Source organism: Dendrobates tinctorius, unplaced genomic scaffold (genome assembly GCF_039654945.1).
Source record: "Dendrobates tinctorius isolate UK_male_01 unplaced genomic scaffold, ASM3965494v1 ptg000046l, whole genome shotgun sequence".
Taxonomy (NCBI): Eukaryota; Metazoa; Chordata; class Amphibia; order Anura; family Dendrobatidae; genus Dendrobates; species Dendrobates tinctorius.
In genome coordinates, this window is record NW_027361714.1 from 81620514 (window position 1) to 81692602 (window position 72089).

The 72089-nt window shown below is 45.1% G+C and overlaps 1 protein-coding gene across 1 annotated transcript; it reads left to right on the forward strand.

Annotated features, from left to right (window-relative positions):
* The first annotated feature begins 20242 nt into the window (after positions 1 to 20242).
* Positions 20243 to 55420, forward strand: OSTM1 (osteoclastogenesis associated transmembrane protein 1). Its single transcript, XM_073576060.1, has 6 exons — positions 20243 to 21352; positions 32816 to 32924; positions 37053 to 37150; positions 37293 to 37424; positions 40529 to 40694; positions 52804 to 55420. The coding sequence occupies exons 1-6, from the start codon at positions 21026 to 21028 to the stop codon at positions 52857 to 52859; spliced, it is 888 nt and encodes a 295-aa protein (XP_073432161.1). The 5' UTR covers positions 20243 to 21025; the 3' UTR covers positions 52860 to 55420.
* The last annotated feature ends 16669 nt before the right edge of the window (positions 55421 to 72089 follow it).

Here is a 72089-nt window from a genome sequence, read left to right on the forward strand (position 1 = left end):
GGCTAAATAGTGCTGTATATAAGTCCAGTGACACCCTGGACCAAAAAAGAAAACAGCCATAAACTGGCCAAACTTTGAGCATGCACAGATATGAGCTGGCCCGGAGATACCACAACAATTTTTTTTTTACATTTTTTGGGGGTAAATACTGCTGTATATAAGTCCAGTGACACCCCAGACAAAAAAAGAAAACAGCTGTAAACTGGCCAAACTTTGAGCACACACAGATATGAGCCGGCACACAGCTACCACACCGAAAAATGTGTGGCCTACATTTTCATAATTTTTTAGCTAAATACTGCTGTATCTAAGTCCAGTGACACACAGGACCAAAAAATAAAAACAGCTGTAAACTGGCCAAACTTTGAGCACACACAAATATGAGCTGGCACGCAGATACCACACCAAAAAATGTGTGGCCTGTTTTTCAGAAAAAAAAAATGAATTTAGGGCTAAAAAGACCAAAATGTTTAGCAGATGGATGGATGAGGCATGTCACAGATATACCACACTGTAATAATATGTGACCTGTCTGTATTTTTGGGGGGGTTCAGCAAAATAGTGTTAAGAAATTGTGTAAGACACTCAAAAAAAATACTCAACCGTATTTCTCTGCACACTCAAAAGGGATGTTTGGGACCCCTTTAAAATTGCTGGATTTTTACGCTGTGCTAGGAAAAGGATCTGGCTGTATTGTGCACTGTCATAAAGCAAATAGAGGGAAAAAAGGGCTCTGGATTGCTTTCCAATAAAAAAAGCTCTATTAGCCCTGGCCCAAAGATTTTTTAAAGCCAATTACACCTGAAGCTAGGTATATATGGCCAATATATCCCACAGGTAGCAGCAGCAGCACCAGAACACAGGACCCTCTTGATATATGCAATGATATGTATATACACACATACAGTGCCTGCAGGCCTTGCACTGATGTGTATACAGTGACGTACACTACCCTGCCTGCCTAACACTGGAACCTATATACTCCGGAATTAGTCCTAAGGGCTCATGCTCACTTGCTATGAAATCGGACGAATTCAATCCAATAAAAGATCGGATTGAATTGGTACCAATGTGTCATGTCGGACGCTATTCACACCACAGCGTCCGGCAGGCAGCGGTAGTTCCATCTCCGTCCACTATAGCCTCAGTGGCGCCAGCTTGATTTTACTCAGGTTATCGGGGGTTAATCTAGCTGGAAATCAGGTGGGATGTTTGGTCACGCCCACGGTCTTTAAATAGTCATGCTGGCTTGTGGGCGTCGCCGATTATAGCTTGTGTTTTATGCCAAGCGGTTCCGGTCTGGAGAGGTGGTGTTGGAGACAGAAATTCATATCTGGTGTCGTATGATCTGTTGTTACCTTTTCGCCTTCCTATATTTGTGTTTTGTTTTGCCCTGTTCACATTACAGTATTCTCCTGTGTGTTTGCGGCGCGGTGTGGTTTAAGTTCTCCCTGTCTGTCATTACTGTGTGGGCTTTGGTGGTTTGACGACTCACTGGGTGGAGGGTGGAGGGTTTAGCTTAGGGCTGAGCAGGAGATAAGGAAAGGTTGGAGGCTCAGGCATTTGCACCATTAGCAAAAACCCTGGGTTGAGGGTCAGACAGGGTTTTCCCTAGTTGGAGGGACTCCGCAGGGGCCCCGAGTATTTCAGCCTCCTTTGACCTAAGCCCCGCATAACATTATAATCGGCCCACAACATTTTGGTAGTCCATGGATTCCATGACTTCCATAAACCGCCAGTTGGCGGCGCTGTCCTTACAGGTCACCGAGTTGAAGGGGGCAGTTCAGCAGCAGGGCCTGGTTGTAGCTAATGCGCAGGCGGCTTCTGCAGGTGCAGAGCCGAAGATTTCGCTGCCTGAACGATTTTCTGGGGAACGCAGCAAATTCATCATCTTTCGGGAGGCCTGCAAGTTATACTTTCGCATGCGCCCGGTCTCCTTAGGTAATGAGGCTCAGCGGGTGGGTCTGGTGTTATCATTACTGAGTGGGGACCCTCAAGCATGGGTGTTTTCCTTACCAGCCGACTCTGCTACGTTTCATTCGGTTGAGAATGTTTTTTCCGCACTCGGGCTCAAAATCCGTGCCCTCCGTCAGGGGGAACGTATGGCGGAAAACTATTGTTCAGAATTTCGCCGTTGGGCAGTAGACACACAGTAGAACGAACCAGCGCTGCGGAGCCAGTTTATTCATGGGGTTTCAGAAAGAGTTAAACAGGCCCTCGTGATATATGAGACCCCTGCATCGTTAGAGTCTGCCATGAGTTTGGTTATTCGTATTGATCGCAGTTTGCGTCAAGGGGCGCAGGAGACGCTGCCCCTGGGGGAAAGCTGGGTGCAAGTGTGGTTGCTGCAGGTTAGCCCACGGAACCTATGCAAATCGCTGGGGTATCACATGTGCAGCGGCGCGTTCCTGGGTTCAGGAAGCATGGAGCATGTTTTTACTGTGGTAAAAGAGCTCATTATGTAAATGCTTGTCCTGTGCTACCTAAGAAAGTCGCACCGGCGGAAAACTGGTGAGCTCAGAGGGTATGGAGGAGGCCCAACTGAGCGTATGCATATCCTCCATGATGGTATCTCAATGTATGCTCCCTGCCAGGGTTATTATTGCGGGCAGAGAGCTACCCATATCAGTGTTTGTGGATAGCGGTTCCACCACCAATCTCATGGATGAGGAGTTTGCACGCCCGGCAGGTTTTAAGATCGAAAAACTCCCTCATCCTATTCGCGTGGTTACCATTAATGCCGCTCCCCTCCCACAGGGGGAGATTACTGAGTTTGTAGCTGAGGTTAAACTCCACATTGGGGTCCTACATTCTGAGTGGGTTACATGTAGGGTACTCAATAATCTCCCAGCACAAATGGTCCTGGGTTTCCCATGGTTGTCCAAGCACAACCCGGTGATTGACTGGAGAACCCAGGACATACGAGGGGCGATCCAAAAGTAATGATAATCAATAATAAACACAATAAATATAGTCAAAAAAAATTATTTTTATACATAGTCTCCTAACAAGTCTATACATTTAGTCGATCTCTTTTCTAAACTTAGAATTCCGTTCGAAAAAAATTCTTGATCTTGACACTCAAAAAACTCCCCAACAGCGGTTATCACGTCGCTATTGTCGTCAAATTTCTTGCCCCGGAGGTGTTCCTTGAGCCGAGGAAAGAGAAAGAAGTCACTGGGGGCTAGATCTGGCGAATAGGGGGGGTGTTCCACCAGTTCAAAGCCCGCTTCGTGAATGGTAGCCATGGCAACTGCAGCTTTGTGAGCCGGTGCGTTTTCTTGGTGAAACAGCACTCCAGCCTGCAGTTTGCCACGCCTTTTCTCCTTGATAGCCTCCCGAAATCTTCTTATTTGTTCTGCGTAGTAGGAGCCCGTAATAGTGGCTCCCTTCTCCAAATAGTCCACCATAATAATTCCTTCAGCGTCTCAAAAAACGGACGCCATAACCTTCCCTGCTGAGCTTGACACTTTGAATTTCTTCGGCGTCGGTTCGTCGGCTCGTTTCCATGTCATCGATTGTTGTTTAGTTTCGGGATCAAAGTGGTGGATCCAGGTCTCATCCATGGTCAAAAAACGTGACAAAAAATTCTCCTTGTCTGCTTAGAAAAATATTCAGGATTGAGAGTCCTCAGTAGTTGATACCTTTTAATGGCTAACTGAAAAGATGGTAACACATTGCAAGCTTTCGAGACTACTCAGGTCTCTTCATCAGGCTAGACTAATACAAAATCTGAAGTCACATATTTATGCACAATACAGCCTAGAAAAAATGCAATAGATAAGACAAGTGACGTGAAGCAAAACTATCAATATGGGAGAGGGAAAAACATAAATATAAACATTGGACCAGTTCATAGATAAGGAGTCCGGATGTTTTATGGTCCTCTGATTGGGGTCTAGTTTTAAAAGGAAATTCCTTAATTGATGTAAAAAGACATAAATCCATGCGACACATTCATTCCAGCACTGAGAGTGTCAAAGTTCGTCATAAATTTGTACTCCCAAACTCGTCTCTCTCTCTGAGAATTGAAGTTACCTTTCAATACCAGTAATTTCATATCCACGCTGCTGTGATCAGGGATACAGAAATGTTTTGCCACAGGTAGATCCATTCTTTTTTCTCTTATTGTGTGACGATGAGCATTCATCCTTGTTCTAAGCTTTTGCCCAGTCTCCCCCACATACAGACCCCCAGTTGGACATTTAGTACAAATAATTAAGTACACCACATTAGATGTAATGCAGGTGAAAGTACCTGGTATCTTGTAGTCCTGATGTGAGTTGGGGATCTTTATCTTGTCCGTGGTCATTATAAATGGACTTCCGCCTTGTCTGCTTGGAACTTTTCGAGATTTGCTATTGAAATGTCAACTCGTTTCTTCTTTTGCTCGTCGGTTAACATTTTTGGCACCCAATGCGCGGAGACATTTCTCATATGCAATTCTTTTGCAAGGATTCTTTGAATACTGCCATATGAGATCCCTGTGACTTCAGCTACATGCCTGATAGTCACTCTTCGATCTGCCAACACAACTTCTTCAACTTTTTTCACGTTTTCTTTATTGAGGGACGTGGATGGGCGTCCTTCGCGATGTTCATCTTCCGTCGATGTTCTTCCCAGTTTAAATTCCTTGGCCCAGCATGCAACTGTGGAATATGGAGGAGAAGAGTCCCCCAATGTTTCCACCAAGTCACTGTGTATGTCTTTGGTAGACATTTTTTTCAAGTAGAGGTATTTGATGACAGCTCTGAGCTCATTTTTTTCCAACTCCTTGGCAGTTCATATTCAAATGAATGTAGCTCCCGGGAATCGTGGCCTATTTAAGTGATTTTTTTTTCCTGGACTAGTGAGTACCTAGGAGAGAAGAAAGCATTTTATTTTAATTTCTGTGTGCAATAGAAATAACTGATTATCATTACTTTTTGATCGCCCCTCGTAGTCCAGTGGAGTGGTTTCTGCCAGGAAAATTGCTTGGCCACATGTGTGTCCGCCGTGAAGTCCAGCCTTCCGGAGGCATTGCTGGATTTTGCGGACGTATTCTCTGAGAGGGGTTGCTCAGAACTACCTCCACATCGAACCTATGACTGTGTGATTAGGTTAAAACCCGGGGCCAAATTGCCAAAGGCGAGGATGTTTAGTATTTCTGGTCCGGAGAGACAAGCTCTTAAAGACTACATCGCGGAGAGTCTAAGTAAAGGGCACATCCGGCCTTCATCCTCACCTGTAGCAGCGGGGTTTTTCTTCATTAAGAAAAAAGATGGGGGGTTACGCCCGTGTCTGGATTTCCGGGACTTAAACCAGATTACGGTCCGTGATCCCTACCCGATGCCTCTGATCCCTGATTTGTTCAACCAGGTGGCTGGTGCGAAGTGGTTTTCCAAACTTGACCTCAGGGGGGCATATAACCTCATAAGGGTCCGTCAGGGGGATGAGTGGAAGACGGCGTTTAATACCCCTGAGGGTCATTTTGAAAGCCTAGTTATGCCATTTGGGTTGACAACCGCGCCTGCTGGTTTCCAACATTTCATAAATGATGTATTCGCTCATGTGCTGGGGAAATTTGTGATTGTGTACCTGGATGATATCCTCATTTATTCGAGCAACCGGGACACTCATTTAGAGCATGTCAGGCAGGTGTTACAGTTGCTCCGTGAGAATAAGCTCTATGCTAAGCTTGAAAAATGCGTATTTTTTGTTCAGGAGCTGCCTTTTTTGGGATATATTGTGTCCGTTGCAGGGCTTAAAATGGACGCCGCGAAGGTTCAAGCGGTGCTGCGATGGGAACGCCTGATAATCTAAAAGCGCTCCAGCGGTTCCTTGGGTTTGCCAACTATTATAGGAAGTTTATTAAGAATTTTTCTACTATAGCCAAACCGCTCACGGACATGACGAAAAAAGGTACCAATCTCGCTATCTGGTCTGAGGATGCGGTGCGTGCATTTGAGCTTCTGAAAAACCGTTTTGCTTCTGCCCCCATTCTGGTGCAACCGGACGTATCTAAACCTTTTACGGTGGAGGTCGATGCGTCTGAGGTGGGAGTGGGGGCAGTACTGTCACAGGGCTCGTCCTTGAGCAATATGCATCCATGCGCCTACTTCTCCAAGAAGCTGTCGCCTGCCGAACGGAATTACGACATCGGCAACAGGGAGTTGTTGGCCATCAAATTGACTTTTGAGGAATGGCGACACTTCTTGGAGGGGGCGGCTCACCAAGTCACAGTCATCACCGACCATAAGAACCTGCTCTATCTGGAGTCGGCCAAGCGTCTGTCTCCCAGGCAGGCTCGCTGGGCATTGTTTTTTACACGTTTTAACTTTCTGGTGACTTACCGTCCTGGGGCTAAAAACACCAAGGCGGATGCCTTGTCCAGGTGTTTTCTGGGGGGAGAACCTCGGGAAGATCCGGTACCCATCCTCCAGGAAGGTGTAGTGGTTTCGGCTCTCACGACTGAGGTAGAGGCGGAGATTGCCGAGGCCCAGGAGGAGGTACCGCCAGGACTTCCCGCTAATAAGTAATTCGTACCCCTTCATCTTCGTCTTAAGGTGTTGGGGGAACACCACGACTCTGTCCTGGCCGGTCATCCAGGGGTTAGGGGCACCTTGGAGCTGGTATCGCGCCGCTTCTGGTGGCCAAAAATCCAGCAGGACGTGGTCTCGTACGTGGCAGCATGCATCACGTGCGCCAGGGCCAAGTCACCCAGAACCCGTCCTGCTAGCACTCTACAGCCTCTGGGGGTACCTAGTAGGCCATGGACAGAAATATCCATGGACTTTATCACGGACTTGCCTGCCTCGGCGGGGAACACGGTCATCCTGGTGGTGGTTGATCGATTTTCGAAGATGGCGCATTTTGTGTCGTTGCCTTCCTTGCCCAACGCAAAGACGTTGGCTCAGGTTTTTGTGCAGGAGGTGGTCAGACTACACGGAGTTCCGTCGGACATAGTGTCTGATAGGGGGACCCAGTTTGTGGCGAAGTTTTGGAAAGCTTTTTGCTCACGATTGGGGATCAAGTTGCCTCATTCGTCGGCGTTTCATCCGCAGTCAAATGGTCAAACTAAGCACATGAACCAAAATCTGGAGCAGTATTTGCGATGTTTTGTGTCTGACAACCAAGAGGAGTGGTCGACATTCCTTCCCTTGGCCGAGTTCGCGTTAAATAATCACCACCAAGAATCATCGGGAGAGTCTCCGTTCTTTTGTGTTTATGGGCACCATCCTCAATTTTGTACCTTGCGTCAGGGTGGCTCTGGGGGCGTCCCGGAGGAGGACCGGTTAGGAGTTCAACTATCATCGGTCTGGAGGAGTGTGAAACCACGATTGCTGAGCATGAGTGCAAGGTACAAACGTGTGGCTGACGCTAGACGCGTGCCAGGTCCGGACCTGTGTGTGGGTGATTGGGTGTGGTTAGCTACTAAAAACATAAAGCTCAAAATTCCATCATTGAAATTGGGTCCAAGGTTTATTGGCCCTTTTAAGATTGCTGCCATCATTAACCCGGTTGCTTATCGGTTGGAACTTCCTGCGGTATACAAGATACACAACGTGTTTCACAGGGCTTTATTGAAAAAGGTGGTAGGCTCTGTGGACACGACGCCGATGCCACCTCCAGTCATGGTGGATGGCGATTTAGAGTTTGAAGTCCCCAAGGTGGTGGACTGTCGAGTACTCTTCAGTATTTGGTACACTGGCGGGGGTATGGTCCGGAGGAGAGGTCTTGGGTACCAGCCACGGACATACATGCGGATCGGCTGGTCAGTTTGTTTCACCGCCGTCATCCGGACAAGCCGGGTCCTATGAGTCTTGAGGGCCCTGGGGTCCCTCGTAGAAGACGGGGTACTGTCATGTCGGACGCTATTCACACCACAGCGTCCGGCAGGCAGCGGTAGTTCCATCTCCGTCCACTATAGCCTCAGTGGCGCCAGCTTGATTTTACTCAGGTTATCGGGGTTAATCTAGCTGGAAATCAGGTGGGATGTTTGGTCACGCCCACGGTCTTTAAATAGTCATGCTGGCTTGTGGGCGTCGCCGATTATAGCTTGTGTTTTATGCCAAGCGGTTCCGGTCTAGAGAGGTGGTGTTGGAGACAGAAATTCATATCTGGCGTCGTATGATCTGTTGTTACCTTTTCGCCTTCCTATATTTGTGTTTTGTTTTGCCCTGTTCACATTACAGTATTGTCCTGTGTGTTTGCGGCGCGGTGTGGTTTAAGTTCTCCCTGTCTGTCATTACTGTGTGGGCTTTGGTGGTTTGACGACTCACTGGGTGGAGGGTGAAGGGTTTAGCTTAGGGCTGAGCAGGAGATAAGGAAAGGCTGGAGGCTCAGGCATTTGCACCATTAGCAAAAACCCTGGGTTGAGGGTCAGACAGGGTTTTCCCTAGTTGGAGGGACTCCGCAAGGGCCCCGGGTATTTCAGCCTCCTTTGACCTAAGCCCCGCATAACACAATGTTAATCTATGATGGTGTTGTCATCAGCGTTTTTTTTTTCCAGCTCAGATCGGATCAAGATCGGGTTGGAAAAAAAAAAAATTGCATCCTGCAATAGAAGTCAATGGGTGCGATAAAAAATCGGACAGCACTCAGACCATGCAAGTGCTGTCCGATTTATATGCACCGGTGTCCTTTGAAAAGCCGGCAATTCATATGTGGCTACTATAAAATTACACTGACAGGTTAGAATGGAAAAGATAGAATAGATATATACACATAGAATACATAGATATATACATGTCAGTGACACACACATATATATGTATTTAGATAGATAGATAGATAGATAGATAGATAGATAGATAGATAGAAGAAAAGCCGGTATTTCATATGCGGCTATACAGTAAAATTACACTGACATGTTAGAATACAAAAGATAGAATACATGTATACACATAGAATAGGTTTACCTTTACCAAGGTGTTACAAATCCTAGAAGAGATGCACGGGGACACCATGGACGTTGGGGAGTTATGCATGCGTTTGTTTAGTTATGTTCAAAGGGAGCGGGAGACTGTGACCCAACACATGAACGCGCTGCAGGAAATCCAAGATGCGATTGTGAAGCGGGATGACGTAGGTGTAGGACCCCCTGACATAATTCTAAGAGACCAGTTTGTGGCGGGCCTCAGAGATGTGCACTTAAGCAAATTTTGCGGGAGTGCCTGCGTTCTAAGCCGTGTATGACTTTTGTAGAAACTGGGCCGGAAGCGCGCAAAAGGGATTAGGGGCAGAGAACCGCAGCCTTGGCAGGGATGGTCCGGAGCCGCGAAGTACCTACCCCGAACGAGGAAGAGCCGTAGTGGTCCTGCGAATTACGCCATGGAATGCGAAAAATTAGGGCAGAAATAGAGAGCATAAAGGATGCCCGTGCTGCTGTCACAGAGTCCAATCCCATACCTTGGGGTAACTTGCTGCAAGAGTTAAGAGAAGTCAGAGGAGAGAAACGGAGTGTAAGAGCAAGCCCAGCAGCAGCCCCAGAATCTAATTCCATATCCTGGGATGAAGGGCGATTACAGAGGGGGTATACCTCTCATGGAGGACAGCGATCCCGACCAAGGTGCCCACCAGACAGGCGCAGAAGTGAATGTTGGACGTGTGGAAGAATGGGACACCTGTCAAGAAGTTGCCCTACAAGAGACAGAAGATTCGCTCACCCTTCCTGAAGGTCACACCCACTGGAGAGAGCGCTGCCTCTGGAAGAAATGGTATGGTGAGAGGAGGGGAACCTCTCCCAGAGCAAGGCAGAGCCCTGGCATCGGACACCGAGAAGAGAGAGAGATGTCAACTGTCTACAGTGAGATGTCTGCTCTGCTCAGTTGCGTGAATCTTCCCGATGTGGTGCTGAAGCCGGCCGATAAAGGTGGTAATGTCGTCCTGTGGCCAACTAAGCTATATGCGAAGGAAGCTTATCGCCAGTTGGACAATAGCATATGCAAAAAAAAACTGACGTATAATCCCCTTAGCGCATATTCTAACCAACTGGAAAACATTATCAAGAGGGCCACACGGGACGACATTATCACCAAGGAGCTGGCTTCAGCGCTACTAGTTAGTGAGCCCACAGTGGCCACATTTTATTTATTACCAAAGATCCACAAGGATCTGAGATCGCCACCTGGTCGTCCCATTGTGTCAGGGAGGGGTAACTTTTTGGAGCATGTCAATCGTTGGATTGATTTCCACCTCCAGCCCCTTGTCACGGCTCTCCCTTCTTATTTGAAGGATGCAGGGGAACTTTTGCGCAAGGTTGATGGCCTATGCCTTGAGGGTGAATCCCTGTTAGTTTCAGAGGATGTGGAGTCCCTATATACGAACATCAAACACAAAGACGGCATTGCCGCAGTTCGGTTTTTCCTCCAAACTTCCAATTTGTCCAGTGGTTTGAGGGGACTCCTGCTGGAACTGCTTGAATTCACCCTCACGCACAATTTCTTTGTGTTCAAGGGGTCCTTCTTCCTGCAGCTCCAGGGGACAGCCATGGGCGCGGCCTTTGCGCCGGCCTATGCTAACCTGTTCCTGGGGCTGTGGGAGAGGGACCTCTTCCATTCGGACCGGATGGTGTCGATAGACCGCGTCCCCTTTTGGACGCGGTATATCGACAACATCCTGTTCGTCTGGCAGGGCACGGCCATCGACCTTGCACAATTTGTTGAGTGCCTCAACAGCAGTGAGTTGAATATCACCTTGACCTGTGAACGGGATAGCACTAAAATTAATTTTTTGGATGTTTCCATTTTCAAGGATAGGAGTGGCAATGTAAACATGGATATTTTCCGTAAGCCAACTTCCACCAATACACTATTACACGCTTCATCTTGCCATCCACACCATATGGTAGCATCTATACCGGTGGGGCAATTCCTCCGCTTGAGACGGTTGTGTTCCTCGGATGTGGACTTTGAGAAGCGGGTGGAGGAATTAAAGTTACGATTTTTGGAGCATGGATATAGCAGGCGGGTTAATAAGAAGGCCTATCACAGGGCCAAGTATTCCAACCGTAACCATCTGTTATATAAAAAACAGGCTAGGGAACCTGAGAGTGAGAATCAATGTAGATTCGTTACCACATACCATCCGTTCTCGGATCGTGTTAGATCCGCACTAACAAGGGCATGGCCTATTCTACAAATAGACCCTATAATTCGGAAATTTTTACCCCAACATCCATTGATCACTTTTAGACGTGCTAAGAACCTACGTGATCTCTTGACTAAGAGTCATCACGTGGGGTTGCAGCCACAAACATTCTTGGATACTGTTTCATTTGGGGGTGGTTGTTTTCCTTGTGGCCACTGTGTGGCATGCCCTAACGTGGATAGATGTGATGATTTCTTTAATTCCGGCGGTACAAGAAATTATAGAATTAAGAAACGGATCACATGTACCACAAGATATGTTATCTATTTTGCCACCTGCCCATGTGGGCTAATTTATGTGGGGATGACAACTAGACAGCTTAAAGTCCGGATTAGAGAGCACGTTTTGGGTATACAGGCTGCCAGCGGTCACGACGAGACAACCACCCTCAAAACCATTCCCAAACACTTTAAGCTGTTTCATCAATGTAACAGCAATCTTTTACGTGTACGGGGTATCGACGTTTTGGATATTAACATCAGGGGTGGGAACTTGTCTAAACGTCTTGGTCAGTTAGAGAGTAGATGGATCTGGATTCTTAATACTGTCCAGCCATCAGGACTGAATGAGAACCTCAGCTTTTCGCCATTCCTTTAGTCGCCGATTCACTGAGTTGGTTTTTCTCCCGCATATATTGGTTTTATGTGGTTTTAATATGTTTTCTTTGTTATGTTCTAGGATTTTGCCTTCTGAGTATTACTTTTCGTGCCTGGATATCCTCATGGACGCTCACCGCCGGTTCATTTATACGGCATCTCTCCATACGTCTGCAGCCGTCGACCCCCCCCCCCCCCTCAAAATTTCTTTTTCCCCTTCCCCTCCCCCTCTCCCCCGTTTTCTGGGGTATATATATATACATGTGTATCATTATGTACTATGGTTTTCTGTTCATATGTACGCATTTGTAATTTGTTGTTGGACATTAATATGCCCCTCTTATACATATAAATTGATACATCTATTGATGGTCTAATAAACATTATTATATTGTATATTTGCATTTATGAATGTGTTACATGATATTCCTATTTGGTCACATGTATGTACGTTTATACTGTGCTTTCGGGGGTTTTTTATTCTGTATTTCCTATTTATATATATTTGGCCTGGGGGGTTGTTGTTGGCATCTTTATGGACGGTGTATATACTATGCCAGGTGCTGACTATAGAGTTTGCTATAGCACCAATCATTAGTCCACTTCTAGGGCGCTATGTGAAATGGGATTTATCTCCTATTGTATGATATACATTAAAAATATTCCTGTTTCTATTAGCATCTGGCATCATGTATGGATATACATTTGGTTGGTTTACGTCCTATATGCTTTCTACGGTGCTTGCCCATTCTTTTGCCAGTACTGGCAATGGTGCGTCCTGTTTCTCCATTGCAGTGCGCTTGCACCCTGCTTGTTGTGCGTCGCTGGCTCGCAGCTCAGCGGTGCGCCGACTTCCGGGTCACGTGGGGCCCGCGTGACTCTGTTCTCGGCTGCCCGCGTGAGCGCGATCTCGCGCACGTGACGTCATCAGGGGGCCGCACGGCTGCAATGGGGATTTCCGGGCTCGGGACTATTTAAGGACTATATGTATGTCTGTGACCTTATGCCCCTTGATAAAGATACGCTGAAACGCGCGTCGGGGCGGGTAGGATCGTGTAGGAAGGCGGTTGTCTCGCTTAAAGGTACTTGCGCATTCATATTTTTAATTTAATGCACATCTAATGCTATTTACCTGTCTGACTAATGTGGCCTTATTTAGGCCCTGTTAACTTTGCCTGTGTCAGGTTTCTTTATTGCCATTGTGCACATATGAGTGATGTGCTTTATATCCACTTTCTATGATGTTGTCATGTACCTGTCTTCTTTTATTGCCATTGTGCATATATGAGTCTTTTGCTATGATGCTGTTATGCACCTGCCTTCTGTCATACCTACCCTGGGCCTCGCATATGTGGTTAGAATGACCTTTACATCTTCTAGCTTCATTCTGTGCCTGTCTGTCTGTATGATCTTTATGTATTAATAAAATTCATTTTAGTGTTATTTGACCTCATGACTGTTCTTGTCCTCTGTCTGTGATTCAGTTGCGTGGAGGATAATCAGGTGGAATGACAAATTGGATCCAATGTTCCGTCTGTGAGATTCAACCCGAAGGTGAAGAAGGGATGCCTACCCAAGTAGTCCATCGAAGTATATCACAACCCTGCCTGTCACAAGATCCCGAAGGAGGGGAGAAAGTGCCAAGTGTCCCTGAAATGCTCGCTCCCACAGTTCCCGATGGTGATGAGGAAGAACCACTTGCCTCATTCTCTGAAATGGATAGTACGCTGCCCGCCAGTCCAAGGGAAGTACATAAACCTGAAACTCCAGAGATAGCTACTCCATTGAACCCGGACGTACTCCCGTCCTCTACAATCCAACCTGAAGTTCTGAGTACTCCTAACGAGCAAATTCAAGAGGAGCCTCAAAGTACTCAGTGTGTCCATACTGGTGTTTTGCCCCTGCGGTATGCACAGAACAATTTCCTTTGGCAGAATGTGGTGCAAGAGAAGCAGAACTGGATGTGAAAATTGTGGGCATCTGGCCCAGCTTCGAAGAACATAAAAGAGCATGAAGAGTTCTTGCATGTGGAATGGCGAGCTAAAGGAGAGGAGTGTAAGGAGGAAGACCAGGCTACAAGTACCTGTAATGAGCCTGGTCTGTAACTACTGGGGTTGCATCCACTGTTTCCTGGGGGAAGGAATAGGGGACCAGACAGGCCCCATGACCCAGGAAGAGGGGGCATGTTTAGAGAGAGAATCCGGCTGTAAGCTGAAGTAGAAAGTGCACAAAGCTGCAGAGAGGCCCCCGCAGTCAGTGTGCGAGCAGCAGGGCAGGCAGCGTGCTCCGCACCCGACCTGCCGGCGCTGCGACTGACTGCAGCAGACAGACCCGGTGACCTAGAGAGAGACTTGGCAGGAGCACACAGCGCACAGCAGGGACCAGTGAGTGCTCCTGCCCTGGGGCAACCTAACAGCGCAGGCCCACGCCGAAGCACCGCCGCCACTGACAGAGACTGTGAGAAGAGACGTGCATTGTGTCCGTTGGTCACCACGGAGCGAGGTGTTGAACGTTCCGGACTAGTGAGTACTGCGTGCATGCAGCCAGAGAGAGATCGTGTGCAGGACTGCCATCTGCGTCCCGATTCACCAGGGTATATCTGCCAGGCCACGTCGGGCTCAGACAGTGCCGTGGCCCACGCTCCGCCGGCCACATCACTAAATGGACTAGGGGCCCAATGGAAGGTACCAGACACCGACCACTGCCACCAGAAGACAGACCCCCGTTACCAACATCACGAAACAATCACTGACCACAGGGAGACCAGTCAAAGAAAACACTGCGGCAGCCAGCAAAGTCGCTCAATCAGTGAAATCCTAGGTGCATTTCTCCCTGGGAAATACGAATATATAAATATGGATACCTGGCCTTGGTATTTCCCTTGTCATATCTGTAAACTCGTAAAGAGCTGGATATTGACTTAAAGGGCCACTTAATATGGTGGTAATGGTGGTTTCTGAAAGGAGTCCTTCCCTGGAGGAAGATCTGGCTAGTCCCGTGTTTGAGACTCTTAAAAGAGGCTCCACGGACTTTATTTGCATATTCGTAGACCCCCGTTACTAGCAGTACCTTCTTGAACAAGCACTGCGCCAGCTGTTGTCAGCGCTACTGACTTTCAAGGAGCATCTACAGTCTGAGAAACTTCTGACACAATAAGAACACAACAGAGCTGCTGTTACCCTGCTCATTATCTCTACATATTATTTACACCTGAACTGTTTATTTCCCTGTGAGGAGTAAATCCCCAGTTTAATTAAAACTGTTAGAATTGTTAACCCTTGCTCTGCCTCGTGTCTGTCACTGCATCCCGCTACCTGCTTACACGGCAATATGATGAAAAAGCATAGTTTTTGTCATGCTTTTTAGATTTTTTAACGGTGTTCACTGAGGAGGTTAACTAACTAGTGTGACAGTTTAAGGCTATGTGCCCACGTTAGCGTTTTTAAACGTTCAGGAAACTGATCCCCTTCCCAGAAAACGTGCGTCTTTTTTCTGCGCGTTTCTTGCGCGTTTTTTGCACAAAAGACGCGCATTTTTGACGAGCATTTTCTGGGAACATTGGGGAAGGCTAAAAACGCTCAGCAATGCGGAAATTAATGAGCATGCTGCGTTTTTAGCCGCTAAGCAACTCCTGAGCGTTTAAAAACGCATGCATTGGCACAAAAAGCCAAAAATGCATGCAAATTAATTTGAAGCTTCTTTTAAGTGTTTCTGCAGTGTCTGAGCCGGCACGAACGCTGCGGAAACGCTTAAAAAACGCAACGTGGGCACACGTTTTTTAAGCGTTTCCGCGGCGCTTTCAGACGCAGAAACGCTTAAGAAAAGCATCCCATGTTATCATAATTGAATCCGCACATGTTGTGCTAATGGTGCGTTTTTTTCCGCTGCGGAAACGCTTAGCTGAAAAAAACACAGCATGTTCATTAATTTTGCGGAAACACGTGCTTTTCCGCATACATACAGTTGTATTGCAAAAACGCATAGGAAAACGCATGCTAAAGCGCTTCACAAAAGCGCCAAAAACGCTTATGAAAGCGCTTCGTAAAACACATGCATTTTCCTTGGAAGAGGGTGTGCGTTTCCGCTCAGGAATATTCTGTATCAAAAAAGCAACGTGGGCACATAGCCTAAAGGTAGGTTCGTTCCAGACACAGCAACACCAAATATGTTTACTTTTTATTGTTTATTTTTGTTTTTACATAAATATACCAATTTATTGGTATATTATTTTCATACCTGTCAGTGCTGCACTGACAGAAGCCTCTTAGACCATGCTCCTGGTATGGTCTAGCAGGCTTGCCGTAGCTGGCTAACCTAGAGGTCGTCATGACAACGATTGGGCCCTCGCTATGATGTTGAGGGGGTGCCAGTCAGATGGGAGAGGGAGTCCCCTACTTCTCCTAGCTTCCCAAATGCTGTGCTTGATATCGATCTCAGCATTTAGGAGTTAAACAGCCGGAAGCTGTGCGGGCACTGCTCCTAGCATTCACAGCCAGCAGTGATGGGCGAGTCCTAAATTACTCGGAATCGCTTGACTCTAGCGAGTCCGAGCCCGGGACTCGCTACTCGTTGCGAGTCTAGCGAGTCCAATGTTAATGAATGGGGAAGCGAGTCTTAGCGAGTAATGTGCGATTTACAAATTACAAAGGAACATAACAGATTCTATATTTGCGAGTCCCGAATCCAGTATACAGGACTCGGGATTCGTAGACTCGCTCAGACTCGCTCACAATCGCTGTGTGTTGACATAGGCTGTCATGGAAACTTGTAGGAACATAACAGATTCTGTATAAGCGAGTCCCGAATCCAGTATACAGGACTCGGAATCGTAGACTCGCTCAGACTCGCTGTTGACAGCGATGTGATATAGCGAGTCTAGCGAGTGAGAAAAAAAAACTCTGACAAAACTAGGATTGCCATTGACTTGCATTGGACTTGTTACTGTGCGAGTAATCACTGGGAGACTCGCCGAGTAACGAGTCCAGCGAGTCCCTTACTATTCGCCGAGTAACGAGTCCTAGCGAGTAGACTCGCCCATCCCTAACAGCCAGGTCTCGGCTGTCATGTTAGCTAAGCTCCCAGCAGCGATTGTGCGGGCACCAGGCCCGGATAATATTCCCAACCGGGCATTTTCCCGCTGGGCCGCTTGCCAGCTGATGCGGCCACTGGCCTGGCTGTTGTCCCTGCCGCCGGCCCACTGCGGGCACGGCCGTTATAGTTTCCAACCCTCCTGGGATTTTTCTGTCCTGCACTGCAGGGAGATAAGCCGCCACGCCCCCCCACGCACCCCATCCTCGCCCTAGCATGAGACCCCCCCCAGCCACTCACAGCGTCGCTTGGCTGCTCTCTTCTCTGTACACAGGACCTGTGATGAGGTTACAGGAGGGAGGAGTTAGAGGGTCACATGATCAGGAGCCTTTGTGCAGACCCCTGATCATGTGACCCCCTGACCCCGCCCCTCATGTGACATCATCACAGGTCCTGTGCCCACAGCCCTGCCTCTTGGTGTCTGCAGGACTCTGCTGTGGTGGTTGTCATGGTGCTGGATGAGGGAAGTATGTGTGGGGTCAGGAGGGGTTTATGGGGTAGATGTAGCAGAGCTGTGTGTGTACGAGGTGTACGGAGTGGAGCCGAGCCGTGTGTGTACGAGGTGTACGGAGCAGAGCCGGATGTGTACGAGGTGTACAGAGCAGAGCTGCGTGTACGGAGCAGAGCCAGAAGTGTACGAGGTGTACAGAGCGGAGCCGTGTGTGTACGAGGTGTACGGAGCAGAGCTGCGTGTACGGAGCCATGTGTGTACGAGGTGTACGGAGCGGAGCTGTGTGTACGAGGTGTACGGAGCGGTGCTGCGCGTGTATGAGGTGTACGGACCGGAGCCGTGTGTGTACTTGGTGTACGGAGCGGAGCCACGTGTGTATGGGGTATACGGAGCGGAGCCTTGTGTGTACGGAGTGAAGCTACGTGTGTACGGAATGTACGGAGCGGAGCCAAGTGTGTACGAAACATACAAAGTGGGCTTTTCCCACGGACATAGGAGTACACGGTGGAGCCCCAAAAAGCATTTTAAAACTCACACATGACGTTCCACCGGAAGTGATGTGCTGGAAGCTGACCAGAAATGAGAATTTCATGAGGAGATTGTGACGGAACTAGGAATGCTTCAGATCCATCACCGTGCCCTCCTCCGATAGCGCGAACAGCAGGATCGCCTTGGAATCGGGGATGCCGGCCATGTGGGCGGATCATGATATGTCCTGCATCGGGAGGCTCAGGTGGGCACTACAATGGGAGCCGGGCTGCTATAGTATCTTTATAGAATCTTTCTATATTTCTTTCTCTCTTTTTCTTTCTTTCTGATTCTTTGTTCTGTCTTTCCCTCATTTTCTTTCTCTCTCTCTCATCTTTCTTTTTTCTTTCTCTCTGTTCTTTCTTTACCCTCTTTCTTTCTTTTTCTTTCCACTCTTTCTTTCTTTTCTTTACTTCTTTCTTTCTCTCTCTGTTCTTTCTTCTTTCGCTCCCTGTTCTTTCTTTCTCTCTCGCTCTACTTTCTTTCTCTCTCTCTGTTTTCTTTTTTCTCTTTCTCTGCTTTCTCTCTTCCTTAGTGCCAGTCAGTGTGCCCATAATGCCAGCCACTGTGCCCTCAGTACCAGTCAGTGTGATCAGCAGTGCTAAATGCGTGCGGTTGGGCGTGAACATGGGTGTGACTAGTTGCAAAATGGATGTGGCGGGGCATGGCTTAAAATTTGCAGCGGCGCGCTGTGCGCGCTGCAGTCTTTATCCCTCTTTCCCTTCTTCAAAACTTGGGAGGTATGATAGGGGCAGCTATGACCAGGGGGTCTGGTTGCCCAATAGAGAGCAGTTCTGCCAGGAATTCTGTCACCGTGCATACAAAAGGGGACAGAGCTTTGGGAGGAGTACTGTACCTAAAAGCAATAAATAGGACTGAGCTGAAATACTGGGCACAGCTGTGACTACATGTTATATAGGCGTGTTAGGCTATCTACACACGGTGTGGATTCTGCTGCGTTTCCGCAGCGGTTTTGGCCCTGCGGAAACGCAGCAGTTCCGCAGACCAAGTACAGTACAGTGAAACCCTATGGGTTTTCAAAAACGCTGTGCTGACGGTGCATTTTTTTCCGTGCGGTTTTGCTGTGGTTTACAAACCGCAGCATGTCAATTGTTTGGGTGGTTTCTGCAGCGGTTTCACACCTTTAACATAGTAGAGGTGTGAAACCGCAGGGCAAAACCGCAGACCAAACCACAGGAAAACCGCAGGTCACTTTACCTGTGGTTTTACCTGCGGTTCCGCGCGGAAAAAACCGCAGGTGAACCTGCAACGTGTGCACATAGCCTTAATCTCCTCTCACTTCTTGTAACCTACAAGTGTACAAAGATATTATATAGTCACCATGTGACTAGTGGGCCTTTGTAACTTCAAATGCCAGGGCTGAATTTTAGTCCCAGTCCGGCCCTGGCGGGCACAGCTCTTGTGCTGCGCACGATCACAATGCTGTATCTATACGTCAAAGTTTGGGAACCCCTATCCGACCATGACATATGGGTACGTCAAAGATTGTGAAGGGGATAAAAAGCCCTACTAGTGTCTCACTATTCTGCTTTAATTTTCTATACCTATTTCTGTTTTGATGACGTTCTGTTTGAGAGCCCCCAGTGCTTGCTGGGGTACACAAGCAGGATGTCATCAGTGGCAGTGGTCACTGCTGCAGCCTCTGTCCCCACTCTGAAAAGAAGTGTAATCAGTGATGTCCATTTCAGTCCCAGCTCTACTAAGCAAATATTGGTTGTGAAATCTGGCGTATGCTCAGTATGTGCCCTTCTTACTCTGCACTATTCTTCTCAGCGCACAGTGACAGTGCACTCCCTTGCTGCTTTTAATTAAAAGTGATGATCCAACACCAAAGCTCAATCTCAGTGTGAATTATAGAACGTGGCAAGCAGAGAGAGCAAGGATCAACCCCAACCCCCTGAGTGATTACCATTTTGGTCTTTGCTCGCTGTGCTCTTTTCTTATAAAGTGCACTAACAGTGCGCTCCATTGCCTGCTGGTCACTTCTCGTCAGGGTCCGACGAGAGAGTGCATTGTTACTGTACAATGAGTAGGATATTGCGCAGTAAGAAGGGCGCATGAGCATACATCGGAATGGACAACCGTTTGCTCAGTAGAGCAGGGACTAGCCCAGACAGACCCTGAAACAGAAATCACTGATGACGCTTCGTTTCAGTATCCCAGCATGCACTGGGATTCTCAAACAGGATATTATCAAAATGGAAACAGGGAACGATAGGGAATTTTTAATGAAAAGATATTATTAGATTATTACTATAAATAGCTAGTAATTTGGGATGAAAATCAATGTTTCTGACCATCCCTTTTAATAAAAAAAAATCACAGTCATAAATTAGAAAAAAAATGAAGAAATAGGAAACCAAGTTCAGCAACCTGTTATCTAGTGACAGAATTAGGCACAGCACGGCCCTGTATACACTGTGCAGCTGCAGAGGAAAGGGATAGCAGGAAGTCCCGCCCACTGGCCCGTGCACACGGAAGAGCTCGTCAGTGTGTGTGGTGCGCGGTCCCGTGTGTGCTGCTCGGGTATATACCGGAGCTGCAGTGTGTGTGCTGGGAGATACACCGGGGCTTGTGCGATAGGTAACTACCGCAGCTTCTGAGTGGGGCTTCGTTATGCACCCTTTGGAGGAACAAGTCTAAGTGTGAGTGCACCCTGCCCTAGCCTGTACTTTGCCCCTGGCTCCTGCACCCTGCCCTAGCCTGTAGCTTACCCCTGGCTCCTGCACCCTGCCCTAGCCTGTACTTTGCCCCTGGCTCCTGCACCCTGCCCTAGCCTGTACTTTGCCCCTGGCTCCTGCACCCTGCCCTAGCCTGTACTTTGCCCCTGGCTCCTGCACCCTGCCCTAGCCTGTACTTTGCCCCTGGCTCCTGCACCCTGCCCTAGCCTGTACTTTGCCCCTGGCTCCTGCACCCTGCCCTAGCCTGTACTTTGCCCCTGGCTCCTGCACCCTGCCCTAGCCTGTACTTTGCCCCTGGCTCCTGCACCCTGCCCTAGCCTGTACTTTGCCCCTGGCTCCTGCACCCTGCCCTAGCCTGTACTTTGCCCCTGGCTCCTGCACCCTGCCCTAGCCTGTACGTTGCCCCTGGCTCCTGCACCCTGCCCTAGCCTGTACTTTGCCCCTGGCTCCTGCACCCTGCCCTAGCCTGTACTTTGCCCCTGGCTCCTGCACCCTGCCCTAGCCTGTACTTTGCCCCTGGCTCCTGCACCATGCTGTTTGTTACCGCCTGCCTGGTGATGACTGGGCTGTGTATGGCCACAGAATGGACATTTGATGCAGATACTGAATTGCTACCCAGGGCCCAATGGGCAGAGCAGCTTGCCCTGTCACTGTTGCCAGCCTATTCCTTGGCGCCTGACCCCACACCAGACCTTTCCCAGTGTGCCCAGCTTTTAGAGGAATTTGCTAACAACAGCGCCACTCTCAGCAACTGCTTGGTGAGCATGGCAAGGCCCGTCCGGCTGTGCCAACACTGCTACAAGGAATATGGCGAACTCAAAGCTACTATGAGCAAGATTGGAAATCCCATCATCCAGGTGTGTTGGAAAAGCAGTATCTCACTGCTGCAGTTGTGTATGTGTGTATATATATACGGTCATGTGACCTGTCATCATTATAAAGTGACCTCACTTTTAGGCCATGTATTGGATTAGAAGGCCACCAAGTACAGTGTAGTGAGTGGATGCACGTTCACACAGGGAAGTAGTGCTCTCTTCCTTATTTCAGGTGCATGTGACATTAAGAGATTTCGTAAATTTCATTATTACATATTTAGGATTTTCTGGGTCCTTCTGAATGTTGGAAAGTTTCTCACATTTATGCCCTTCTATATGTTTTTTACCTTCTGCATAAAGCTTTAGGTCAAAAGGTTACCTGGAGCCATAATGGGATTAGTACCACAAATATGTATAGTGTGAAGGATGATGCAGCTCTATGCCCCTCTTCTCGGCCCCTTTTTCACAGAATGACTGTCCAAACTAAGTACAGGCACTCTGCACCATGGCGTCACCAATCATTTAAACGAAATCTGTCACCCCATTTTTCGAGTGTGAGCTGCTGGCACCACCATCATGGGCTTATCTACATAATTCTGTAATGCTGTAGATAAGCCCCTGATGTAACCTGAAAGATAAGAAAAATGAGTTGGATTTTATACTCACCCAGGGGCGGTCCGGTTGTGGTCCAATGGGTGTCGCGGTCCGGCGCCTCCCATCTTCTAACGGTGACGTCCTCTTCTTTGCTGCCTGTCGTGACTCCTGCACAGGCGCACTGCTCTACCCTGTTGAGGGCAGAGCAGAGTCCTGCAGTGCGCAGGCATCGGGAGAGGTTCGGCGCCTGCGCACTGCAGTATTCTGCTCTGCCCTCAACAGGGCAGAGCAGTGTGCCTGCGCAGGAGCCACGACAGGCAGCAAAGAGGACTTCACCGTTAGAAGATGGGTGTTGTGGTCCGGCACCTCCCATCAGACCAAAACCGGACCGCCCCCCCTGGTGAGTATAATATAACTCGTTTTTCTTATCTTTCAGGTTAATCGGGGGCTTATCTACAGCATTACAGAATGATGTAGATGAGCCCCTGATGGCGGTGCCGGCAGCTCACACTCGAAAAATGGGGTGACAGATTCCCTTTAAGTGCATCTTCCCACCTATAGATGCTTCTCCCAAAAATAGAATATCATCAAAATATTTTTCATTTGTTCAATACAAAAAGTGAATTTCATATTATATAGAGTCATTACCAACAGAGTGATCTATTTCAAGTGTTTATTTCTGTTAATGTTCATGATTATGGCTTACAGCCAATGAAAGCCCAAAAGTCAATTTACTGAGATAATTGGAATACTTTAGAACACCAGCTTGAAAAATGATTTTAAAATCCGAAATGTTGGCCTACTGAAATGTATGTTCAGTAAATGTACTCAATACTTGGTTGGAGCTCCTTTTGCATCAATTACTGCATCAATGCGGCATATCATGGAGGCGATCAGCCTGTGGCACTGCTGAGGTGTTATGGAAGCCCAGGTTGCTTTGATAGCAGCCTTCAGCTCGTCTGCATTGTTGGGTCTGATGTCTCATCTTCAGATTCTCTATGGGGTTAAGGTCAGGTTAGTTTGCTGGCCAATCAAGCACAGTGATACTGTTATTTTTAAACCAGGTATTGGTACTTTTGGCCGTGTGGACAGATGCCGAGTCCTGCTGGAGAATGAAATTTCCATCTCCAAAAAGCTTATTGGCAGAGGGAAGCATGAAGTGCTCTAAAATTTCCTGGTAGACGGCTGCGCTGACTTTGGTCTTGATAAATCACAGTGGACCTACACCAGCAGATGACATGGCTCCCCGAAACTTCACACTAGACCTCAAGCAGCTTGGATTGTGTGCCTCTCCTCTCTTCCTCCAGACTCTGGGACCTTGATTTCCAAATGAAATGCAAAATTTACTTTAATCTAAAAACAACACCTTGGACCCACTGAGCTACAGTCCAGTTCTTTTTCTCCTTGGCCCTGGTAAGACGCTTCTGGCGTTGCCTATTGGTCATGAGTGGCTTGACACAAGGAATGCGACACTTGTAGCCCATGTCCTGGATACGTCTGTGTGTGGTGACTCTTGGAGCAATGATCAGCAGCAATCCACTACTTGTTTATCTCCCCCAAATTTTTGAATGGCCTTTTCTTAACAATCCTTTCAAGGCTGCGGTTATCCCGGTTATCCTCTCAACTTTCCATTAATATGCTTGGATACAGCACTCTGTGAACAGCCAGCTTCTTTTGCAATGAACTTTTGTGGCTTACCCTCCTTGTGGAGTGTGTCAATGACTGCCTTCTAGACATCTGTCAAGTCGGCAGTCTTCCCTATGATTGTGGAGCCTACTGAAACAGACTAAGGGACCTTTTTAACCTCTCAACAACTGCCAATATGCCTTTTAACCGCGTCAGTTAAGGGTACTTATTCCTCAGCGCCATTTTTTAACTGCGCTGAGAAATAGTTATAGCGCCCCCCTGCATTGGAAATTCTCCATGGTCTCAGCTATCGGGGGTAGATGATTCGGGTCGGTTTTTACCGACCCCCAATGTTGCGATCACCGTTATTCATGGAATGACGGCGACAGCAAAAAAAGAAGAAAAAAGTCCGATTTCCCATATAATTTCTCTCTCCTCTGATATGATCTAACACATCAGAGGATAGACAAATGTAAATAGTAAATAATACCCACCTTTATCACCCCCCTAGTTAAGTAAACATAATAAAATAAAATTTTTTTATTTCCGTTAGGGTTATGGTTGGGATTATAGTTGGGGTTATATGTTATGAATGGGTCACCGAGGAGAAGAGCAGGTCCAGGCTAAGCCACAGAAAATCAGAGAGGTTGGTAACTAAGCGGATTGCAGACCCCTGATCCTATCCACACAACTAGCAGTAACCGTGGAGCATACCTGCGATGATCCTAGATGCCTCGGCACAGCCGGAGAGCTAACTAAGCCTAAAGCAAGAAAGGGGAAATCTAAACTGTCCCAGAGCAGACCCCAAAGGTATAGATAGCCCCCAAACATATATTGTCGGTGAGACAAGATGAAAACGCAAGCACAGGCAGGAAAATAGACTGAGCAAATGATGGGGCCCACACTGACTAGACAGGAAAGACACTGTCTGCAATCATGCAAAAAACCCTGCAAAAAGTCCAACACGTCTGATGCAAAAAAACACTGAAGTCACACGACTTCGCCCCCCACTATATCAGCACTCTGGTATATTCTCAAAGCAGAGCAAAAAGAGACCAATCTAACAGGGGATAAAACAAACTGGCACAAGCAGTAACATATGGGCGGTGATTCAGCACAGCCCCTGCCGGAACTGGCTGACCCGCACCAAGAAGAGATAAACATTACGAGATCAAATCCAAACAGAATAGCAAATAAACTACTTAGCTGAACATGCAGGGACAGAGCTAGAGAAATCAGACCTCAGGAGGAACAGGAAGCAAAACACCAGCAGGGATAGAGGGAGTCGGCTGTCTTAAATCGCAATCTGAAACCCCAGATCTCCAATCGTTATCATCATTATCAGGTGGCAAGCCTCTGTCAAACAGATCAGCTCCATTACCTCCAGTAACCACCAGAGGGAGCACAGAAAGAGAACTCGCAACCCCTCTGTCGATCTGACCAGTTCCACTACCTTCAGTAATAACCAGAGGGAGGCCAGAAAGCAAATTCACAACAGTTATAGCTAGGGTTAAGGTTGGAGCTAGGGTTGAGGTTAGAGCTATGTTTAGGGTTGGGGTGAGGGTTGGGGTTATGGTTAGAGTTGTGGTTAGGGGTATGATTGTGGTTATGGAACGGGGTGTGTTAGGGTTATGGTTGGGGTTGGGATTAGAGTTAGGCTACGTTCACACGTAGCAGAACTCTCGCGGAAGTTACGCGAGAATTCCGGATTCCATTCCGCGGGAAAATCGCATTTTAAATTCCCGCGATTTTCCCGATTTGCAAGTGTAATTAGCGTTCAAAATGCTAGCGTTTTCCAAGCGATCTGGAGCATCGCTTGGAGAACTGATTGACAGGTTGGTCACACTCGTCAAACAAAGTGTTTGACGAGTGTGACCAACTTTTTACTACTGATGCTGCCTCAGTAGTAAAAGATAAAATGTAAAAAAAAAAAGTTATCCTCATCTTCCGGCGTCCGGCGCAGCCTTCCTGCCTCTGTCCACGCTCCCAGTCCCAGTAATCCTTTGCTCGAATGACCGCAAGACGTCGCGCTCCCGCGAGATCTCGACGTCATCGCGGTCATACTCACAAAGGATTACTGGGACCCGGAGCGTGGAGAGAGGCGGGAAGGCTGCGCGGGACGCCGGAAGGTGAGAATAAACAATATTTTTTATTTTAATTCTATTTTTCACAGGGATATGGTACCCACAGCCCGAAGGACAGTCTCCTCTCCTCAGGGCCGTGGATATCATCCGCAAATGTTCTGCTTACTTTTCGCATGGTGGGCACAGCCACATGCGGGAAGTAAGCGGAACAATGAAATCCTATGGGTGCGGGATCGCTGCGATTCCGCTAAATTAATGAGCATGCTGTGTTTTTTACCGCGAAGCGATTCCGCCACGGAAAAAAACGCAGCATTATCACAGCATTGCGGAATCCCATAGGATTGCATGGGATGCTTATTTTTCGCTGCAAAATTTCGCGTTTAAAACCGCCGCGAAAACGCGAAAAACCGCCACGTGTGAACTCAGCCTTAGCGGTGTTTTGGGGGTTAGGGTTTGAGTTAGAGTTTGGGTGATTCCACTGTTTAGGTACATCAGGGGGGTCTCCAAACCCGACATGGCGCCCACCATTGATTCCAGCCAATTTTGCGTTCAAAAAGTCAAACGGTGTTCCCTCCCTTCTGAGCCCTGTCATGTGCCCAAACAGTAGCTTTCTCCCACATACAGGGTATCAACGTACTCAGGAGAAATTGCACAACAAATTTTGTGGTCCATTTTCTCCTGATACCCTTGTGAAAATAAAAAAAAGTTTGGTTCCAAAGTAAATTTTTTTGCTAAATAAGTACTGTAGAATGTTCACTTTTTCCTTCCACATTGCTTTAGTTCTCTTGAAGCATTCAATAAACTTCTTGAATATAGTTTTGCGCATATTCAAGAAGTTTATTGAATGCTTCAGGGGTGCAGTTTTTAGAATGGCTTCACATTTGGGTATTTCCTGTTATATTGACCCCCCCCCCCCCCCCAAAAAAAAAAAAAAAACTCTAAAAAATTGATTTAGTAAATTTTGTTGGAAAAATGAGATCACTGGTCAACTTTTAACCCTTATAACGTCTTACCAAAAAAAAAATTGTTTCCAAAATTGTGCAGATGTAAAGTAGACGTAGGAAATGTTTATTTTTTTGTCTGATTTAAGGGTACAAAACTTAAAAGTTTGAAAATTTTAAAAATGTGTGCTAAATTTCCTTTTTTTTTTTCATAAATAAACGCAAGTTATATCGAAGAAATCTTACCACTAACATGAAGTACAATATGCCACGGAAAAAAAAAAAACAATCAGTAGGATACCTTGAAGCGTTCCAGAGCTATAACTTTATAACTTGACAGTGGTCAGAATTGTAAAAATTGGCTTGGTCATTAAGTACCATTGGCTCTGTTATTAATTACCGTATATACTCATGTATAAGCCGAGATTTTCAGCACATTTTTTTTGTGCTGAAAACTCCCCCTCTCGGCTTATACACCAATCATACGCCAGAAAGCCGTAGGGTGTGCGGGGGAGCAGAAGACATCATACTCGCCCTACTGGCGTCTGCATATCAGGCTCTGCTACATCTCAGTCCCGGCGTCTGCATCTCTCTTCCTCTCTTCTTCCTGTGCGGTCATGTGACACCATTCATTAAAGTAATGAATATGGACGCGTTCATTAAAGTAATGAATATGGACTCGTCTCCACTCCCAAAGACCATGAAGTGATTGCGCTGCTAGGGGATAGGAGATGTCCAGAGACAGGTTTGCATAGAGGATTTTATTTAACGATACGTTTCGGAGTTCATCCACTTGATTCATCAGGAAACTCGTTAAATAAAATTCTGTCTTCAAACCATTCTGGATATTTTATATCCAATAGCAGCACCCAAACTAAGGGTACCGTTACATTTAGCGATGCACCAGCGATGCCGACCACGATATGACACGGTCAAGATCGCTGGTGCATCGCTAAGTGGTCGCTAGTGAGCTGCCAAACAGGCAAATCTAACCAGCGACATAGCAGCGGTCGGGGTTTGCTACTTACCTGTCAGACGAGGCGATCCTGACGTCCTCCCACCCGCAGGAAGCTGACGACGAGAAACTGTACAGGACGTTCTCGCGTGATCAGCGATAATCAGCGGGGGAGCCGGTCGGAGGCAAGTGTCACACATAGCAATATCGCTGCTACGTCACAAAACCAGTGACATTATAGCGATATTGCTAGCGATATCGCTTAGTGTAACGGGCCCTTAACTCACAAGGTTTTTTCCTCACTCTGTGATCTTCAATGGTCTGAGTCAGAGCAGATAGGCGATTTCTCCTTGATGGACCAGAGTTGTCCATGTATTACTTGAATGGCCATACATTCTAATGATGGCAAATTTCTCTGACAAACGATCAGTTTACAGGGAGACTGATGATCTACATCTGTACCAATCAACTTATCTATATGGTGGCTTTCAAACTAGCTGCCATGTTTCATGAAGATAATCCCTGTCCTTATAGCGGGGGCTTCCACTTGTGCCAAGTTAAAGAACTGCCTTGAGAAGTCCATATCTTGCATGAATAACGGTCATGTAATGCTACATTTCTTCTGCAGTCCCTCCATACAGGAAATGTCTTTCTGATATAGGCTTGCCGTGGCAAATTCAGCCGTTTGCTCATGTGGCTCATTTCTGCCAAGGGATGTCCTACACATATCAGTTGTACTGTTTACTGACCAATTTTATGTAGTGTTGCAATAGAATATTAAAAGGGTTCTCCACTACTTTTATACTCATGACCCATCCTTAGCATAGGATAATTGATCCATATAGGATTGATGGGGGTCTAACAGGCAGCTCCTTGTAGATCAGCTGTTCTCCCCTCAGTTTGTGGTGCAGAATGTAGTAGCTCTGTACACTGTTTAGTGGCCGCTGCCGAGTGCTGCAGATGAGCTTTTATTGCCAGTACATGGCAGCCTATTACTGTTTACATCCTCGTTACCAGCGGAGGTAAGAACTGTTGACCCAGTGGATGTCTCAGACCCACTCCAATCTTATGCTATGACTTATCCCAAGAATAAGTTATCAATTTAAAATTAGTGAAGAATCCCCTTAATAACCATGTATCATACACACGTGGTCAAAATTGTTGGTACCCCTCGTTTAATGACAGAAAAACCCACAATGGTGACAGAAATAACTTGAATCTGACAAAAGTAATAAATAAATCAAAAATCTATGATAATGAACAAATGAAAGTCAGACATTGCTTTTCAGACATGCTTCCACAGAATTAAAAAAAAAAAATCTCATGAAATAGGCCTGGACATAAATGATGGTACCTCTGAAAATAATGTGACAAAAGGGACATGTTAAATCGCGGTGTGTCCACTAATTAGCATCACAAGTGTCTACAATCTTGGAATCAGTGAGTGGGTCTGTATAGAGGGCTACAGATACTCACTGTGCTGATGGTGACATGGTGTGTATCACACTCAACATGGACCAGAGGAAGCGAAGGAGTTGTCTCAGGAGATTGGAAAGAAAATTATAGACAAACATGTTAAAGGGAAGGTGCCATCCAAAAAATTTTTTTTCAGCAATTGAAAAAATGTTAAGAATTAATGTTTACATTTTCTTAAATATCATTTGTTTTTAATTTTGTAAAATGTGAAAAATAATTTTAAAAAGTTTGGCATTTCCACTTGTTAACACTAGGGGGAGCAGCTACTGAAATTTGGCACAAAAACCTAGTGTACAACTAGCTCACATTACTGCCCTGCAGTAATTATGGGCGGAATCTGCTGACATGGGTGTGGTGTCACTCCTCTCCTCCCCTTCTGGGTGTTTGCTTAGGGAAAAGAGAGGATGACATTTAGGAACACAGTGAGCAGCCATTTTGATGGGGCCTGCAAAGTTACTGACGGTCTTTGCATGCAAAGTCTGGATCAGAACAGGTCATCAATCAGCAGAAATGTTTCTTGGATTTCTGTGGAGCAGACACAAGAAGACGGTCCCATCCATGTGTATAAAACACAGCGCTCTATGTACAATCCCTGGCACCGAACAGGGTGCCCCCCATAGACCAGCACACTGCTCTCCTGAAATACTCTGTGCTGCTGTCACTCTGCTCCTTCCACCATATATCAGGCCCCTGTCTCCTCGCTTTCACACATCGCCAGGACAGGAGGTGAGGAATGAGGTCTTCGGTCACCGAGAATGGCAGGCAGCAAGGATTCTGGGAGCAGGGTGACAGCAGCACAGAGTATTTCAGGAGAGCAGTGTGCTGGTCTATGGGGCAACAGAGGGAGATATATGGCGGAGGAGCAGGGTGACAGCAGCACAGAGTATTTCAGGAGAGCAGTATCACACAAGATAGGATTAGATACACGGCTCAGCAGTCAGTATCACACAGGATAGGATTTTATACACGGCTCAGCAGACAGTATCACACAGGATAGGATTAGATACACGGCTCAGCAGTCAGTATCACACAGGAGAGGATTAGATACATGGCTCAGCAGTCAGTATCACACAGGATAGGATTAGATACACGGCTCAGCATTCAGTATCACACAGGATAGGATTAGATACACGGCTCAGCAGACAGTATCACACAGGATAGGATTAGATACACGGCTCAGCAGACAGTATCACACTGGAAAGGATTAGATACATGGCTCAGCAGTCAGTATCACATAGGAGAGGATTAGATGTCCAGCAGATTGTCAAGTGTTTTGAAACAGCAGGGAGCAGCTCCTCCTATGTTTTGCAAGAGCAGGGGCAGCAGATGGTCGGGTGTTTCGGAAAGAGCAGCTCGGTCTCCAGGAGCTCGTCCTGTATCCTCTCCTGTAGCTGGTATGTGTAGAGTGAACATCCAAGCCCTGTTGTGGTGGAACAGTACAGCATCAGTGATAACAGGGCTTGCAATAGAGTGTAAATGGAGCTAAAAAGAAAGCACTGGGCTCTAATAAGATGGCGCCTGGCCACACCTACAGCTGTGAATTGAGCTGCCCAAAGAGGCGTGCCCAGTTCACTCCTGATGCTGCTGCAATGAAAGAGATAGGGTCGGGAGCCGACTGTTATGTCTTATGCCCAGGGACTGCCGTAAATGAGCATGGAAAGTGTCGTTCAGCAGCCAGAAAGGTAAGATGGCAGCTCCCAGTGGCTGCATTAATACAGTAAAAAAAAAAAACCATACACACCACTGAGTCAAGCTTAGGGGGTCAATATCTTTTTATACGATTTTCTTTTTTACATTAAATTATGAAAAAACACGGCACCTTCCCTTTAAATAAAAAGTTGTAAGACCATATCCAAGCAGCTTGATATTCCTGTGACTACAGCTGCACCTATTATTCAGAAATTTACGCTCCATGGGACCGTAGCCAATCTTCATGGATTTGGTCACAGGAGGAAAATTGATGACAAATCAAAGAGTTATATAGTTATATAACATGAATGGTAACAAAAGAGCCCAGAAAAACTTCTTAACAGATTAAAGGTGAACTTCAAGCTCAAGGAACATCAGTGTCAGATCGCACCATCCGTCGTTGTATGAGTGGGCTTCATGGGAAACTACCAAGGAGGACACCATTGTTGGGGAAAAAAAATCATAAAAAAGCCAGACTGGAATTTGACAAACTACATGTTGACAAGCCACAAAGCTTCTGGGAGAATGTCCTAATGGAACTTTTTGGCAAGGCTCATCAGTTTTATGTTCACAGACAGAAAAATGAAGCATATCAAGAAAAGAACACTGTCCCTACTGTGAAACATGGAGGAGGCTCTGTTATGTTCTGGGGCTGCTTTGCTGCATCTAGCACAGGGTGTCTAGAATCTGTGCAGGGTACAATGAAATTTCAAGACTGTCAAGGGATTCTAGAGAGAAATGTGCTGCCCAGTGTCAGAAAGCTTGGTCTCAGTCGCAAGTCATGGGTCTTGCAACAGGATAATTTCCCAAAACACACAGCTAAAAACACCCAAGAATGGCTAAGGCCTCTTTCACACATCAGTTTTTTTCCAGTCAGGCTCAATCCATCAAAGTGAGGAAAAAACGGATCCTGCGCAGATTGGGAAAAACTGATGTGACGGGTCAGTTTTTTTTTTTGTTTTTTTTTATGGATCCGTCGCAGCAGATGTAGCTTGAGGTAAACTTGGTACCTTGTGTAGAGAGAGAGAATTTTTATGTGCCAGAATTGGAAAACTGAGCTGTGAGGGTTAAATTAAAGGAAGATAAATTTTCCAGGTGTGCTTAGTTTTAAAAAACAGAATTCATCGCTGGATTCCGTCTTTGGACAGACAGTGACGGATCCTGCGCCCATAGGCGTCCATTATAGTCAACGACGGATGGCGGTGGATCCGTCGCTTTTCAACGTAGACAAAAAACGTTCCTATGTCCATTGTCTCCGTCCGACGGACAGAGAATTTCCAACGGATCCGTCGAACGAAACGTGCGGCCATCCATCGCTAATACAAGTCTAAGAGAAGTGGACTATTCTGAAGTGGCCTTCTTTGATCCCTGACCTAAATCCTATTGAGCATCTTTGGAAAGAGCTGAAACATGCCGTCTGGGAAAGGCAACCTTCAACCACGAGACTACTGGAGCAGTTTGTTCTTGAGGAGTGGGCCAAAATACCTGTCGAGAGGTGCAGAAGTCTCATTGACAGTTACAGGAATCGTTTGATTGCAGTGATTGACCCAAAAGGTTGTGCAACAAAATATTAAGTTAAGGGTACCATCATTTCTGTCCAGGCCTATTCTGAGTTTTATTTTTTTAAATATTCTGTGGAAGCATGGTTGAAAAGCAATGTCTGACTTTCATTTGTTTATTTTCATAGATTTTTGATTTATTATTACTTTTGTCAGATTCAATTTATTTCTGTGACCATTGTGGATTTTTCTGTCATTAAACGAGTGGTACCAACAGTTTAGACCACGTGTGTATATATGTAAACCGCTAGATTCCATGTAACCATAAATTTTGGCTCCCCAGTCCCACAATTTCACATGATAGTGTTTTTTTTTTCTTTGAATAAACCCGAGTGAGGAAGCTGAGTAATACGAGGAGCTATTTCAGTCCTGCAGAACATCACATGCACGCAGCTCTCTTCCTCTATAGCATGTGACATGGAGGCTCCGTACATTCCTTCTATTATACAGGCAGGGACTGTAAGCAGAGACTTTTACACTGCTTTATGAGTAGATATAATACAGTTACTAGCAAACACAAATGTATAAGATGTCCTTGTCTCCAAAGCTCATTGCTTCATGTAATTTTCTCAAATTTGCAGAATAGCACAGTCACCTGTTCTACAATACTACTGCGGTCTGACCGGGTCCAGGTCATTGTGGAGCTTAATGATTTCTTTGGTGAGCTGTGGAGTGACTCAAAGTGTGACAGTAAGTATGGTCTGAACTGTGTTCTACTCATACCAATCTGCTATAAGCAGAAAGGGTTAGTTCTAATTTCATAAGTGAGAACCACAGGATAAATTGTAACCTGCTGATTGATTGGGGTCCCACTGCTGGGATCCCCAACGTTCTTGAGAATGGAGCTCAAAATCTATGAAACTTCTGGTAATCTCATAGACAGTGAAAAGAACATTTCAGATCCCTGTTCAAGAGTTATCACCTATCCTGTGCATAGATGAAAGTTGGTAATAACCCTTTAATGTTGCACTTAAAGAGCAAAGATTAGCCAGAATAGTCTGAATCCATAGAACAACTACTGTAGCACAAATTGCTTAAAAGGTATGAAACTTTGCTACTCGCTGTAGAAAACCAGTTTGATTTAACCCTTTTGCCTACCCTGACAAAACTTTGTCATAATTAGAGTGCGCGTGTATGGAGTGGGCTCAGGAACTGCTCTTTAACCATGTAAATGCCACTGTTAATCACTGACAGCAGGGTTTTAACATTTAAAGGGAAGGTGCCATCCCAAAAAAATTTTCAGCAATTGAAAAAATGTAAAGAATTAATGTTTACATTTTCTTAAATATTATCATTTGTTTTTAATTTTGTTAAATATGAAAAATAATTTTAAAAAGTTTGGCATTTCCACTTGTTAACACTAGGGGGAGCAGATACTGAAATTTGGCACAAAAACCTAGTGTACAACTAGCTCACATTACTGTCCTGCAGTAATTATGGGCATACAGTGTCCATGATGTTTGATTTTAATATATGATCATGCCCTAAAATGGACACTGTATGGGCGGAATCTGCTGAGATGGGTGTGGTGTCACTCCTCTCCTCTCCTATTGGGTGTTTGATAAGGGAAAAGAGGATGACATCTAGAAACACAGCGAGCAGCCATTTTGATGGGGCCTGCAAAGTTACTGACTGTCTTTTCATGTAAAGTCTGGATCAGAACAGGTCACCAATCAGCAGAAATGTGTCCTGGATTTCTGTGGAGCAGACGGTCCATCCATGTGTATAAAACACAGCACTCTATGTACAATCCCTGGCACCGAACAGGGTGCCCCCCACAGACCAGCACACTGCTCTCCTGAAATACTCTGTGCTGCTGTCACCCTGCTCCTTCCTCCATATATCAGGCCCCTGTCACCTCACTTTCACACATCGCCAGGACAGGATCTGAGGTGAGGAATGGGGTCTTCGGTCACCGAGGATGGCAGGCAGCAAGGATTCTGGGAGCAGAGTGACAGCAGCACAGAGTATTTCGGGAGAGCAGTGTGCTGGTCTATGGGGGGCACAGAGAGAGATATATGGTGGAGGAGCAGGGAGACAGCAGCACAGTATTTCAGGAGAGCAGTGCGCTGGTCTATGGGGGGCACAGAGAGAGATATATGGTGGAGGGAGCAGGGTGACAGCAGCACACAGTATTTCAGGAGAGCAGTGCGCTGGTCTATGGGGGGCACAGAGGGAGATGTATGAGGGAGGAGCAGGGTGACAGCAGCACAGAGTATTTCAGGAGAGCAGTGCGCTGGTCTATGGGGGGCACAGAGAGAGATATATGGTGGAGGGAGCAGAGTGACAGCAGCACACAGTATTTCAGGAGAGCAGTGCGCTGGTCTATGGGGGGCACAGAGGGAGATATATGGGGGAGGAGCAGGGAGACAGCAGCACAGAAATCCAGGAAACATTTCTGCTGATTGATGGCCTGTTCTGATCCAGACTTTGCATGCAAAGACCCCATTCCCCTCCTCAGATTCTGTCCTGGCGATGTGTGAAAGCGAGGCGACAGGCGCGGTCCGGGGTGACGCTGGGAAGCAGGCTGGGGGGGAATGGAGCCATACAGTAACGATAAAAATGAGACCCCTCTCTTCAGCGGCCTCACCAGCCCTCCCCTGACTGCACCTATTACCCCTGACCCGTGTGCAGGTGCTCAGCCAGAACCACCCTAGAATGGGTCCCCTTTTAGCAGATCACAAATAATACCGCCATATACTTCACACACAATGCCGCCATATAGATCATACACAATACCACCATGTAGATCACACATAAAACCAGCAGGGTGACAGCAGCACAGAGTATTTCAGAAGAGCAGTATCACACGGCAGAGAATTAGATACACGGCTCAGCAGACAGTATCACACAGGAGAGGATTAGATACACAGCTCAGCAGTCAGTGTCACACAGGATAGGAATAGATACACGGCTCAGCAGACAGTATCACACAGGAGAGGATTAGATACATGGCTCAGCAGTCAGTATCACACAGGATAGGATTAGATACACGGCTCAGCAGTCAGTATCACACAGGATAGGATTAGATACACAGCTCAGTAGTCAGTATCACACAGGATAGGATTAGATACACAGCTCAGCAGGCAGTATCACAGGAGACAGTATTACAGATATGCCCACACTGGTGAAACTTCCAGCCCCCACCCCCAATTATACACTAGACTATGGGCTGTATATGTCACTGTCCTCAGACAGCCATAAAAGCTCTCATAAAAGCAAAGGTGTCAGATTACCGGAGATCACTGGGGCTGTGTGTGAGTGAGGAGGCGGAGACAGAGCAGGAGGACAGTGGAGCTGGAGCAGGAAGCACGGTGCAGAAAGTGGAGCTCAGCAGATAGCACTGGGCTACAGTAAAATGGCGCCCAGCCACACCTACAGCAGTGAATGGTGCAGCCCACAGGGGTGTGCCCAGTTCACTGCTAATAAGGCTGCATGGTGGGGTCGGGAGCCGACTGCAGTCTCCTATGTCCAGGGACGGCCATATTTGCAGACTGTATGAGTCCTCCACAGATCTGCAAATCAAGATGGCAGCGCCCAGTGGATACATTATTACAAACAAACCATAAATCCTAGTTAGTACAACATTTGCGGAAACAACATGTTTTGTTACTTACTCTTTTTTTGCAAATTATATAAAATTGCGGCACCTTTCCTTTAAAGGGACTATGTCAGCACAGAATGACTATTTAAATCCAGCCAGCCAATGTTACTCTAATATATATATATATATATATATATATATATAGGGGGCACAACCAATGAAGTGCTAAATACCTATGTGGTGTTGGAAGGCCTGAAGTAAAACATATCCTATTACAACTGTAAAGTAAGTGATTGTATAATACAGGGTGTTTCTAAACAAGACACTTTATTATATAACCTGGTGGATGATGGTGTTATTATTTATTATTATAGCGCCATTTATTCTATGGCGCTTTACATGTGAGGAGGGTATACATAATAAATCTCATGACGGGGGGACGCTAGCGAGATGTAACGTGCGCAGTATTCTGCTCCTGTGAGTGGAGAGGGGGCGTGCCAAATTTCACCCAAACTGGGCGAGAACTGTGAATTTGTATAGAGCGGCTACTACAGATTGAGTATATAGAGATATATAGATTAGCGTATTTCTTTAATGAAAGCTATGGCTTATAGAAAAGTTACAGTAATTGTGGTGAATGTTACAATGATTTGGCCCATGGGTAGTAAGTCATAATAAAGCAGTAAATGGCAGAATGTAAATTGGACGTGTCATCAGTAAAGACTTAACTGTTTAAATCAGGTTTTTATGTTAAATGTATTTTTGATAGTTTTCGTTTTCACTTTTTATATCACTATACATTGAAAAAAAATCTGCAATTGCAGTATTCCCACTAACCACCAAACCTAATACTTGACTCATACTTCCTGTTCTGTAGAGATGACTTTTCAGCAGTCTCTTTATCATCACAGACAGGGTTACAATGAAAGATCACTCCTCTTATATATACAGTCGGTAAAACAAGATTCTCTTCACTATGACCTTTTCCTCGTCATATCATTGCAAAGAAAGCTTTCTTGTAGAATGTCAGAGTGAGTCTATTTCAGCCTATGTTCATTTGACTTCCTGAACAGGAAGTGAAGCATGAATTTTTAGATTGGGCTTAGTGGCCAGTGTGAAGATTGCAAGATTTTTTTTATTTAATTATAGTTTAAAAGCAAAATGATAAAATAAGAGCATTCTGTACTTTCTATAAGTTTTAATTTAATAAGACAATTGTTATTTTTTTTTACCCCATACAGTAACAGTATTAATATGTGACTTCATTTTTACAGACTGCTTACAGACGAACAGCACTGGCGTATTAAACAGCACGTCTGAATTCATGGATTCCTTTGACACCTTAATCCAGTGCTTCAACAATACAATGAAGGTCAGTCTGGGTTTACATAGTTCTAGTTTAGGCTGATTGTTTTACTATTTTATCAGTGTTGTATGTTTTGCTATTATATTGGCTTTTTTTTATTACTAATGCTTCTTAAGAGTTGTTTTTTTTGTTTTCTGTTTAATTTCAGGAACCTCCAATCTCATCACAAGGCAATGTTTCAAGAGTCTGCCTAAATTGTAATGAGACGTACCGACATCTGAATAATTTGTACAATGATTTGGAGCATAAAAATGGCTTGTGTATTGACTTAGAAGACGCTGTAAGTTCATATATAAATACAGGTGTAATACAGAGGACAATATGCCTTCAGTCTGTACAGTGGCATGTAAAAGTCTAGGCACCTCTAGTCTAAATTACTGTTGTTGTGAATAGTTAAGCAAGTTGAAAATTAAACAATCTCTAAAAGGCCTAAAGTTAAAGATGACTCCTTTCCTTCATATTTTAGGACAAAAAAAGAAATATATAGTCATTTTAAAAATTGCCAAAAGGAAAATGGACAGATGCAAAAGTTTGGACACCCTTGGATATTTGTATGCTCAGTAACTTTGACCAAGATGTCAGGCATTAATTAGCCAGTTGGGGTTGTTCACTATCATCGTTAGGAAAGGCTAGGTGGTGCGCTTTATAAAAAAACCTAGCCTCCTCTAACCTTGAGCCAAAATACAGCAGCCATGGGTTCTTCTGAGCAGCTGCTAAGCACTGTGAAAATGAAAGATAGCAAAGCATTTTTAAGTTGACTTTACTCATTTCGAAATGTACTTAGGATATAGCATTTAACAGGAACAGTGGCAGTCAATATAAGATGTGGAAAACTAAGCAAAATTTCAGTGAGAGCTCGAAGGATTGCTAGCTCTCACCCCCCGCTTGACTGCAAAAGACCTTCAGAAAGATTTATCAGACTCTGGAATAGTGGTACTTTGTTCTACTGTTCAGAGACACCTGCACAAATTTGGCCTTCCTGCAAAAGTCATCAAAAGAAAACCTCTTCTGCTTCCTCGCTATACAATTCACATCAAAGGTTTGTGTGTAGATAAAAGGGCAAAGAACATCTCATCAACCATTAAGCATGAGGGTGGATCAATCGTGCTTTGGGGTTGTGTTGCAGCCAGTGGCAAGGGGAATGTTTCACGGGTAGAGGGAAGAATGGATTCAATGAAATTTCAACAAATTCTTGATACACACATAAGAGCATCTGTTAAAAAAAAAACAAAAAAAAAAAACCTGAAGTAAAAAAAAAAAAGGATGGCTTTTACAAATGGATAATGATACTAAACACACATCAAAATCCACAAGACTATATAAAACCTTCAGCTTGCAACTTTTGATGAGACCCTCACTGTCCCCTGATCTGAACATCATTGACTGGACCTCAAAATAGCAGTGCTTGCAAGACGACCCAGGAATCTCACAGGACTGGGAAGAATTTTCGAAGGAAGAATGGTTGAAAATCCTTCAAACAAGAATTGAAAGACTGTTGTCTGGCAACAAAAAACCATTTACAAGATGTGATACTTTCTAAAGAAGGTGCTATTAATTATGCAGGGTGCCAAATTTTTTGCATTGGCTCATTTTTCTTTTTTTTGTAATTTTGAAAATGTAAAAGATGAAAATGGAGAATTTTTTTTTTTTTTGCCGAATACTAAGGAAATATCTTTTAACTTTAGGCCTTGTAGAGATCATTTCATCAACTTGCTTAACTGTTTACAATAACTGTAATTTTGACCAGGGGTGCCTAAACTTTTACAAACCACTGTATTACTGTGAAAATGAGTAATTACCTTTTGGTGCCGTGGAGAGCCAGACTATAGTCAGTGACAGGAAGTTTATAAATAATGATGGTACCATAATCTGCTTGAATGGGTTGTCTAGCTTTAGGCTACAAGTCTGCAGTCACTCTATGTGACTGCAAACTTATGAATCCTCACATTGCATACTTGCGGTCACATGACCACCTGCTCCCTGCAATTTTTGGACTTCTGGACACATTCTGACTAGACTGTGTCCGACCTCGCTCAGTACACTTGAATTGAGTGAGGTGGCACCCATCTAATCGACATGTGATGCATGTATGCAAATGACATGCTTGCTGTCATGCCCCTGGCACCAGAGAATTCTCATAGCGCACAGTTTGTGTGATGAGAGAGTATTCACAAGTCTTCAGTCACATAGACTACAAGTCTGCAGTCTCGCTAAGGCCAGACAAAGTCCCTGATTCATCAAGTCTAGTGTTCAGGGGGCATGTCAGAGGTGCACACTTTGAATGAATCAGGCGCGTCTGAAAAATGTCATGCGTCTCTTCATAAACCTTACTCTAGTAAAAGACTGGAGTAAAATTTCTGGAGTAAGGTAGAACACAGCTTGTCATGAATTAGTCGAGCCATGGCATCATGCCCCTGCTGCGTCCAAGCTCTGTCCATTTTGGCGGAGCTGAGAAAACTGGTGTGCAAATGCCGAGTCACAAAATTTTGGTGCAACCTCGAGTTGTACGAAAATGTTTCTACTTATTAAAGTGCCTTACAAGTGTATAAAGACACCACTTCCCTGTTTTAGCAATCACTGAGCTCCTGATGATCAGCAATGTGTCAACTGATAGGTGATGAATGTCATTCACGTAACAATCCCTTTAATCTGCTCATTAATGCATCATTTAGGAAATCTGAAGGAACATGTATATTCAACTATGAAGGTATTTTTATGTGCAGTTTCTAGTCTGTTGCACATGATCATATCTATAATATACTTGCCTAAAATTGTCCGTCATCCACTTCCATCCAGACTTCCTCAAATCTCACAATGCACCGCACCGGAAATACGCCGACCGCCATATCGGAATACCCAAGTGATGGGTATTCCAATATGGCACTCGCTGGTGGTACCAGGCTCTTCCGCAGAACCACCAGCGGGACGCCGCCAGGACCCGCCGCTGCCTGCCCACACGCTCCGGATTCCGCCGCTGCCTGCCCACCCACCTCCGTGCAGTCACAGCCGGCAGGAAAGACCACGGCTTGCGGCTTGTGCTGGAAATGGTGTGCGGGCGCCCTCTGGTGGGCGCCCTCCGTCTTTCCTGCCGGCTGTGACTGCACGGAGGTGGGTGGGCAGAGAGCGGCGGGGGACACACCCCACACACACTGCCCTCCCGATGTGATAGCATCAGGCCCACATCTAGTGTTAATTTATAACTGCCTATATGCAAGTAATTTTAGTTTCACAGTTCTAACAGCCCGGCATCACAATGATTGCATCCGTCGGCACAATAGGAAATATGTCAGTATTTACTGACAACTGCAATTTAAAGATTGGATATTATATATTTAATAAAGTTTTATTAAACTACTGAGAAGAAAATGCACTTTTATATTTCAGATGAACAGTACTCGCAAACTTTGGAGCAAAACTTTCAACTGCACGTTGCCTTGTACTGATACTGTTCCAGTGATTGCGGTTTCCGCATTCATATTATTTCTACCGGTAGTCTTTTATCTTAGCAGCTTCCTTCACTCAGAGCAGAAGAAGCGTAAACTCATATTACGTAAGTATTTCCTACAGAAGGTATGGAAGTGGCAGAAATTCAAAAGATTCACTCTGTTTTGTGACATTCCACCTTCATTGCCCGATGTATTCTCCTAGCGAATTTGTTGCTGAAATATGTTTTTCAGCTCCATGAAATCTACAAACAAATGTCAAAGGTATAACAGTACAAGAGTAGTAATATTCGCCTTTCTTGCAGCTCCTATGGTATTTCTGGTTCCCTATCGGTCTTTGCTCACTTTACTTCTGCGATGACATCACTACACACACAGCTGTTGTCTGCAGCAGTGACTTCATTGATGACAGATCATTGTTACAGCCAGTGACTGGCTGCAGCAATCGCAAGTTGAAAAGTCTCGTCATGGCTGTGGCTGGCGACAGATAAATAGAAACCAGAATGAACTAGGCACAGGAGAATCTTTGACTTGGTAAAATGAGTACTACTCCTTTTATTTTATATCATAGCTTTTAAAGAATTTGCTTTGTGAAAAAATGCAAAAAATAAAGAATTATTAAAGGCAACCTTTCAGCAGGATTGTACACAGTAACCTACAGACAGTGTCTGGTTAGCGACGTTACACTGATTATAATGATACAGTACATTGGTTGATGAAATCCATCTTGTGGTTGTTTAATCTTTATTTTCAGCTAATGAGATTCTTGTGCTCCGGGGTGGCCTGTGTTTGGGGTCTTCATGTCGTGATCCGATAGATGCTGCTGCGCAGGCGCCGCTGATGCCATTTTGCTAGAGGGAAAAAAAATTGTCTCCACCAAGATGACGGCGCCTGCGCAGTATTTTGTCAGTAGATAAACAGTCGCACTCAAGTGTGGATTAATCTTGCAAAAAATCTTGAAGATTTTGTGAAATTTTTGGATTTTTATTTTATTTCAAATGCATCAAATAGTGTAACACCGCAGACAAAAGAAGTATCCAAAATGTGGGTATAATATCGTAATTCAGGATATGAGTATACTATGGTTACGTTTTGACCTACTAAGAGGCCTTTCTCAAACCATACTGAAAAATAAAATAAAAAGCAATTACAACAATGAATATGGACGACAAACTCGCGGAAAGCTGGAAAAGAAAAAATAAACATGAGAAAATGTGAAAAAAAATTTTAAATATTTTTTTAAAAAAATACTAACAAAAAAAACCCTAAAGGCAAAACATATATCTATACAAATTTAAGCACAACAACATAAAGGTCCCTAGGGCAATTAGGAAAATGTCATATAGAGAGTAAAAAAATTAAATTAAGCAAGTGCTAGAGAGACTATTGGCCACAAGTCAATTTTAACATTCTAGGCATCAGGAGTAACAATGGGGATAAGCAGCAGACCTAGATGAGACATATTATAGTATTGTCTCTGTACATGATGAAATAACAGGGGTGGTGGAAACACAAGGCAGGCAAATAAGGCAGATATACTGAGTACTAACCTCAAGTAGTGTCAAGGAAAAGATTAATTAGAGCATTTTCAGAAGTCCCAAACAGGGGCTGTAGGAGAAAACATGAGAAATGAATGTGGAGAAGAAAAAAATGGATCAGAAGGAGATGTTATGCACCAGGTGGTGCTGCAGAGCTGACCTGATGGCATGGGAGCAGCCTGGACCTGCGGTGTTGTAAGTGTGTGCTCAAGAAAGCACGGTATATATATATGTGTATTAAGAAGGTGCAGGATGATGACGTCATAAAGCCAACGTGGCTAGAGCGTCCTGGCGTCTGTATTGTATGGGGTTTGCAGCATAGGGAGGGAGGGAGAGCAGAGGGAGGTCAGGCTGAGGGCAGTGTGTGTTTGGAAGAAAAATATTCAGGATTGAGAGTCCTCAGTAGTTGATACCTTTTAATGGCTAACTGAAAAGATGGTAATACATTGCAAGCTTTCGAGACTACTCAGGTCTCTTCATCAGGCTAGACTAATACAAAATCTGAAGTCACATATTTATGCACAATACAGCCTAGAAAAAATGCAATAGATAAGACAAGTGACGTGAAGCAGAACTATCAATATGGGAGAGGGAGAAACATAAATATAAACATTGGACCAGTTCATAGATAAGGAGTCTGGATGTTTTATGGTCCTCTGATTGGGGTCTAGTTCTGTGTTGCCCCGCAAGGTTTTAAAAGGAAATTCCTTAATTGATGTAAAAAGACATAAATCCATGCGACACATTCATTCCAGCACTGAGAGTGTCAAAGTTCGTCATAAATTTGTACTCCCAAACTCGTCTCTCTCTCTGAGATGTGAAGTTACCTTTCAATACCAGTAATTTCATATCCATGCTGCTGTGATCAGGGATACAGAAATGTTTTGCCACAGGTAGATCCATTCTTTTTTCTCTTATTGTGTGACGATGAGCATTCATCCTTGTTCTAAGCTTTTGCCGTCTCCCCCACATACAGACCCCCAGTTGGACATTTAGTACAAATAATTAAGTACACCACATTAGATGTAATGCAGGTGAAAGTACCTGGGATCTTGTAGTCCTGATGTGAGTTGGGGATCTTTATCTTGTCCGTGGTCATTATAAATGGACAGGTTTTACATTTTTTCTGGTTGCACGGAAAGGTTCCTGCAGCTGTTGGAGAGGACAGGGAGCTTCTGACAATGATGCTTCTTAAATTTGGGGGCTGCCTAAAACACAGCAGTGGGGGGTCTGGAAAAATGGATTTTAATCGGGCATCTTTTTGTAGTAAAGGTTGTAATTTCCGTGCAGCTCCCCTTAGCACCTCCAGATTTGGGTTGTAGGTGACTACTAGAGGCACTCGGTTATTTTCTTCTTTAGCTTTGTAATGTAGCAGGTGATTCCTTGACAATCTGGTGGCTCTTGTAATTTGGTTTTCAATTGTTCTTGGATGGTAACCCTGATTCAAAAAGGTCTTTTTGAGGCGACCAAGGTGTTTGTCTCTATCCATGGGGTTGGAACATATACGATTGTATCTGATGGCTTGGCTATAGATAATAGAGTTCTTTATGTGTTTTGGATGGAAACTGTCCCATGTTTGGAAGAAGTCATGTGGTCGCTCAGAGCAGTACCTGCACTGTTGAAGGAGAGACTCAGTAGTAGAGGGAGGGGTGAGAAGGGGAGAGAACAGTTTGTGATAAATGAGAGAGAGGAAGGAATGAAGTTGGAAATGTGTAAATAAATAAAAAAGAAGTAGGGGGGAAGAAAAAGAAAGATAAGAAAAGCAGGTTAATAAATAAGAAGGGATATAGGTAAAAAAGAGGGGGGGGGGGAAGGAAAAAGGGGAAAAAATAAAACATGGAAAAAAATAAATGAAATGGGAAAAATTGAAAAAATAAAGTAAAAAAATTTAAAAATTAAAAAAATAAAAAATAAATAGTAAGATGAAAATAAAGAACAAAAAATAAAAAAATGAATTAATGATAGAATTTGAGAGAAAATGTGAAAAAAAGGGGGAAAAAGGGAATAAAATAAAAATAATAATAATGGGGAAAGAAAAAGAAAAACGGATGAAAAATAAAAAATGAAAATAGAAAAAATATATTTATATACGGGAATACTCACCCATGCGGGGGAGGGGGGAAAAAAAATTAGTGGATCTGTAAGATAAAGAAATAAAAAGAATTGAGATACAATGAGATGGAAAGCCGCCATTCCACCACCCTAAGGGATAAAAAGACAACATAATATTAGGTTAATAATATATGTGAATACATGCTTAAACCAAAGATGCATAAAATAGGTAGAAATCCAAGGAACTAATGCGGGCTAAGGTCCAACTCACGGTTAAGGCCTTTAGGGGCCAAAGTCTGTAACCTATATATCCAGAAGGATTCCCTTGATTTTAGGAGCTTGATGTGGTCACCTCCCCTGCGCGGTCTTTCAACTTTTTCTATAACCTGGATCCTGAGTTGAGATACTGAGTGTTTGGCGTTGATGAAGTGATATGGGATTGGAAGCCAAGTCTTCTTGCACCGGATAGTTGATTTATGGCTCGAAATTCTGTCGCGTTCGTGCTGAGTAGTTTCGCCAACGTATAAAAGGCCACAGGGGCACTTAATTTGGTAAACCACATAGTTCGTGTCACATGTAAAAAAGCCCCTGATGCCATAGCGTTTGCCAGTACGTGGATGTGTTATGTCGCTCCCCTTGATCACATTGGAGCAACAAGCGCACCCAAGACAGGGAAATGTGCCCTTTCGTTCAGTTCCAAGAAAGGTCTGTCTAGGAGTTCTAGTTAGACTACCAATATCGGCTCTGACCAGCTCATCTCGGATATTTCTAGGACGGCGTTTGCACATAAGTGCTGGTGTTTTAAATGCCTCAATGTGGGGATAGGATCTAGGTAGAATTGACCAATGTTTGTGGATAATGTGATAAATTTTGGGCATAACAGGATGGTGGGTGTGTACGAAGGTGACACGTTCGCCTTTGGGTTGAGATGGTTGCAGAGGGCAAGGTTCCAGGGCACGGCGTGTTTCACTTTCAAGAAGTTTGGTGGGATAATGCCTTACTTTGAATTTGTCTGACATTTCATTGAGGCGAATGGGAGCCAGAGTAGGGTCTGTGACAATTCTAGTAACGCGTGTGAACTGAGAACGGGGGAGACTATCCTTGGTAGAGGCAGGGTGACAGCTTGTGTAATGAAGAAGGTTGTTGGAGTCGGTGGGTTTAACATATAGATCAGTAGAGAGTGTACCAGTGCAGGACTTGATTACTAGTGTATCCAGGAAAGAGATCTGTGAAGAATTGCAATTAAGGGTGAACTGTAATTCAGGTCTGATAGAATTAAGATGTTCCGTGAAGGAAAGTAAGTCCTCGAGGGTACCCAGCCATAGACAAAAAATATCATCGATACATCGTAGCCAACATTGGCTGTATGTTTTGAAAAGGGTATTATTGTAGACATAGGAACATTCAAAATCATTCATGTAGGCATTAGCGTAAGCAGGTGCTACGTTATCGCCCATTGCGGTCCCGCGGCACTGTAGATAAAATTGGTCCCCAAAGAGAGAGAAATTTTCTTTCAAGATGATGGACAGGAGATCAATACAAAGCTGAATGGAGTTGTGGGAAAGGTCAGAGGACTCAAGGAGGGTTTTGGTAGCACTAATCCCTAGGTCGTGATCTATAGAAGTATATAAGCTTTTGACATCCAGGGTGACTAGGAGACATTCCGGAGGGATATTGTCAATTTGTCGAATAAAGGAGAGAAAGTGACCTGTATCTAGGACAAAGGACTTGGTAGTTTTGGTAAGAGGGGTCAAGATTTTTTCTAAAAAGGTGGAGATTGGGGAGAAGATTGAATCAGTAGAGGCAACGATAGGGCGGCCAGGAGGTTTAAGTAGAGACTTGTGAATTTTGGGTAATGTGTAGAATACAGGGATGACTGGGTTAGAATTTTTGAGAAATGTGACGGTTTTGGAATCAATGGTTTTTAGGGTCAGATACCTGTCAAGGACTTCGTCAATTAGGAGCTTAATGCGTGGTGTAGGATCACGGGAAATTTTCTGGTATGTGGAGGAATCAGAAAGTTGACGTGAAATTTCATCCATATAGTCGGAGAAATTTTGGATGACAATGGCTCCTCCCTTGTCAGCCGGTTTGATGATTATTGATTTATTATTCTTTAGGGAATCAATGGCTTGTCTCTCTATAGGGGTAATGTTACTATGTGTAGGTAATAAACCTTTTTCGTGTTCAGCTAAAATGTATTCTATGTCTTTCTGGACTACATCAATAAAAGCCTCAACAGCATGAAAGGTGTGTGGTGGAGAGAAGTTACTGGGGTTGCGTAGACCGAGGGAAGAGATGGATAAATCGGGAATGGGGTTCCCCCCAATTGGAGGGGCCCTGTTCCCTGGGGTGACTGGTTCCAGTCCAAAATGCGTTTTAAGGCGAATCTTCCGAAAAAAGTTCTGTAGATCTTGTGATAGCTGGAATTTATCCCAAGGAGGGGTGGGACAGAATGATAAGCCTTTTTGAAGAACAGACAGCTCTAACGGGCTAAGGGTGTAGGATGAGATGTTGAAGACCGAGTTGGTGGGCTTACCTGAGATCTGGTCGTCATACGTTCTGCGTAGTTTGCGGCTTGCCCTCCGGGTCGGTCTCCTCCTGCCGTCTGTTGATGGTTGTTTCTTGAAGGTTGACGCCTGGCTAAAAAACGATTGTGAGATGAGCTTCCAGTGGAGCTGTCGCTGTTGGTGTGGTAAGCGCCTGTGCGTCTTTGATTGTAGTTCCTTCGCCCAGAGCCCGTAGAGGAGGAGTCATGCCATCTGTAGACCCTGTCGTAGGTATAGTCGTCTGCGTCCCTTTGGAATTTGGCTCGTTTTCTGTCTTGTAGGGTTTTACGGTTTTCGTCAAGGGACTTGTCCGTTTTGGTTTTAAGGTTTTGCCAATCGCTGTTAGAAAGAGTGGAGCTAAGTTGTTCCTCTATAGAAGCAATTTTCGTGGATGTCTCGGTAATTGCTGTGTAGAGAAAATCAATTAACAGAATAATATCAAGTGAACATTTGTTAAGTATTTGCTGGAATCTTTCACAGAACTCAGGTTTGTCTGAGAATAAGGTAGGTCGGAGATGGCTCCGCAGGCCCCGTGGAATTCTATCTAATTTATGATACTCCGCCAGAGTGGTAGCATGTAGATCATAGGCCAGTAGTCGTCGTCTTTCCCTTTCGTAGTCTCTAGTGCGGGTTTCTTGAGCAGGGGTTTTCAAGAAGTCCCCTGAAGAGGTAACCTGGGACAGGATCCGAGTAGTTGTTGTCGTCAAAGGCAAAGGTATTCCGAGACATTTAGGGTGCAGGTGCAAGCGTCAACAAAAAGACGAGCAAAAGAAGAAAGACGCGCACTCTTGCTGTGGAGGAGACCACATGACTTCTTCCAAACACACACTGCCCTCAGCCTGACCTCCCTCTGCTCTCCCTCCCTCCCTATGCTGCAAACCCCATACAGACGCCAGGACGCTCTAGCCACGTTGGCTTTATGACGTCATCATCCTGCACCTTCTTAATACACATATATATACCGTGCTTTCTTGAGCACACACTTACAACACCGCAGGTCCAGGCTGCTCCCATGCCATCAGGTCAGCTCTGCAGCACCACCTGGTGCATAACATCTCCTTCTGATCCATTTTTTTCTTCTCCACATTCATTTCTCATGTTTTCTCCTACAGCCCCTGTTTGGGACTTCTGAAAATGCTCTAATTAATCTTTTCCTTGACACTACTTGAGGTTAGTACTCAGTATATCTGCCTTATTTGCCTGCCTTGTGTTTCCACCACCCCTGTTATTTCATCATGTACAGAGACAATACTATAATATGTCTCATCTAGGTCTGCTGCTTATCCCCATTGTTACTCCTGATGCCTAGAATGTTAAAATTGACTTGTGGCCAATAGTCTCTCTAGCACTTGCTTAATTTAATTTTTTTACTCTCTATATGACATTTTCCTAATTGCCCTAGGGACCTTTATGTTGTTGTGCTTAAATTTGTATAGATATATGTTTTGCCTTTAGGGTTTTTTTTGCACTACTTTTCTGTTGTGTTTTTTTTGTTAGTATTTTTTTAAAAAAATATTTTTTAAAAAAATTTTTCACATTTTTCTCATGTTTATTTTTTCTTTTCCAGCTTTCCGCGAGTTTGTCGTCCATATTCATTGTTGTAATTGCTTTTTATTTTATTTTTCAGTATGGTTTGAGAAAGGCCTCTTAGTAGGTCGAAACGTAACCATAGTATACTCATATCCTGGATTACGATATTATACCCACATTTTGGATACTTCTTTTGTCTGCGGTGTTACACTATTTGATGCATTTGAAATAAAATAAAAATCCAAAAATTTCACAAAATCTTCAAGATTTTTTGCAAGATTAATCCACACTTGAGTGCGACTGTTTATCTACTGACTACTGTTTGTGGACCCTCCACGTACAGTCAGCACCTATCTCCTCCACAGCAAGAGTGCGCGTCTTTCTTCTTTTGCGCAGTATTTTGTATCGGATCGCCGATAGATGCTATTGCACAGGCGTCATTGGCTTGCCGATAGATGCTTTTGCACAGGCGCCATTGGATTGCTGATAGATGCTGCTGCACATGCGCGGCTAGCGCAATTTTGAGAATTTTTTCTTTCTTTTCCGAATCAATGTATTTGACTAAATAAAAACAATTTTAATTCACTTTATAGATGCAATCATGCTGCAGCGCAGGCGTTGTCTGCCTGCCTGTATATGTTTTTTTTTTTTTTTCCAATACATTTAATAATCAGTATGTAAAATGGGGATCCGTGACCTGTCAGAAGCCATACAGATGAATATGTAAGTAGAGCACCACATGAAGACAGGCTGCCCCGGAGCACGAGAATCTTATTAACTGAAAATTTAGATTAAACAACTACAAGACGGATTTCATCAATCAAGGTATCATTTTAATCAGTATAACGGCGTCAACCTGACACTGTCTGTTGGTTCCTGTGCAATCCTGCTGACAGGCTCCCTTTTAAATGTTCTTAAATTAGTAAGTTATTTAGAACAAACCTGTCATCATATTACAACCCAAATTAATGGCTTTAACCCTTATTAAATTTATACTTTGCTTATAGAATTTTATTTTGACATCTTAGAGCAATCAAGTGTTGAAGTTTTAGTCACAAGTTTTGGGGCATGCGCACCGCACTTCTAGTTCTTCTGACTTTCACTTTTCCCTGCCTACCTTCGGTCTTTGATGGGCATGTCTCGCTTCCGTCTATGCCCATCCTCCACCGCCCTAGACTTTAGACAGACGTTATTGCCCTGAGGTCATCTCAGAAGGGGCAGAACATGCACAGTTCAATAGTTTAGCTCTTGTGCAGTAAGCTCTTGATGATACCTATGTGCTGCCCACTCTGAGAAGACGACCCATGGGCAATGATTATGCCTGTGCAAAATCTTGGGCGGTGAAGGTAGATCACTGAGAGAAGAGTGACCTGTCCATCAGAGGCCGGCTGGGAAACAGGAGAGGGACAGGAGAGCTGGAAGTGCAATGTTCACCCTGCTACAATTGTGACTAAAACTTCAAAGTAAGATTTCTCTAAGAAGTCAAAATAAAATTCCACAAGTGTGGGTTTAAATAGGATTACGGGCTCACTTGCCATTAGTTAGGGTTGTATCTTCCTGATGATAGGGTTGCTTTTACATCCTAATCTACTTTGTGCCCTAGTATGTAGATATAAGCTTCAATACTGAATCCAGGTAGGTCGTCCTCCAGTTTATTATAGCGTGACATTGGAATGACATTCATTTTTGTTCTGAGAACTGAAAAAAAAGCCTCTTGTTCATGAGCACTTTTACCACAGTTTAACTAGTTTGTTCATAAATTTTAGTCCATCAAATTAATTTTGGTACAGTGGCTTTAAAGGACCCTATACCCATTATACCAAATCTGCTACCATTGGAGGAGAGAAGGGTTTGGCCAGCTGAATTTTTCTTGTCCCTGGATATAAGCCTCTGACTGACTCTCATAGAGAATACAGGAACGCTTGGTCAATTGTTACTGTGCTTGGGGGCATCAGGAAAGGGCTGTCAACCGACGTTGTTCAACCATTCGCCATATAATGTAATGTACCTTCAGCGACTCTGCAATACTTATGTTATTGCACTCCTTCGGACCATCCAAACTACATTTACCTAATCTCTGGACAGCCCACTATACTCAGACTTTTCTTGAAACTCTTATACAGTCTCAAAATGGAAAAAAAATTGTAACGCAGACTGTTGTGACATGCATGCTCCACATCCACCCCTTCCACAGTCTCTCTTCACCTCCCTCTTCCCTCAGTACTGCTGCCCTCTTCTTCCTCAGGCGTCCAACATAACCTTCACAACGATTTGCACATCTGTTCTATGGCCAGAGGATTTGGAGAGGAGGCAATTATGGTGAGAGTCTGTGGAGGAGGAGAGCAGCTGGGGACAGGTAGTTCTCTGGTGCAGATTTTGATTTATGTGATGAGCTGCTCATTATGTCCCCATACACAGTGAGATTAACTGGCCATGCCCCCTGTGACATAATTCAAAGCTCCTTGCCCTGCTGAGCTCCACTCTCGACATGCAAGGCTTAGCTTGAGTGACCAGCTGTGAAGTAATAAAATGGTGGTCACAAGACCACAAGTCATCGCTCGGGAACACGCAAGAATTTTAACAGCAAGCAAATTTTCTCATAGGCTTTATAGTGGTCTTATTAATTGGTGTGCCCAGACAACCCCTTTAAGTCGTTATTGCGACAGCAGTCATAAGTGGAAAAATTAAATTTCCTTAACCTCTTTGACAAATCAATTATCTTATTCCGCTGACACCCAGCTCTGGTTAAATGTCAACACAGGAAATGCCATCATATGTCAAACACATGACCAGGAGCGAATTGGCTGCTCCCTGAAATTGAGTGGCTACCTGACAAATTAATGCATGCCCTTTGCACCTGCCTAAACTGGTGCCGGAGCCATGTAGACAGACGTTCGACCAATCAAATATCTTACTAGAGGTTTGATTGGTCAGATATTAAGTAAGTAAGATGTTTGACCAATCAAATATCTTAATATCTGACCAATCAAACCTCTGTCTACATGGCTCCAGCACCAGTTTAGGCAGGTGCAAAGGGCATGCATTAATTTGTCAGGTAGCCGCTCAATTTCAGGTACCAGCCAAATTGGCTCCTGGTCATGTATTTGACATATGATGGCATTTCCTGTGTCGCCATGTTACCAGAGCCGGGTGTCAGCGGAGCCAGTTTATTGCTAACCAAACAGCTCACTGACTATGGTGGCAGCTGGCCCAATTGTATTATATTAGTTAGGTATATAGCTAAATAAAGCTATGGAAAACCCATGTAATGCATACATCATGTCTTAACAAAAACTATTCCTTACAGCTCCACCACACATAAGATCTACTGTATATATGACTGAAGAGCTCATCGCAGACAAAGTTAGTAGCTTGCAGGAGCAAACTAGACTATACCAGGAGTGACACAATAAGACCTTCTGTAGACCTCAATGGAAAATAACCCAAAGGTTCAAGGAGCAAATAAAAAAAAAATCTCTTATGTGCAAATTAATTTGACAGATGTTGTAGGTGTCCCAATAATTTACTTCTGAAGGAGCTTTTCTACCATCCCATTGTACATCAATAGGCATTGGTATGGAGTTGGTTCCCCCTTTTTGAAGCTATGACATCTTCCACTCTTTTGGTAAAAAATTTCTACAAGATTTTGTATCTGGCTCACAATCTCCAATCTAGTTTAAAAGTGTTTGATGGGATTGAGGTCAGGGCTTTGTGCAAGTCTGTCAAATTTTTTCACCCCATACTCTACCAACAACATACCTGTCGAACAGAAAATGCCTTTCCCCACAGTTGGAAATATATACATTTGTTCTTAAAAACAGCTCATATCATTATTCCTTCTCTACCGAACTTTATAGTTGTCATTTCTCTTTCAGGCAGATAACGTTCTCCAGGCATTTGCCAAACCCAAGCTTATCCATCAGACTGCGAGATTGATAAATGTGATTAATTACCCCCAGAATGTACTTCTAGTGTTCAGTGATGGTGTGCTTTACACCACTCTGTCCAACACTTGGCATTGTGCTTGGTGATGTTCCATAATTCCCGTCACACAGGTGCTGTGCTCTTGGTAATGTCTGAGGAGGTTTGTAGTACTGAAGTTATTGAGCCCGTAGAGTGTTTGTGACACCACTCTGTAATTTTACGTGGTTGAGTTGATGTGAAATGTTTAGTAAAGCAGCAATTAACTGAATTGACTTGTTTCATGGTAACACCCAATTATAGGCCCACGTCCAAATTCCATGAACTTTTTGAATGACCCGCTCTTTCGCAAATTTTAGAAAAGGCAGACTGTATGACTAGGGACTGGATTTTATGCACATGTGGCAACAGTACAGAATTAAAAACCCAAATTTATTAATTTAAAGGTATGTCCCAGTACATTTGTCAAATACCATGGTGAAGTCTCATAGGTGTAGTCTTTGACACCCTGAAAATTGAATATACTTATTTTAATTATACATAAATTTGTGTTTGTTTGATAGGATTTGTGGTTTGTTTCTTGACAAGTTTTCAGGTATACTAAAATATGTATTCTTATATTTCAGCCAAAAGATTTAAGTCTGCACCCAGTGTAGCAAACATCCAGGACAAGCGTAACTGATGTAAACTCGGCAAAGGAAGGAACTTTTGCACTGGACGATATATACACTGATCCATTCTATGCAAGACCACATGAAGAATTTTTTTTCTTAGTGTCATGGGTATCTCAAACACAATGGGCCCTTTACTACTGAAGGAAGATAGAGACTTTGTCCATGTTTTGGCGTTTTGCTGCTTTTTTTTATATATAATTCAAGCTCCCTATTCACTTGCATGAATTATTTACAGAGCTATGTCTTTTCTTTGATTACAGTGAAAAATAAATTAGAAATGGTTGTTACATTTTCATTCTGCAGATAAAAAAAACATGCAAAATGTTGTGAAGTACGAGAAAAAATAAACAGAACTCCAGCGTGTATACTGAGAAAAGTTAAAATTCCAATTTAATTCAAAACATCATTAAAAAATATGTAAATCAAGTACTAGGTACTACACATGATGGATGGAATCCCCGGTATAACCAACACGTTTCAACCAATAAAGGTGTTGTGTACCCAGTTACATGGCATAGACCTTTGGGTCGTTATACACATTTTTGATAGGTCCATTTGATTTTATTGGAACATGTTAACCAATATGTGTATTGGGTCAGCCTATTTCCTCTGATGTTTGCTGTTTTGGTGAGGATCGATGATGCCTTAAGTGTTTTTTTGGGGTCTTTACCTCCGAAATGGAATGCACATTTATTGAGTGCGATGGGGTCAAAGCTGGCAGCTAGGATTATTTTATGAGATCCCTCAGCATTTAGGGAGGTAGATGTGCTTTGAGCAATTTTACAGTTTGCTGCTTTGCATGCAATGCTCATTTATTTTATCATTCCAATGTTACATTCCTGGACTGATATAATAAAACTGGGAAACAAAAGAGCGCAATAGGGTCTTATCTGGTGATAAATGAAATAGATGTGAATAAAGTTTACTCACCCTTTCCAGGAGAGATATAAGCATATAAACTCGCCGTCAGCTTGCTGCACGCCCGAAGGTCCACTCCGTGACCTCCAATGCAAATCCTTAAGGATAAAGTTATTCTCGGGCTTTCTGTGCGCTGCTTGACCGGACAAATTGTTCATATTGTAGTAACTTTATCCTTAAGGATTCCTGGACTGATGTCATTATACCGGTAGATACTATAATTACATTTTATTTGTACAAGACCAGAATGCGGCAGTGAGATCATTGCAAGGGACTGCGTTATTGTGTTGTTATCCACAGTGCTCCAATGCTCCAATTTTGGCGTCCCTGGATTAGCCAGGCTGCTGCCCATGCAGACTCTGAAGTATTACCTTGATTTGGTGAATCATATGATTGAGAGCTGTTCAAAGCAATCTTTCATTTATGCTAATAAAAGCTGTTTTACATCTGCCAAGTTACAGAATGACAGCTTTGATTCCAGTAATCAGTGGCTTTTTGAGCACATTCATGCTAAGTAGGGCTGAAAGTCATTACTACAGGATAGGGCAGTTAAGAGCTTTAGCGGTGAAGCAGCTTTAATTTACTTTCCTGGCTTTGTAACCAATTAAAATCATTCAAATACAGCTTAGATTATTACAGAGAGATATTTCTCATTTTCCAGTATTTTGAAGAAATAGTAATTTAGCTAAACTATTATCTGGCTTTTTTGTTAAGTTATATGCTATTCTTTTTTTTTTTTCTTTTTTTTTTGTCTGATTATTTTAATCGTTCTTTTGTTATATGGACAAATATATATTTGAGACCAGTAATCAAACTGTCATTCTGGACTAGAGTTCACATAATCGCATACAGGATATGTCCTACACAATAATAATGGAGAAATCTGTGGTTTGTGAGACTGCTGGATCCATAGTTAAAGGGGTATTCCCATCGCCAAGATCCTATCCCAATATGTAGTAAGTAGAATAGCAAATACCTCCAATTAGAAATGTAGAATACAATATTCTGATTTGTTATGTCTCTTTCCTCATGTGCAGGCATTGCAGGACCTTGGGTATTCATGGTTACGACCACTAGCAACTAGTTAACTAACTGTCGCTATGTCAGTGGTCATAACCATGGATACCTAAGGTCCTGCAATGCCTGCACATGAGGAAAGAGACAAAGCGAATCAGAAAAACTATACTACATTTCTAATTGGAGGTATTGCTATTATTATACTTGCTACATATTTGATCCTGGTAAATGCAAATTTTGGTACTTGAATTCTGAGTCTATATTTAAACTTAAAGCTATTGTCACTTCCGGCAGCGGTTCTGATGTATAGTCTATAGTGTGAAACACTGCAGTTCCATACAGTGTAGTGTCCGCTGTCGGATGCTGCAGATCAGATGCTACTCCCTTTCAATTTAATTTCAACTCCAATACCTGGCAGTGGCCACTGAAACTGTATGAAGCTGATAGGTGGGGTTGTCTGGTGTTGGACCCCACCCATCTTATATTTCTGACTGATCTGTGGGATAGATAATCAATATTGAAATACTAGACAACACCTTTAAAGACTTTATATACTAGTTCATTTGTATTGTCAATATCCGTTTATATTTGTAGCATATATTGTTTGAATGTTAATAAACCATTTTAAATCAAATACAGGTGCATCTCACAAAATTAGAATATGATCAAAAAGTTAATTTATTTCAGTTATTCAATACAAAAAGTGAAACGCATATATTATATAGTCATTACAGAGTGATGTATTTCAAGTGTTTATTTCTCTTAATTTTGATGATTATGGCTTATAGCCAAAGAAAACCCAAAAGTCATTATCTCAGTAAATTAGAATCTATATATATGAAAATGAATGTATGTGTGTATCACCAACCAATCGCGAAGCATCTTTAATTTCACCAGAGCTGTTCAAAAGAAGCTGAACTGTGATTAGTTGCTATGAGCAACAGTTTTCCTTGAAACCAATCACTATGCATCTTTCATTTCACCAGAGCTGGTTAAAAGAAGCTAAGCTGTGATTGGTTGCTATGAGCAACAGTTTTCCCATTCGACAACACCTCAGCAGACACTGACATGGTGGGAGAAATCTAGCATCCCTGGGAACATAAGCTCCCAGTCATTGTCTGCCCACACAGAAAGGAGCAGAGAGCATATGACAGAAATGAATCCCCCCTCCCATGCCCATATACACATCACACATCCTCCATACTATAGGCACATCTTTCCTCTTAAAGGGATCTTCCGTATGGAAGTTAGGGCAAATCCCTCAGCACTCTGATTCTGACCCCAGGCTTCTATAAAAGGGATAATTGGTATGGAAATCAGGGCAAATCCATCCAACGCTTTGGTTCTGACCCCAGGCCGCTCTTAAAGGGATCCCCGGTAGGGAAGTTAGGACCGGTCCACTCAGCTCTGTGGTTCTGACCCCAGGGTCTCTTAAAGGGATCATTGGTATGGAAGTTAGGGCAAATCCACTCTGCACTTTGGTTCTGACCACAGGCCTTTCTTAAAAGGATCCCCAGAATGGAAGTCAGAGCAATTGCTTTCAAATGCTCTGGTACTGACCCCAGGCTCTCTTAAAGGGATCTCCTGTATGGAAGTTAGGGCAAATCCCTCAGCGCGTTGATTCTGACCCCAGGATTCTATTAAAGGGGTCATTGGTATGCAAGTCAGGGCAAATCCACTCAACGCTCTGGTTCTGATCCCAGGCCTCTCAGGCTGGTTTCACATTTGCGCTTTTGTGTGTAGCGCATCGTGCGCACCCGTGCGCATGCGCACTGCGCACCTATGTTTAACATGACGTGCGCATGGTCTTGCGCACACTTGCGTTTTCGTGCGCATGCGTTTTTTTGTCTTTTGCGCCAGACGCAACATGTTGCATTTTTTGGTGCGCCCTGTCTCGGCAAAAAAACGCATGCGCACGCTTGCGCAAGGAATGCGCAAAAACAACACATTGAAGTCTATGGGAAAGCATGCGTGCGCATGGTCTTGCGCACGGTTGCGTTTTTTTGCGCATGCGTTTTTGAGTGAAACAAGTCTAGAATGTTCTCTAGACAATGGAAAAAATGTCACACCTAAAAACGCATGTGCATAAAAAAACGCAAACGCATTCAAAAACGCATGTAAAACGCAAGCAACGCTGTGTTTTTTTGACGCATCAGCGTGCGCATGACGTTAAAAAAACGCGCGTTTGTTTTGCGTTTTTCTTTGCGTTTTTTTATGCGCACGATGCGCTGCGCAAAAAAACGCTAATGTGAAACTAGCCTTAAAGGGATCCCCGGTATAGAAGTGAGGGCAAATCCACTCTGCGCTTTGGTTCTGACACCAGGCTGACGGGATGATGTAGGATATTAGGGGTCGTAGTCTGGTGTTTCTGACTGACGGGATGATGTGGGATATTAGGGGGAGTAGTCTGGTGGCTCTGGCTGACAGGATGATGTGTGATTTTAGGGGTAGTAGTCTGGTGGCTCTGGCTGATGGGATGATGTGGGATATTGTCATGTCGGACACTGTTCGCACCAGGGTGTCCGGCAGACAGTGGTAATACCCCATCCTACCACATGGTTCTCAGCGGCGCTGGTTGGTCTTCTGATCCAGCTTGGATTGGGTTAACCAGGTTGTCATTCTGGCTGAGGGCTTAGCCACACCCTCTGTCTTTAAATTGCCCTGTGTGACTATGCTATGGGCGTCGCCGACTATAGCTCTTGCCTTGTGCTAAGCGATACCGGTCTGGAGTGGTGGTCTAAGGAGCATACGGTTGCTGGTATAGTATATTCCGTTGTTGCCATTTTGCCTCCCTGTGTTGTATTATTTGGTTGCCCTTGCACATTTCTGTATTCCCCTGTGTGTATGCGGTGTGGTGCATTTCCGTTATCCCTGTCCATACTTATTTGTGGGGTCTGGTGTTTGGTCTCACTGGGTGGAGGGTGGTGGGTTCAGCTTAGGGCTGGACAGGAGACAAGGACAGGGTGGAGGCCCAGGCAGGCACACCTTCAGTGTAAACCCTGGGTTGAGGGACAGACAGGGTCTCCCCTAGTCTGAGGAACACCGCAGGGGCCCCGGGGTTTCAGCCTAAAGTTACCTAGGCTTCCCATGACATTATAGTCGGCCCAAAAAGAGAGGAAAAAAAAAAAAGGAATTACTTACCATGGATCCTATAGTCTCCATAACCAAGCAGCTGGAGGCTCTGTCCATACAGGTCACTGAACTTAGGGGGGCGGTCCAGCAACAAGGCCTCTCAGTTCCTGCTGTGCAAACAGGCAGCAGTCAGGGCAGCTGAACCTAAGTTAACTCTCCCTGAACGATTTTCTGGTGATCGCTGTAAGTTCGTTGTATTTCGTGAATCCTGCAAATTGTATTTTCGCATGCGTCCTCTCTCCTCAGGAAATGAGACTCAGCGTGTGGGCTTGGTAGTTTCCTTGCTGGGTGGTGATCCACAAGCATGGGCGTTTTCACTACCTTCTGATTCAACTGCATATGAGTCCGTAGACCTTTTTTTTTTCTGCTCTGGGGTTAATCTATGACGATCCTGACAGACTGGCGTTAGCAGAATCTACAATACGCTCTCTACTCCAGGTTGAGTGACTGGAGGAGGATTATTGTACGGAATTTCGTTGCTGGGCTGTGGACACGCAATGGAATGACCCTGCACTAAGGAGTCAATTTTTGTATGGGGTTTCTGAAAGGGTTAAACAAGCTCTGCTAATGTATGAGACTCCCGCCTCTCTGGAGGCTGCTATGGCGCTTGTAGTACGCATTGATCGCCGTTTTTGTCAGAGGTCGCAGGAGACATTGCCTGTGGGGGGAGGGGCAGTCTCTGGTGAGGTCGCCTCAGGTGAATCCGTGGAACCTATGCAGATCGCTGGTATATCACATACACATAATAACAAGCATAAATGTCCCTTGCCCAGAAAGCAAGGGGTCTGTTTTTTTTGGTTTTTTGGCAAAAAAGGACATTTTATTAATGCTTGCCCCCTGGTACCTAAGAAAGACATGCCGGCGGAAAACTGCTAGGCTCAGAGGGTTTGGAGGAGTCTAGTCTGAGCCTTTGCATATCCTCCGTGGTGGTCTCCCAGTGTATGCTCCCTGCCAAGGTAGTTATCGGGGGCCAAGAGCTGTCGATTACTGTATTTGTAGATAGTGGTTCAGCTGCTAATCTCATTGATGAAAAGTTTGCACGTACTGCGGGATTTAAGGTGGAGACGCTGCCTAATCCTATCTGGGTGGTTACCATCAATGCCTCCCCTCTCACAAGGGGAGATTAAAGAGTTTGTGGCTGATGTAAAACTCCACATTGGGGTCCTACACTCAGAGCGGGTAACATGTAAGGTGCTCAGTAATTTGCCTGCTCAGGTAGTTCTGGGGTTTCCATGGTTGTCTATGCACAATCCGGTGATTGGAAAACCCAGGACATAATTCAGTGGAGCAGATACTGCCAGGAGAGTTGTCTGGCCACGTATATCTCTGCTGTGACTCCCAGCATCCCGGAGCCACTGCTGGACTTTTCTGATGTATTTTCTGAAAGAGGTTGTTCAGAGCTGCCACCGCACCGACCCTATGACTGTGCTATTAGGTTAAAACCAGGGGCCAAGTTACCAAAAGCCAGGATGTTTAATATCTCAGGTCCTGAGAGGCAAGCTCTCAAAGAATACATTGCAGAAAGTCTAGGCAAAGGGCACATCAGGCCTTCATCATATCCATTGGCGGCGGGGTTCTTCTTTGTCAAGAAGAAAGATGGTGGATTACGCCCGTGTCTGGATTTCAGGGAACTCAACCAGATTACGGTTCGTGACCCCTACCCGATGCCACTGATACCCGATTTGTTCAACCAGGTGCCTGGTGCCAAATGGTTTTCCAAGCTTGACCTCAGGGGGGCGTACAATCTCATAAGAGTCCGTCAAGGGGATGAATGGAAGACGGCATTTAATACCCCTGAGGGTCATTTTGAGAATTTGGTGATGTCATTTGGGTTGACGAGCGCGCCAGCAGTATTTCAACATTTCATAAATGATGTCTTTTCTCATCTCTTGGGGAAATTTGTTATATACCTTGATGACATTCTTATTTACTCACGCAACCGTGATGCACACATAGAGCATGTTTGGCAGGTGTTGCAGTTGCTCAGGGAAAACAAGCTCTATGCCAAGCTTGAGAAATGTGTATTTGTCATCCAAGAATTACCTTTTTTGGGTTATGTAATTTCCGCCTCAGGGTTTAAAATGGACACCGCTAAGGTGCAAGCGGTGCTGCAGTGGGATCGGCCTGATAATCTCAAGGCGCTTCAGCGATTCCTGGACTTTTCAAACTATTATAGGAAATCTATTAAGAATTTGTCTATGATTGCTAAGCCACTCACCGACATGACTAAAAAAGGTACCAATTTTTCTGACTTGTCTGAGGCTGCTGTGCGCACGTTTGAATTCCTCAAAAGCAGTTTTGCTTCAGCTCCCATCCTGGTTCAGCCTGATGTCTCCCTACCATTTACCGTGGAGGTGGATGCATCTGAGGTTGGAGTGGGGGCAGTGCTGTCTCAGGGTCCATCCTTGGGCGAATTGCATCCGTGTGCCTACTCCAAGAAACTGTCGCCGGCCAAGCGTAATTACGATATTGGTAACAGGGAATTGTTGGCCATCAAGTTGGCATTTGAGGAATGGCGACACTTCTTGGAGGGGGCTGTCCATCAGATTACTGTTATAACAGACCATAAGAATCTGCTTTATTTAGAGTCTGCTAAACGCCTGTCCCCCAGACAGGCTCTCTGGGCGTTATTCTTCACCCGGTTCAATTTTTTTGTGACATACCGACCAGGTTCTAAGAATACTAAGGCGGACGCCTTGTCCAGATGTTTTCCGGGTGGAGAGCCACGTGAGGATCCGGTGCCTATCCTCCAAAAGGGAGTTGTGGTCTCGGCTCTCACGACAGAGGTTGAGGCAGAGATTGCTGATGCTCAGGAGGAGGTTCCGCCGGATCTGCCTCCTAATAAATAGTTTGTGCCACTACACCTACGCTTAAAAGTGTTAGGGGAACATCACGATACTGTCCTGGCGGGTCACTCAGGAGTTAAGGGCACTCTGGAACTTGTATCGCATCGTTTTTGGTGGCCCAAAATCCGGCAGGACGTGGCCTCATGTGTCAGCCTGTACCACGTGCGCACGGGACAAGACACCACGCTCCCGTCCTGCTGGCACATTGCATCCTCTCTGTGTGCCCAGTAAGCCATGGACTGAGATTTCAATGGATTTCATTACGGATTTGCCCTCCTTGGCTGGGAACATGGTCATTCTGGTAATAGTTGATCGGTTCTCTAAAATGTCACATTTCGTTGCTTTGCCATCTTTGCCCAATGCGAAGACCCTTGCTCAGGTATTTATTCGCGAGGTGGTCAGACTTCATGGGGTCCCGTCTGACATTGTATCTAATAGAGGTACACAATTTGTGGCAAAATTTTGGAGAGCTTTTTGTTTTAGCCTAGGGATTAAATTGTCTCATTCATCGGCTTTCCATCCTCAGTCGAATGGGCAGACTGAGCGTATGAACCAAAACCTGGCACAATACTTACGCTGTTTTGTGTCTGACAATCAGGAAGAGTGGTCGGCGTTTCTTCCTCTGGCTGAATTCGCGATAAACAATCATTATCAGGAATCGTCTGGGGAATCTCCTTTCTTTTGTGTTTATGGTCAACATCCCCAATTCTGTACCTTGCGCCAAGGGAGCTCTGCGGGCGTCCCTGAGGAGGACCAGTTGGGAGCACAATTGTCATCCGTTTGGAGGAGAGTAAAGCAGCGCTTGCTGAAAGTAGGTTCTAGGTATAAACGTGTAGCTGACGGTAGACATGTGCCAGGTCCGGACCTGTGTGTGGGTGATTGGGTGTGGCTGTCTACAAGGAACATCAAACTCAAAATACCATCGCTTAAGTTGGGGCCCAGGTTCATTGGTCCATTTAGGATCTCCGCAATTATCAACCCTGTGGCATTTTGTTTAGAGTTACCTGCCGTATACAAGATACATAATGTGTTTCACAAGGCGTTACTTAAGAAAGTCGTGGGTGCTGTTGATGTTTCTCCCGTGCCACCACCTCCCGTCTTGGTGTGTGGCACGTTGGAGTTTGAGGTGTCCAAGGTGGTTGACTCTCGGGTAGTGCGTCGCACTCTACAGTACCTGGTCCACTGGCGTGGCTATGGTCCTGAGGAGAGGACTTGGGTGCCGGCCTCGGACATACATGCGGACCGACTGATTACAGTGTTTCATCGCCGTCATCCGGACAAGCCGGGTCCTCAACATTGTGAGGTTCCTGGGGTCCCTCGTAGAAGGCAGGGTACTGTCATGTCAGACACTGTTCGCACCAGGGTGTCCGGCAGACAGCGGTAATACCCCATCCTACCACATGGTTCTCAGCGGCGCTGGTTAGTCTTCTGATCCGGCTTGGATTGGGTTAACCAGGTTGTCATTCTGGCTGAGGGCTTAGCCACGCCCTCTGTCTTTAAATTGCCCTGTGTGACTATGGGCATCGCTGACTATAGCTCTTGCCTTGTGCTAAGCGATACCGGTCTGGAGTGGTGGTCTAAGGAGCATACGGTTGCTGGTGTAGTATATTCCGTTGTTGCCATTTTGCCTCCCTGTGTTGTATTATTTGGTTGCCCTTGCACATTTCTGTATTCCCCTGTGTGTATGCGGTGTGGTGCATTTCCGTTATCCCTGTCCATACTTATTTGTGGGGTCTGGTGTTTGGTCTCCTCACTGGGTGGAGGGTGGTGGGTTCAGTTTAGGGCTGGACAGGAGACAAGGACAGGGTGGAGGCCCAGGCAGGCACACCTTCAGTGTAAACCCTGGGTTGAGGGACAGACAGGGTCTCCCCTAGTCTGAGGGACACCGCAGGGGCCCCGGGGTTTCAGCCTAAAGTTACCTAGGCTTCCCATGACAGATATTAGAGGTAGTAGTCCGGTGGCTTTGACAGGATGAGGTCGGATATTAGGGGTAGTAGTCCGGTAGCTCTGGCTGACGGGATAATGTGGGATATTATAGTGAATGTGGCTATGTGGAGTGGGCAGGGCTATACACTCAGATAGAGATATAGATATATATATATATATATATATATATAGCTATCATTATAATTTGTTATAACTAACCATAGTTAGTTACTATGCCCGGGAAGCCCCGGGCTCTTCAGCTAGTGCTTTATAATACCAGCTTGAAAAAAATGATTTTTTAAATCCGAAATGTCCTGCTGAAATGTATGTTCAGTAAATGTATTCAGTACTTGGTCGGGGCTCCTTTGGCATCAATTACAACATCAGTGCGGCGTGGCATGGAAGCGATCAGCCTCTGGCATTACTGAGGTGTTATGGAAGCCCAGGTGGATGTGATAGCAGCCCTCAGCTCGTCTGCATTCTTGGGTCTGGTGTCTCTCATCTTCCACTTGACAATACCTTTTAAATTCTCTATGGGGTTAAGGTCAGACGAGTTTGCTGGCCAATCAAGCACAGCGATACTGTTGTTTTTAAACCAGGTATTGGTATGTTTGGCAGTGTGGACAGGTACCAAGTCCAGCTGGAGAATTAAATTTCCATCTCCAAAAATCTTGATGAAGCATGAAGTGCTCCAAAATTTTCCTGGTAGACAGCTGCGCTGACTTTGGTCTTGATAAAACACAGTGGACCTACATCAGCCAATGACATGGCTCCCCAAACCATCACTAATTGTGGAAACTTCACACTAGACCTTAAGCAGCTTGGATTTTGTGCCTCTCCACTCTTCCTCCAGATTCTGGGCCCTTGATTTCCAAGGTCTAGTGTGTGCGGCGATTCTTGACCATGGAAAAATACCCTGACAGAAATGTCATGATGTAGTCTCAGTAGACCAGTACAATGGATTTGCAGCAATGGAGATAAAGATGTGATTGGAGTGTAGACTTTCAGCTACATAATATATAATTATATACAACCCTTTTACATGGCATTTATATTTACTCAAAAGTAAATGCGTATAAGGATAATTTTTTTTAATACTTGGGTGCAAATATTTTTGGGTCAATGCAGAATTTCATTGAGACGTCAGGCACTCCATAAACTGAATTTTTTATTGATAGTGCATTTCCTTGTGCGTTTTCAGCGTTACTGCTTTTCTCGTAGAATTTTGACATCTATGATTAGGAGCGGTAACGCACAAAACATGTAAGGTGGATATGCATTGTTTTTAAAGTGGATCAGTGAAAGATTCAAAGTGACTTCTCATTGAAATTATGCATTTACTTATAAATTAATATTTTGAGTCCAGCAAGTGATCCTGGGCTCCTGCCTAGAGATGATGGAAACATGACAATCTTCCTGGACTGGTGAGGTATAAACTTATATGAACTGATGAGCGATCGTGCTCACCACTACTCATTACTCACCCGAGTATCACGGTACTCGGTGTACTCAGTGAGCACTGAGCATTTCCGGGATTACTCGGTGGGAACTCTGGTCTCCACCCAGCTTTTTTGGTGGACTTCAGAGACCCAATCACGATGCAGGGATTGTCTGCCAGGCAATGAAACGCCGCAGCCATCTTTGTTGTGGTGGTGTAGCAGTTGGCTGGCCGCACAGCATCATATGAGACCGGACGCCGTCCTGCTCGGCGCATTCAGCTCCGGATTTAGATAGTGTAGGGAGAGCTGCTGCAGAGATAGGGTCAGAATTGGGGATTTATTAGTCAGTGTGGGGTTTACCATCGTAATCTACTCCAATCCAGATAAATCAACAGTCCTTCTAAGGACTAATTCTGGAGTATATAGGTTCCAGTGTTAGGTAGGTAGGGTAGTGTACGTCGCTCTATACACATCAGTGCAAGGCCTGCATCCACTGTATTTGTGTATATAGATCATTGCATACATCAAGAGGGTCCATTCCCTTCCTGTGTTCTGGTGCTGCTGCTACCTGTAGGATATATTGGCCGTATATACCTAGCCCCAGGTGTAATTGGCTTTGAACATTTTTTAGCCAGGGTTAATAGAGCTTTTTTTATTGCAAAGCAAGCCATAGCCCTTTTTTTCCTCCATTTGCTTTTTGACAGTGCGCAATACAGCCAGATCCTACTCCTAGCGCAGAGTGAAAATCCAGCAATTTTAAAGGGGTCCCAATCATCCCTTTTGAGTGCGCAGAGAAATATTTAATTTTTATGTGGTACGGTTGAGTAGATTTTTTTTTTTTGAGTGTCTTACACACTTTTTTGACAATATTTTGCTGAACCCCAAAAAAATACATACAGGCCACATATTTTAGAGTGTGGTATATCCCTGAAATGCTAAAATTTTGTCTTTTTAGGCCTAAATTCAATTTTTTTTCCTGTCTGTCACTGTACTTGTATACAGTACTATTTAGCCCAAAAAAAAAACAGGCCGCACATTTTTCGTAGTGGTATCTTCATGCCAGATATCTGTGCATGCTCAAAGTTTGGCCAGTTTAGGCCGGTTTCCTTTTTTTTTTGTCCTGGGTGTCACAGTACTTATATACAGCACTAGTTGGCCCAAAAATAAAAAAAAAAAGCAAGCCACACATTTGTCGTAGTGGTATCGCCGTGCTAGCTGATATCTGTGCGTGCTCCAAGTTTGGCCAGTTTAGGACGGTTTTCCATTTTTTGTCCTGGGTGTCAAAGTACTTAAATACAGCACTAGTTAGCCCAAAAATAAAACAGGCCACACATTTGTCATAGTTGTATCTTCCTAACAGGCCTCATTTATCAGTGCCAAAACTTTGTACATTTTTGGCCTACACATTGCAAAAAAAAAATCAGTCTGTTAACATCCATGTTAAATCTGATAAGGCAAAACAAATTATTACCTAAAGTGCAGATAGGTAAAAGTGTGGTTTTCTAGCACACGTATCACATAAAAGTTGCCACCCAAATCACCCTTTTGTAGTGAACGTGTATAATATTCTAGTCCATTTACAATGGGCAAGGCGCGTGGCAAGGGATGGGGAAGTGGACGTGATGGTGCAGACCGTGGGCAAGCAGAAATTGGCCCACCAAAAATCTCGCTGGCCCTTAGTGTCCGAAGTCCTTGGGGACCGCGGCAAGACAGCACTATTGAAATCCGAACAGTGTGAAAAGGTTGTTGGTTGGATAGCGGATAATACTTCCAGTTACTTATCCACCAGCACCCTGTCTTCAACATGGTCAAGTCACAGTAGCCGTGAATCTGGACTGCATATTCCTTACCCTGATCCTCCTTCCTCCCACCATGCTGAGTACCCTGAGACAACTGATCCCATTCTCGGACACTCCGAAAAGCTGTTCAGTTTTCCATTTGGAGATTCATGCCTCTCGCCTGGTCCAATAGAAGCGGGGCAAGATGATATTCCATGTAGCGATGCACAAATCTTTGAGCAGCCACGGCCACAAGAGGTGGACAATGATGAGACAATTGTCGGAAAGTCAGGAGGAGGACCAGGGTGGGGAAGTGGAAGATGAGGTGGTAGATGATCGAGTAAAGACCCCGTCTCACATAGCAAGATCGCTGAAGCGTCACCAATTTTGTGACGCAACAGCGACCTTGCCAGCGATCTATTTACGTGTGAAACTAGCAACCAAGCCCCCGCTGCGATGTCGCTGATCGTGCTCGAATGTCCTGGGCCATTTTTTGATCGCTGGTGTCCCACTGGCCAGCATGCATCACTGTGACACCGAGCGACCTCGTTAGCGACTCAGAAATCATGGACGCAGGCAGGAGTCGTCAGAATCGCTGCTGTGTGACAAGGTCCCAACGACCGCTAAGGTCGTTATACGGATCGCTGGATCGTTGCTGCGTCGTTGGGTAAATCTGACTGACAGCTTACTAGCAACCATTTAGCGATGCACCAGCGATCCTTACCAGGTCGTATCGTCGGGATCGCTGGTGTGTCGCTAAATAACGGTACCCTAAGGCTAGTTTCACACTAGCGCTTTGGAGCGCAGCGACGGCCTGCGCATGGCAGTCGCTAAACCCCGCCCCTGCCGTGCCTCCGCCGGTAGCTCCGCCTACCGGCACATGACGCTGCATGCGTCCTGCGTCCCCTATCTTTATCACGGGGGGCGCAGGCCGTGCGCAGTATGCGTTTGGCGGCGCATGCGCCTTTTTGACGGTGCGCTGAGCGCAACCAAACTGCAGCAGGTTGCGTTTGGCGCAGGTCGGCGCACCGTCAAAAGGACACATGCGCCGCCAAACGCATACTGCGCACGGCCTGCGCCCCCCGTGATAAAGATAGGGGATGCATGCAGCGTCATGCGCCGGTAGGTGGAGCTACCGGCGGAGGCGCGGCAGGGGGTGGGGCTTAGTGGCGGCCGTGCGCAGGCCGTCGCGCTCCAAAGCGCTAGTGTGAAACTAGCCTAACAGACCCAACCTGGCAGGAAGACATGCAGAGCGAGGACAGAAGCTCATGGGGAGGTAGGCGTCGCACCACTTCAGGCAGGAAGAAGCAGTGTGGTGGCTGCAGACAGAAGGCATGCAACTATTCCCTGTAACACTAACCTGACGGAAGTTGCCAGTCCAAATGTTAGGTCTTCCCGAGTCTAGTTTTTTTTTTTAAAGACTGCTGATAACCCCAAACAGGCCATTTGTCATTGTCATGCCAGCATCAGCAGGGGTAGCAAAACTACGAGCTTTACTACCACCAGCATGATCAGGCACATGGCAGCAAAGCACCTGACATTGTGGACCCAACCCCATGCTGCAGGAACAGTGTCTGCGAGTGACACCACAGCTTCTTCCAGTGTTGTGCGTGCAAGCCAATCCCCTGTCCACGGTGCATGCAAAGATGCCTCCTCCACTGCCCCTGCCATTGCCCACAGTCAAATAGCAGCATTATCAAGCACGTCCTTGTCCAAGCGCAACCTTCAGTTGTCCATACCCGTCATTGGAACGTAAGCGGAAATATGCAGCCAATGCCCCACAGGCCACAATGCTCAATTCTCATATCTCGTCTGCTTGCGGTCGAAATGTTGCCTTTTAGGCTGGTGGAGACGGAAGCTTTCTGCAACCTGATGGCATTGCCATCCCAAGGTACTCGGTCCCCAGCCGCCACTATTTCTCCCGCTGTGATGTCCCGGCATTACACAAGCACGTGTCCCACACCATTACCTGTGCCCTCAACAATGCAGTTACTGGGAAAGTACACCTAACAACGGACACATGGACAAGTGCTTGTTGCCAGGAATGGTACATCTCGCTGACGGCACACTGGGCTAACGTGGAAGCCGGGACCCAGTCAGACCTCGGGATGGAACACATCCTCCCGACGCCAAGGATTGCGGGCCCTACATCAATCAGGGTTGCCCCCACTGTGTACAGCTCCTGCATGTCCTCTTCAGCCTCCATGTCCGAAATGAACACTTCAGTCACAAGCTGGAAGCACTGCAGCACTGCCAAAGCAAAGCAGCAACGGTCTGTGCTGAAGCTAATATGCTTAGGTCACAAACCGCACAATGCTGAAGAGTTGTGGACAGCTCTGAAAGAGCAGGCAGATGTGTGGCTGACACCGCTGAATCTCCAGCCAGGCATGGTGTTGTGTGTGACAATGGCAGGAACCTGGTGGCGGCTCTGAGGCGAGGCGAACTGACACGTACCATGCCTGGCTCATGTGCTGAAGCTCATTCAACCTTTTCTAAAAAGCTATCTGGAGCTGCCGGATCTGCTGGTTAAAGTACGCCGCCTGTGTGCACATTTTAGAAAGTCAGCTACAACTTCAGCCGCCCTTGCCGTGCTTCAGCAGCGATTGCAGATTCTGGCTCACCGACTGGTGTGCTTTGGAACTCTACATTCCATATGTTGGAAAGGATTTGTGAGCAGAAGCAGGCAGTTGTTGAATACCAGCATCAATAAGGCCGTCGTTTTTCAGGTTTTACTCCACACATAAGACCTCAAAAGTGGACATGGATGTTAGACATATGTAGCATCCACCAAAACTTTGAGGAGTCCAACAAGATGGTGAGTGGCAATGATGCCATAATTAGCGTCACCATCCCACTCATCTGCATTCTAAAAAGCACTCTGCCCACAATGAAAGAGGATGTATTGCAGGCGGAGCACGAGGACATGAATCAAGGAACCATACTGGGTGATTACACACAGCCCAGCCTCATGTCATCCCAACGTGGATTGGTTGACAATGAGGAAAAGGAGGAGGAAGAACAGAAGCTACTTTCATGCGCTATGACTACAACCACAACTGTCATACCGTCTGTTCAGCATAGATGGCCTGAGGACAGGGAAGAAGAGGAGGACACCTTGCTCAGTTGTCTTCTTGGTGAGGACACGGAAGGCTTGCCTGTTACCAGTCTGGCAAGCATGGCTGACTTTATGTTGCGCTGCCTTTCCCGTGACCCTCCTATTGTCAAAATATTGGGTATCAGTCATTACTGCTAGAGACACTTTTAGACCCATGCTACAAGGATAACTTTCAATCTCTTGTTCCAGAGGCAGACAGGTTTACCTAAATGGTGCAGTACCATAGGGCCATAGTTGCAGAATTATTAAAAAAATTCCCATCTCAAAACGCTGGCGGCAGAGATAACAGTTCGATGGCCACCCAAGGAGGACAGGAGAGAGACACAAGTTCACTCCAGCAGCGGCAGGGGAACACTGGCAAAGTTCTTGGACAGTTTTCTAAGACCCTCCCATCGCCCTGGCACTGAGGTGTGGGGTAATCTCACAAGGAATGCAATGTTTTCTAAGATGCTGAGGGAGTACCTTGTTGACCATACCAACGTCCTCTGTGATTCCTCTGTGCCTATTAATTATGGGGTATCCAATCTGGACATGTGGCATTAGGCCTGTATCACACATCCATTTTTTGTCATCCGCATGCATCCGTCAAAGTGTTAAAAAACGGATCCGTTGCAAACGGATCCGTTTTTTTGACGGATCCGCAGTAGCCGCTAATGGAAGTCTATGGGGAAAAAAAAAGGATCCTCCAAAAAAATGGATCCGTTTTTTAACGGAAACGACGGATTTAGATGGATTTTAAAAAATGGAAATGTGATCCAGGCCTAAGCTGGCTCTCTACGCCTTGGAGGTCCTGGCCTGCCTGCCGCTAGCGTTTTGTCAGAGCGGATTTTTAGTGCTGCTGGTGGCATCATCACAGATAAGCACATTCGCCTGTCATCGGAAAATGCAGACAGGCAGACTCATAAAAATGAACAAGGAATGGATTGGACCTGACTTCTCGACACCACCAAATGATGACAGTGAAGCATAAACTCCAATGTAGTGTTTTTTGAGAGGTATATTCCCATGCACCTCTTCACAACCAAACATGGGTTTGGCTATTTAGTGTCCTCCTCATCCATACCGTCCACCACCACTTGAACACCAGGGTGAATGTATATATATATATATATATCATGCTCCGGCCACTCTATGTTTTGGCAAGGGTGTTATGATGCCCATCACCAAAATACAAAAAATATGTACACCACCAAGGGGAAATGTCTGCCAGCCCATACACTAAGTGTATGTGCATTCCAAGCCTGAGATCCGCTCCTAGAAATTGGACCTATTTTTTAATCAGGCCTTCCTCCACGTCTCCTCATCCGCTGCCACTAGATCACCAGCATTATCGTGTGCCGTGCTGATACAGCCACTGTCGGATTCCGAACAAGGGTGTGTGGTTTTGCTGATCGTAAAATACATGTTATGGAAAAGGTCGGTGTGTACCCCACAGGGGAAAACGTTCGACACCCAACACATTTAGTGTATGGGCATTACAAGTCTAGTAGACCTGCTCCTTTTTAATGGGACATTTTTGGTTAAATGGTCCTCCTCTATGTTTCTTCCAAGGCGGAATTGGGGTTATTGCGGTGCATATGACTTGGTAGCAGTGCAGGCCTTGCAGTCAATGCATAAGAAAAGAGTTTAGGAGTGCAAAATCAATAATGTGAAGTGGATTTTCCTGGGCCCATCCAGTACCTGAGCTCAAAGGCATATTGGGGTGAATATGACTTGGCAGCAGGACAGGCCTTGCAGTCAATGCATAAGAAAAGCGTTTAGGATTATGAAATGAATAATATGAAGTTGATTTTCTGATGGCCATCTAGTATGTGACTTGAACATTTTTTTTGGGAAGCCCTTCTGGGCCTCTTGTGAAAGGGGTATTGGGGTGTGTCATAATTCTTGGCAGCCCATCCACTCACTGCATAGGCAATAACAGTTTAGGAGACCCACTGTTTAATAATGACCCCTTAAGATTGATGCTGCCTGATGCCCCTGTAAAAATAGGCTCTGTGACTTTAAGAGTCCCTCCTTCATAAAGGAAACAAGATGTCTGCGTATGTGTCACACACCACATGGCCAGCTAGGGTTGTTAAATGTTGCAATGACATTTCCCAGTGAATGTATTTGTATTGGTTGAAAGCAATGTTAAAGTTGAAAAACACTTCAAAAACGCTGCGTCTGAACATAGCCCAAGTGGTGGAGGAACATTTTGGTCTGGGGTTTATTTATTTTGCCTTATATACAAGTCATTAACCTGGAAAGGATGTACCTTAACATATTTCCCAGCAAAATCCGTTTTGGTTTCGTTTTGGTATGTTTTTTGGTGCACCGGTAAAAAAGGCATGAAACTGAAAAAATTGGTTAAAGCTATCTCTCTCCTTGCTACTCCTCCGCTTCTCCCCTCTGCAAATCTCTTCACTGGCTCCCATTCCCTCTGCGTAGCCAATTCAAATTACTAATACCGACCTACACGGCCATCTATAACCTGTCTCCCCCATATGTCTCTGAACTAATCTCTCGTAATCTGCGGTCCTCTCAAGACCTCCTCTCCTCTACACTTATTCGCTCCTCACCAAACCGCCTCCAAGACTTCTCCCGAATAGCCCCCATCCTTTGGAATTCTTTGCCCCAACACGTCCGACTATCAACTACAATCGAATCCTTCAGACGGAACCTGAAAACCCATCTCTTCAGGAAAGCTTACAGCCTGCAATGATCCCCGCTGCCTCCTCACCACTACTGGAGCTACCGCCTCACCATCACTGGAGCTGCTGCAACCCCCCAACCTACTGTCTCTTTCCCCACCATCCTGTAGAATGTAAGCCCGAAAGGGCAGGGTCCTCTCTCCCCTCTATATCAGTCTGTCATTGTTAGTTTGTTTACTGTAAGTGATATCTGTACTTTGCATGTAACCCCTTCTCATGTACAGCACCATGGAATCAATGGTGCTATATAAATAAATAAGACGCCCTCCCATGCTTTTTTTTTATAAATCCTATTTGTATGTGTTTAGTGTTTGTGTGTGTGTGCTTGTATATACTCCCCTTCTGCATTATCCGGCATCGTTCTGCTTCTCTTCTCA

Coding starts and splice junctions, on each gene's coding strand:
- OSTM1 (XM_073576060.1), top strand. CDS start 21,026: ATGCTGTTTGTTACCGCCTGCCTGGTGATGACTGGGCTGTGTATGGCC. Junction 32,925..37,052: donor GAGTGACTCAAAGTGTGACA/GTAAGTATGGTC, acceptor TCATTTTTACAG/ACTGCTTACAGACGAACAGC. Junction 37,151..37,292: donor GCTTCAACAATACAATGAAG/GTCAGTCTGGGT, acceptor GTTTAATTTCAG/GAACCTCCAATCTCATCACA.